We start from the raw sequence: 72089 nt of genomic DNA on the forward strand, positions 1-72089 counted from the left end.
CGTATCTTAAATGTCATCATAAGTCTAAATTTCCAACTTTTCATGATGCTTTTTAAATCATATTAAAAAGCCAAAAAATTCTCTAAAAAACGGGTTTTATCATTTTGCGACGATTCTTGAACATCACAAAACATAACTTATTGTGACGGTTTTTAAACGTCATGGAAAAGCTAGAAATCCGAATAACTCCTTCTTTTCTTGCCAAAAATCGCGCTTCTCAATTTCTTGACGTTTTATTAAACGTCATGAAAAATGTAGTTACTTTCGACTTTTTGGTGACGGTTAAAAAACGTCATGAAAAGTCATAATTTCGGAACACACCGTCATTTTCCCGCCAAAAATGCCCCTCAACCTTTCCTGACGTTATTCAAGCATCATTAAGAACAACATTTTTGCCAACCTTTTCGTGACGATTAAAAAACGTCACGAAATGTAAAAAAATCCAGAATTCTCCAAACTTTCCTCCAAAAAAGCAGTTTTAACCTTTCGTGACGTTTTTTTATACTCACGAGTGTCACAGAAACTCAAAATTCTAGTAGTGAGGTATTAAAAAGCATGACACTTTGACTGTCTTTTTTGGTTTATTTGGTGGTGTTGGTGACAAAGTAACCTATTGCTATTTGATCTTAATGTCAATAAGATTATATTTACCAGAAAAAACAAAATTGTAGTTGTTGGATGAAATGCTAGAATGAAACTTGTTTGATTATTGCTTAATGTAGTTTATGAAGAGATTGGTGGTCCCATATGAATCATGTTTAGTATATTGTAGTATATTATTTGTGGAAGATATATAGGTAAGTTTAATCTCCAACATTTTAGGTTCCTATGTTGGAAACACCTAATTGTGCTATCTTTGAGAGCAATGCTATAGCTCCCTGTGGTAATTTTTATTATGTGTTTTTTTTTTGTGGGAGAGACTTCATATATGTGCACATGAGTTTAATGATAATAGTTTTCCTCTTTTTCTTTTATTTTATATTCATTGTCTTTTGTTATTGCTGCAGTTGCTAGTTTAAAGGACACTTTGACTGTCTTTTGTTATTTCATTTTGTACTTATACTTGCAGTAGTTTGTATTTGTCGTATGTGTAAAGAATATTGTAATACCAAATTGTATCATACTCTGTTTGTATCTGTATATTAATTCTCAACTTATATAAATTTGTGTTTTCGCTACGTTGATGAACAATAAAATAGAATATTTTTCCTTATTATTTAGTGACAAAATGTCATTAAATTCGTCTTTCGTAACATCTTTTAGCACCATCAAATCTATTTTTTATGACGTTTCCTGACCATCACGAAATCTATTTTTATGACGTTTTTAAAATGTGACAAAATCTATTTTTTGTGATGTTTTTCAAAACGTCATAAAATCAACTTTTTGTGACATTTAAAAAACGTCACCAAAAATGGATTTAATGATGTTTTTTAGCCATCATGAAATTTATCTTTTGTGACATTTTTTAGTTACGAATCTGTTTTTGCGACGTTTTCTAACTGTCACAAGATCTAAATCCGTCATGATATCTCTTTTGTCGTGACGGTTTTTAAACGTTACGAAATCCATTATTGTGATGATTTTTAACCATCATGAAATTTTTTTCATGACGTTTTAAAACCGTCACGAAAACTTCAATTTTATGACATTTTTAAACTGTCATGAATTCAACTTTTCATGATGTTTATTTTCAACATCACGAATACCTTTTGTGATGGGGGTATAAGTGACGTCGTAAAAAGCGTCACAAAAGAAACGGCAGGAGAACCCGAATTTCTACTAGTGGGTATAGAACACCAACTTTATGAGTTAAAAAAAATCTTAATTTAAGTTTATTATACTAGTTCAATGTGTCGATCATGTTGTGATACATAGTGTTGTTTACATTGCCAATGAAGCAATTATTTCTGCTCCTTTTTTGTGGTGCACCTCCAATTGTGCGCTGTTATTTTCACTTAGTGCTTAAGAAGCAAATGGCTTACTCACTTCTTTCAATGTCATGAATATATATATTTTTTCCTTTTGTTTTTGTCTTTTAAGTTCATTTGTAATGACCTACTCACTTCTTTCAATGTCATGAATAAATATATTTTTCTTTTGTTTTTGTTTTATAAGTTCATTTGTAATTTGGTCAGCGTTTTTTTAATGCTATGCCAAAATTTATAGAAATTTTACTTTCGATTGCATATTTCTACCGTTATGAAAACTTTTTATAGCATAGTAAATGTAATGATCCAATTTTTAATATGTATTTAATAATATCAAATTGAGATAATTACTCATAAAATATAATTTCGTTAAAATAAAACGTTTTCTTTCATTTAAAAATAGAAACAATAACTTAATAAAACTTAACTTATAAATCTCTAGCAGCGGAAATCATAAATTATCATCCTTAAATAAAACGAAGTAAAAATGTTCTATATGTAATAATTAAAAGTATAAATTATAAGTAAAATTCAACTGTGTCTCATATCTCCTCCTTTCTAATGCCAAGGTCATCCTCGACGTTTTTCTCGTCATTTACATAACCATCTGTAAAAAAAATTGAAACCAAATAAGGTGAGTATAAAAATATTCAGTAAGTAGTTTCCATCATAAGGAACGTTTCATGCTCAAACGCACGCATCATGCTTATATGCATGCATACCTCAACCGAACACACAAACCATCTAACTAACTTAACTTAACATACTTGTGCTTGCTAACATAAACTTACATATCTAAATCCTTGATTTGGCGCCATGCTTTGCAGAAATACCCCATACCATAACCATCAATTCAGCATATAATATTTATAGGGTAATTACCTCCATAAATATCATTAACATGAACTAGTTTGTTTCCTCAGCCTTTAGCAGAAACCATACATGTCATATCATACTTCTAGTTGCATAACATAACTGCTTAATTTAGGTATTTCATGCATAACATTAATCTTACCTAAATACATGATGCATAAGACTACTAACTTAAAAACAAATGCAATGCGTCACACATATAACATTCTTTACCTAAACATGCTTTGTTATTGAACATACTTAAAATGAAATGATAAAGTCACATAATCATAACATGATTTCTAATACATCAAATTTAACCACACCAACCATTCAATAACAAAATATACTTGAGCGATATGAATAACATAATTTAATAAAAAAACAAGGTAACATATAACATTATCACCTACATTCAATCAATAATACAACAGATCATACAAGGTGGTCACTTAGGATAAAATCCACTATAGTCAACAAATAATACAACAAAACATACAAGGTGGTAGTTTATGATAGGATCCAGTTACCTGAATGTCGTAAACTAAAGATCAATCTTTAAAGTTTCCTAATAGCAATTAAGCTATCTAAAATTAGTATTTAATTACCTAAATTTTGCTTTTTAAGAAAATCTCATCAACTAACTAGGTTCACTCATAGTCTAAATTCTATATTACTAAAATAAATATTTAAATTTGTAAAACTAATTTCTTAACTCATATTAGCCTCTCATTTTTGGACAAAAATATCTATCAAATGATTTACTTAATTTCAAAATTTTACCGAAAATAAAGAAGTCACATAACACTAATTTTTACCAATTTTAAGCTCTATGTAAAATCAATCATAAAAATTAATTTCAATACATTGAAAATACATTTTAGGCTAGTTTATAGGTGTTGGTCATGATCTCACAAATTAAAAATGAACAAATACAATTTTTCATACTAAACAAACTAAAACTATGAAATTAACATAAACTGTTATGAAACAATTTTATGAACGTTTTTAAGATCCTTTTCATTATGATTTTCATACCTCAAATTAACAAAAGTAAGGCATACACTGTACCTATTTTTCTTAATAATGAACCCTAAAAAAAATTTACACAAGCAAAAGTGATGCTTACCGTTGGTGCATTTTCCTCTCTACTATAAGAATAGAATGAGAAAAATTTTCCAACAACTACGGGAGCTTGAAATGATGATGGAAACCTTAGAAAAGTGAATATGGACATGCTTCGGTTTTATAAAAATTATTAGGAAAAATTCATTGCCAAAACTAGACTAAAAGAAACCATTTCTTACCGAAAAGGTAAAACCGATGAACGACCTTGAAGGAACTTGGAAAAACAACTATTTCTCCCTCTAAAAGTAAAACTATGGAGAGAAAAATTCAAGTTTGCTTAGACTTGTTCTTAAAGGGAAATGAAAGAAATAGACATCGGTAAGTGACTTGGAACATGAAACAAACTTGAATATTGGAAGATGAAACAAACTTCTTCTCTCTCCTCGTGCATGGCCAAATACTCAATGGGATTGTGAGAGTTTTTTGGTCTTCCCAACTAACTTATTTACTACATGTGTCTCTTGGGTGAAAGATGGGTTATATTGCCTAATTATACTTATGAGTTAAGTAAAACTATCTATATTGCCCCAATTAAGTTAATTTGACTAAGGTTGAAAAATAAAGACTAAAATAAAGGTAATTTGGGGCTTTACTTGGTTAATTATCTTATAATAAAACTTTGGGTAAAATGTATGAAACTTTATAAATACTCAAATAACTCCACCATTACAAGTACCACAATTCACAACATTTATCTAATTACTAAAGTAATATGGCTAATTTTGTTACTAAAATACAATTATAATCTTGCTAATCTTCTTAATCTCTTATGCATATTTATTTTTTATTATCATACATAATTAATTAAACATGGATAAAATGAATCACTAAATCTTGTTGTAAGCTTCTTTTGATAAGTAAATAAAATTAATTTGTACTTAATTAGTTAGAGCATAAGTGTTCGGTTTGGATACAAAATAAAAAATTAAAAGAAAAAGATTCGAAAACTATTGGGCCATGAAGGCCCAACTTTATTGTTGCCGTTGTTTCAGCGCGCGCACACACACGCATGTGTGTGTGTTGTTAATATAATTTAGCAATAGCAGCCGTGAGAAATTGCCGAGAGATTAAACAAAATTAGAGTGGCGGCCAAACGTGGGTCTTTACCCAGGAGGAGGTGAAGTCGTGGGTATTATTGTTTAGCCGATTAAGGGATATTTTGTGGTAATTTTCAAGGCGACAGCTCGGCGTATTTGGTAACAGCTTGGGCATATCAAGATCGTCTTTATTGGGGTAATTGTATCTTGATCATATTATGAGTTTTCTCATTCTTGTACCTAAGTAATTGTGTTACATTGCTTAGAAGCTAAATGACTTTTGTTGGGACCTCTAGGGGATATTATTGGGGAGAGTTATTGTAATCCAATCCTTCACATTATTATTGAATTACCCATATCTGAGTGGAAGGCTGGACGTAGCCCTTAGTGGTGAACCAGTATAATTTTGCTGTGTCGTTTTCTTGTTCTTTACAGTTTTCTTCCTTATTTGCATATTGGGGCTGTGTGTGAATCTTCTCTGTGGAAGGAGAAATTATACAGGAGCGTTAATTTCCCAACAATAAGAAACCTACAATTATTAACTAAGGTGGATTAAAATTTATTGACATAAAGTTAATTGGATTTGACTGACTTCACCAAAAGACAATAATAATATAAAGTCATTAAACTACCCTCAAAAGAAATGTAGGACATTATAGTAAAAAATGCTATGATAAACTTTTTATAGCTTAGACAAAATACTATTAAAGACCTTTTATAGCTTAAAAATAATGTTGTGGTTGACATTTTATAGCATTTTACACAACATTTATTAAAAGTGATGGAACTCTCAGACATGCACAGCGGAAGCTATGGATCATAATACACTTAATGAAGCAATTTAACTAAAATAAGCATGCTTGGAAAAATGATGAAAAAGGTAAAGAGAAAAAGATTAACTTTATACCTTTGAAGACCTCCATTATAACTTCTTCTCCTAACTCAATGGGACCACGAACGACAAATCCGTGCTATCCTCGGGTTGATGAACACGGTTTTTGGACCGAATTTTGAGTGAAAATAAAGGGAAAACACTAATGGCTAGGAGAAGACAATAGAAATTTGAGTGGAAAAATTCTGCACTTATGCAAGTAAGCATTAGCCTTATCCAAGTGATCTTCATCACCTATATAAAGACCAAATGCATGCAAAGACATGTCTTGCATGCCTTCCACTTCAAACTCCACTAGCATGTAAAAGATAGGTGTCATTGCCTTGAAGAAACACTTCAAAAACCACTAGTTAGTGGAAAAATCCAACTTTGATAAAACTAATTTTTATAAAAACAAAAATTGAAATATCAATTTTCTATCAAAACAAAAACCAAGCCAAATCAATATCTCATATTAATTGGTCTCTGACACCTAAGCTTGATTAATCACATTAATCAAATTACAACTCTTTTTCATGCTTTGAACTTATTTAAAACTAATTTAAATAAGTCATACTCTCCATAATAATTAAATGTGAATAAGATTATATATTATATCTCATATAAAATACAATATTCCCTTAAAAACCGAATTTGAACACTTAAAATCCTTGCTTCACCTAGTTCATCAATTCTATCCTTTATTAACTAGCATGGAGACCCGTTGGACTTACAGATCATGGGCTCCAACGATTCGAGACTAACAGTCAAACTCTTTAACTTAGTTAATCAACATTCGTTAACTAACAGGACTGTCCACTATAGCCTGTAGATGCACTCCCCTCACTGTAGATATACTTGTGTCCATTCGATATAATCGTCATCGGTAAGTTGATCCTTCATAGGCCGTTTGTAACCTCAGCTAGGTAAAAAAAATTGTTTTGCCCCTGAGTTACATCTTTTCTCTTTAAGTACCACTATCCCTCTAATGAACAATTGATTTATGATCAAATCACTAAATCCAATTCCTCTCGACCCAGTGAGAGGGTGGGGCCCCTTGTTCAAGACCCGAGATCAGCCCTTAAGGGAACAACCTCTCTACTATCCTTAAATCGGGTAGGAGTGAATTCCGTCTTGCTAATTGTATGTCCCCAGCTATCTACCCAGTCTTATCCCTGAAATGGGAGGCATATTGAGCAGCGCTGACGAGCTTACTCTCACCTATGCAGATTGATTACGCTTGTTTACATGCGTAAAAAGAAGGTTTTAGATGCTGTTTTTACTATGTTTTAACTTTGTTTCGGACTTTTTCTCGGTCGTTTGAGTTCCAATTCATGCAAAATTCATATATGATGGTTTGTGGTTGGCTTATATTATATTTATGACATTTTAGGACCATCTGGGAGTGGAAATTAATCAAAAGAAGCAAAAAGACGAAAAAGTACCTCAGAAGGCGCCAGGCGCCTGGGAAGCCTGCAGAAAAACAGTTTTTCTTCCAACTTTGCCCTTAATGAAACGCGTCTTCCAATGCGTTTTGGTGGTTCCAACCGATGTATACGTGTAGAAGAAGTGTTCCAATATCAGTTTGAGCACGATTTGGTCAGTCAAAAGAGTTGGAAATGGGTGATTCACCATCATTTTAGGACCTACCTAACCAATTCTGCACAGCTATAAATTCCAGCAGCTTCTCCACCAAATTCATCAAGCCTTGCTTCCTTCTCTTGATCATTTTTAGTGTTTCATTGTTGCTTTCTAAGTACTTTTGAGTTGCATTCATTAGTTGCTTTTGGTTTTTAAATCCCGAGCACTTTACATTCCTTTATTGAGCTTTGTTTTGTTTCCATCTGTACTTAGTTATTTTCTACTTATTCAAATATATAAAAATCCAGCACTTTGCTTATCTTCCCCTTGCCTTTACTTTATTTTTAGTTAAGAGAGTTGTGTTTTTGGAGGAAAGAGCACGTGACACTCCCCCTTGCTTGAAAGAGAAGGGCGAAGCTCTCAATCCCGATAAAAACTCTCCGTTAGTTAACTTTTGTTGTTCACACATGCATTCCACATTCAACCATTTTACTTGCTGTATTTTCTTCAATATGTCTTTCTAAATTCCCGTCTCTAGCCCGGTTATGGATAGTTAGCCTTTTATTTCTAAGAAGGGTTGCTAAGAAGTAGTGTTTTTGCTTTCTACTTATTGCTCAACATGTTTTCCCAAAAAGTTAGGATTTAGAGAAGGCCACTGTAAGTCATAACAAGTCAATACTGAAAAAGTTGCTTATTTGCATTGTTGAGTGGTTAAACCGAGGAGAGGAGTGCCTTAGACATAAGGGTTCCGCTTAAGTAGCCTAGACATAGGACCTTAACCCGAGGTTGCGACTATTTCCATCCTAAAACTAAGATATCTCTCATAATAGACATATTAGGGAATGTCTTAGGACTTTGAACTTGCTTAGACATAAGTCAGGTGAAAAGCGTAGTCGTCGGTTCCTAAAGTAAAATGCATATCGTCCTTAGCATATCCTTGATTCTTTGTTGGCTAACTTGAAGTAATTCGGGCTAGGTTTTATCATTATAAGTCCAAATCCCAAATCCAAAACCATTATTTGTGACCACTTCCCATTTTACAAGAATCACTCATTTCAACATTCACTATTCTTTAAAACTTTAGAGTTTGGAAATTATTTAGAAGTCCTTGAGGATCGATACTTGGATACTCCATCCATTTTATATTACTCTGACAGGTGTGCGCTTGCATCTATATAATTGTTACCACGCTTAGTGCGTGCGTTCAGCAAAACGCCAGTCACAGATCAAGGGAGAATCCTGAATAAGTAGGAGTTCATAGATGGCTCGGGATTTAGATCAAGTTATTTAGATCATCGATAAACGAAAATAATCAGTGTTATCCGTAAACAGTGTTAATACGTAACAGTGATTATTTCAGGGTCAGTCTTACATAATCTCATTGTGTAGAACACCCCCGCTCACATGTTTCTATATAAACGAATCAGGATCACTTTGTTTATGACACCTTACAACATTTGTAACAATCATAATGCGGGTCGTATTCAATAGTGTCTCCAGGATAAAGTACCCAACATGATCCATGTACTATAGACTGTTTAGGCTATTTACTTGAACTTGATCCAGTTTATCTCTCCACATAAAGTCCAAGTACTCATTATAATAGCCAAGGATTCGTAGTTTATTGGATTTATTAAAAAAACAAATTCACTTTCATTTAACAACATTTGTCTGAATAACCTCACATTAATGTTCACTGTTTAAAAACTACGAGTTTTAGGACAGAGTACTCAACAAAAAGCTATTATGAAGCTTGCATAGCATTATTTTCGTACGTTATTGTAACTGAAAAATGAAAACTAGTCGACTTTTTATAGCATTTTTTTAGAGTTATACTAATCGCTGTTAAAACTTGTCTGCGTTTATAACAAAATTTTCATTACATTTGGAAACACTATTAAAAAAAGGTTGCATAGTTTTTCTTTTTAATTTTGTTTTTGTTTTTGGTACATAGAACTTTTATAGTATTATATTATATAACAATTTGACAATCTATATCAATATCAAACAGTATCAGATATTTATTATAATCACTTGCCCATAATATACATAAAGAATATTATTTTCATTCACCTTCAAAATATTACAATACTTTGAATATTATTTTCATTCACCTTCAAAATATTACAATTCTTAAAGTAGGTAAAATCATCAAATTTCTAGCCTTCATACAAATAAAATAATATTAAATTCTAAAAAAAGGGTACAACCTTAGAGACTCTAATACAGAACCCTGCAGCAGTGGTGGTGATTCGATTAAGTCTCTTATCAAGCATTTTCTTCACGAGCTTCGGCGACCTAGCCATCGATTCACACGACCCACGGCGGCTCCAGCTTAGCAACCAATTCCTCCTTTCTCCAACGTTACTACACCGGTTTTGCGGTCGCTCGAGCACAGATCGCGAACAGCAATAGCCGTTCGTGGCGATTCTGGCGGTTTTGCATCAGTTCGTGATGTTTCGTAGTCCTCCAATAGCTGAAATGACGACACAAATCCACCAATAACCCATATATATAACATCCAACCCTCCCTGACACGAACAGTAGCATTCCCTGATGTTTTAGTGTTGACCACACCCGTTCCAAGCCGAATCTATGTTACCCACTCTTGTTCGCGCAAGATCTAAGTTACCCACACTCAAACGAAGTTAGTTTCGTGGTAACAAACTCTTTGAACCCCTTAAGAATTGATTTTTATGGTTGAAAAGTAGTTATTAACATTTTGTTTTTTATTGGATGCTTAGGTGTTGATCCAGTGCAAGAGCGACGAGCGTTAGGGGTGTGTAAGTAGTATAATGGACGTGTGCGTGTCCGATTGTGTGGTGAACATAACGAATAAGTCTTTGCGATACTATTTTTCATTACTCTAAATTTGTAACTTCTGCTTTTATTAATCGTCGTAGGATTTAGGTCTTGATGTGCTTAACTCTTACAGTAATTATCTTATATTTGTTAATATCGAACTTGGTTTTCCTAATTGTTGACTATTATGTTGAACTAGACCAATTGTGGAAGGCTAAGTACTGTTTTAATGTTCCTTAAATTCCTGAGCTGGTGTAAGTTTGCATGCTTGCTGGTCATACTTTAAGAATACTGTCTTGTTTTCTACTTTGCTTATGATGAAAAGCATGCTGAAGATTATCTGTTGTGGCCACGTGATTTGTTAAAGAATGCTGGTTGTTGTAGAAAATGTTATGTGTGTGTCTTTATGTTTTGGCATGCTGAAATGTTGAGTTAGAGTTAATGTTGATGGCTTGGTTAAAGGGCGTATTCTAGAATCATGGTTGGCGGCTGGGGTGAAATATAGGATTGGTTGTAGTAATTTCTAGCCATTGGTGAATTATAGCGCAAGTATACACTAATTTTATCAATTGTAGTACAAACAAGGTTGTCTCCACAGGGAATTCATGCATACAGAAACTGGTTAATTACTTCGAGCTACCAAAAAAATTAATAAAAGACAATGAAGTTTGCTTATCAATGTTGGTAGTAACTTGTAAAAATAACATGTACCTAACATAGTGAATAAGAGGACTAATAAACTTTTCAGAATGCTTCCACCGAAGGATTGAACACAAGAGGATTTAGATCGATTTTTAGGGATTCGGGGAGGGGGAATCCACCTACTGATTTTATACATCACCTACTAAAGAAAAACACATGAAACTCTTAAAGCCCAAACCCTCACGCCTCTCTTCCGAGTTACCCAGCAAATGTTCTAACCCAACTCCCGTTGTGGTTACAACAAGCATGAAACGAATCTATAGGCGCCCCAGAGTGAGCCCCATTTTTAGGTACTCACTATTATGTTTCAGAAAGAACACAGAAACTATGGCTAACAGTTGGGAATCTACACACAGGAGCTTTCCCAAGCTTCCTATGAGCTTGCACACTAAACTTGTTGGCCAAACATGCTTAGAACGATGAAAAAAATAAAACTCACTGTTATTAAATAAGAGTTCAAATGCATTCAATAGTAGCTCAACGTCTATTACAACAAGTTTCAACCCCTCCACGAAGGAAGGGGGATTAGTTCATGATGAAATAGAAATAAGAAAATGAAAAGATGGAAGACGAATCCATTTCAGAAGGCATAGAAAGAAAAACCCAGAAGCTTCCCCGGATGGATAGTGAAGATCTCGAGCCAAATCAGTGTCTCTGTCCCTTCCGTCGTCAATGGAGACCCCACGCCTTTTAGAGAATGTTTCCCTGAAATCGAGTGACCCAGTTAGGTTCACTCTCCCCTTCTTGCGGCTGGGGTCGCTTTTTCTTTAAGTACCGGGCCTTTAGCTTAGGGCACCAAAGTACCTCACACAGATGTTGTCTACACAATGTACGGACACTGTACGGACACGGTAACGTGTGGGTGAAATCAAATTACTGCTACAACTTTTGCTCTATAGCTTCCAAAGCGCTAGCCCGCTTCCGACTTCAACCTTATGCCCTGAGGCTTTAGCAACACCAATTTATTCCACTAATGCTTCACCTGCTTCGAGTGCACCATACTTTTCTCTCTACACTAAACATCCACAATTTAGCATTCACTAAAAAAAATTACTGAATCTACAAGAATCAATACATTGAAGGTTCCCTCTGGAATTTCTCACATTCTTGTGGCTTAATTAGCTTGTATTTCACATTCTTGTGGCTTAATTAGCTTGTATTTCACATTCTTGGCACACAATTCCTCTTACTTTGGCCCATAATTCACTCTCTATTTGAGAGTTATCACACCCCCAAACTTGAAACCTTGATTGTCCTCAAGTAAGATTACACTAGCACCCGAGAATTATGGTAATGCCTTCCTCTGTTACTCCTACTGCGTATTAGAAGGGCTTTGCTTTCGCACTAACTGCTCGCACATACTAAGCTTAGAAGCTAGCTCCAGCTAATAGCCTCCGGAAGAGAGTTTCTAGCTCAAGCTTCTCCCTAGCAAAGTTTCTTCCTCCGGCTCCAACATCATCGTAATTTCCTCCTAAAAAACATCTACTCGCCTAGAGCTGCACTTCTTACTTCCTTTCACTAGCCTACGACACTACCCTTTTATTACCAATCTAGCTTTTCAACTATGGGCTACTAGCCCTTCCTAACCTTGCAACCTCTTTGAAGTTTTTTTTTTCTTTTTTTTTTTTTTTAAATAAGACTGAATTACAAGGTCAGAAAGATTCATAGTTATACCTTACAAGCTTATCCTAAAAGAAAGACAAAGCAAACGCGCACAACACCCCCAAACCTAGATGTAACATTGTCCTTAATGCGACTGACAGCAGGATATAGAATGCTCCCGCATAACCCCAAACTTAAGACTAAGAAAAATGAAGTTACAGGAGGGGCATTTTTCACAAGTTATAAATAGATGGTGTACAGGGACATCAAAGAGGGTGCGAAAGAGAAGGATTGACTCTAAGGTGATACTAGGGTAGCGAGCGACATTGGATACGAAGCTATTGAAACGCAACATCATTGTGGTCTCTGTTTAGGATTGGTACTCAGAGGATGCTGCTATAGTCTTCGTACTAAAAAAACTAGGCTAAGGCAGAGCTTCAGTAAGGCACTCGCAAACGGAAGCTGCTGGCTCAGAACAGACACAAAACCGCCTATGGCGAGATAACAGCACTACTTAAGAAGTCAGAGCTAGAGTAAGAAGTAGGACACAACAGAGATTGCATAGCATAATTCGATTCATTTTCTCTCAGAATAGAAGATATGGAATTGAACCTAACAATCTATCCTAGAACAAAAGGAAACAATAACGATAAGCATGAAAGAAAACTGAAGACAGGAAATGACAGATTAACTATGAAAATAAAAACTGAATGTAAAAATTGAATTTAAAAACAGAAGGCAAAGTCTTGATTATTGAAGAGTGGTTGGTGCCAAATGGTTTCCGGAAAGAAGATAGTTGAGTCTCCAGCAAGTCAGAATGAGTAGCTGCCGCTCCCATTCCATTCAGAGCTCTCCGACTGGCCAGTATCCTCGACAGTATTATTGGAGTTATGCTCCAAAAATGATTCCAGTGTGCGATTCTATGTGGATGGGCCTGGAACATTCGCATGGGCAAGCTTGTCGAGGAGACCTTTCAGCTCCGCATCTCTGGTAGCGAGCTGTAACATTAAAGTGGCAACCATATCCTTCAATTCTCCAATCTCATTCGAGATGCGAGCTTGGTGAGCCATCATTTCATTGGTGGCTCCTATAGGCACAACACTTTTGGTCTTGGTCTCGTTAGTCATTAGACTTTCTATTAACAGTTTATCCAACACTCTTTTCTCTGTTATGACTTATTCGTCTTGGACCACCGGGACGTTTGCCTGCATACAGAAATTTGAGATAAAGTTAGGGAAAAAAAGTTTGCCCAGACGTTTTGTGGCACACTATTCTATCTCGTGGAAAAAAAGCTGCCCCAAATCCAGCGGTTTTCCCTCCATCATACAAGCCAAAAGAAGCACCCTGTCCTTTGTGACGGATGAATCGTGCATTGTGGGTAAGATGAGACTCTTCAGGAAGTATAACCAGACATTGGCCTCAAGGGTGATGAAGTTAGAGGGGAGGGAATTGGCTCTGTGAGGAACAACGCTTCAAGATGCACCAGGGTGCGCCATGACAGACAAAGCGTGATCAAGCTGCACAGGCGACGGTTGTTCCAACATCTTGTTCCCCTCAGCGTTGGGAATGGACGGGAGGTGAAGTGCTTTGTTGATGCGCTCCGACCCAGATTGCCTGGAATGAGGTTGGCATAAAATTCCTTGACTAGCCGTGGGATGATGGGACCTAGAGATGCACAAAAATACTCCCAGTGGTTCTGTTGAATCACGTCTCGGATGAAGGCAAGCATGGGGTTTAATTAGAAACCTTTTCCGAAGAAGAAGTCTTTCTTCCTCAGCTTCTCGTATGCGTCCATCGCTGAATGGGACTGGTAGCGCTTGAATGTGGCGTCCTGAGGGACGACCAGCTTAGGCTTTCACCGGCCAGGTGGAAGTGAGTGCTCAGGTTCTGACGTGGTAACTGGGCGTTTCCCTTTGGAGATAGTGGAGGGCTTGGGAGAAGTGGGTTTCGGCACAACAACAGCAGTGACACATGCAAGGATTTTGTCGTAGTGGGTGAGTTGGTGGCTTTGGACTTCTTCGTCGGTGGTAGCACAGTAACTGATGCTACGGGCCGCTTTGTGTTTCTCGTCCTCGATGGAGGTCCAGTCGGAGAAGGCGGTTTATAGGCAGACTTGGAAGGTATAGGTGGTGGTGGGTCAGCTTCAACGGCGGTGGGTGGAGGTGGGGTAGTGGTGGGTGGCAAAACGACCTCCTCCTACTCAACCTCCTCCTCAGAACCAGATGTCTAAGGCGTGGCAGCTTGGATTAGGGAGCGCAGCGATGGATCTGCTTCAACCTCGGCCGAATGCTTGACGCCATCCACGAGGCTCTCAGATGAAGATTCTGAAAAGGCAAGGTCCATGCGAGGTTTTTTTATCGCCTTTGATTTGATCCTCGGCATTTCTGGATGAGAGGTAAGCAGAGCTTGGGAACTAATTTCACAGATGAAGCAGAATGGAACTTCTATGGCTTCAGGGTGAGAATGAACGTGATAGTGGGATAAAGACGAGTGGTGGGAGGTTAAATAGCCATTCACCAGCACAATCTCCCATGATCTACCATTTAACGCCCTTCATTTAAAATGAGATTTCAAAATCGAAATTTCAAAAGTGTACCTCCCTCCAAAATTTCAAATTCGATCTCCTTTCACACTTGATACCTTGCTTTAAGTCCTTGAAGTGCCAGCTATCCTTTGTAATCCATTCTTTCATTAAATCCCGCCTGCATGCTGCCGTATTTTTACTTCAATTCTCTGCACTTTAAAAGCTTTTTGGGTAACCGCACCTACATTAGAATCAAGATCTTTTTATTAATTTCAGATGCATTTAAGAAAAACCAACTGAAAAATAAAAAGAAAAAGAAAGAAAGAAATAAATAAAGTATATTAAAACTGGAGCTCATAAAATTAAAACAGATTTATCCAATGCTTCTTTATTCATGATTCATGGTTCTTTCTATTATTCCGAGGCAAGCTGGCATGTCCCAGCATCCCTGTTCATGATCTCGCCCAGTAGTGCTTTAGGCGTTGCCCATTTACCATGAATTCCCTCCCTGAATTCAATTCCTTTACTATGACTGCGCCATGAGGAAAAACTTTGACTATCTGGAATGGCCCTGACCATTTGGATTTTAATTTCCCCAGAAATAACTTCAGTCGAGAGTTGTGCAAAAGAACTTGCTGACCCTCTTCAAATTTTCTTTGGTGGATCCGGGCATTGTGCCATTTATTCGTTTTCTCTTTATAAATTTTTGCGTCTTCAAGTTCATGGAGTTGCAGCCTCCTCACTCCTCCTGCTGCTATGTAATCGAACTTCAATTTCTTCAATGCCCAGTATGCTTTATGCTCCAATTCCAAGGGCAGATGGCAAGCTTTTTCGTAGACCAACTAGTAAGGGGATGTTCTAAGGGGTGTTTTAAAAGTTGTCCTATAGGCCCAAAGTGCTTCATCTAGGTTAGATGATCAATCTTTCCGATTTACCCCCACTATCTTTTCTAGAATATTCTTCAGCTCCCTATTGGATATTTCAGCCTGACCATTTGCTTGTGGGTGATAGGACGTGGCAATCCTGTGTTTTACATTATACTTTGCTAGAAGAGTGGCTACAACTTTATTCACGAAATGTGTACGTTCATCACTGATAAGGGCCCTTGGTCTACCAAAACGAGTGAAGATGTTATTCAAAAGGAACTTAGTGACCACTTTTGCATCACCTGTTGGGCATGAGATGACTTCCAGCCACTTCGATACGTAGTCCATAGCTACCAAAATAAACAAGTGCCCATTGGATGGTGGAAACGACCCCATAAAATTAATGCCCCACAAATCAAATTGTTCTCTTTCCAAAATATAGGTTAATGGCATTTCAGACTTCTTGGAGATATTTCCTATGCTCTGGCACTCATTACAACTTTTGACTAAGTTGTGGGGATCCTTGAAAATTGATGGCAAAAAATATCCACTCTGTAGCACCTTAGCTGCTGTCCTTTGTTCACCAAAGTGGCTGAGTGACAATCTTGCAATACCTGAGATGCTTCGGCTTCAGTGACACATCTTCTAATTATGTTGTCCTGTCCCACTCTATATAAGTAAGGATCATCCCAAAAGTAGAAGTTGCATTCATGGAAGAACCTCTTCATTTGCTGTCTCGTCCATCCCTCCGTTTTGATTCCACAAGCTAGAAAATTTGCTATGTCTGCGAACCATGGTTCTTCTTCCTTTGCTTCTTTGTGAGTGACCTTAATTAGCTACTCATATGGAAAACTATCTCTGATCTCCACAGCATCCAACTTCTTGTCAGCTCCCACAATCCGAGATAAATGGTCTGCTACCAGGTTTTCAGATCCCTTATTGTCTCTAATTTCCAGATCAAACTCTTGCAAAAGAAGTACCCACATGATCAGTATTGGATTGGCATCCTTATTTGTAAGCAAATACTTGAGCGTAGCGTGGTCAGTGTGTATTATGACCTTCGCATCCATTAAATAAGATCTGAACTTTTCAAACGCAAAGACTACTGCGAATAATTCCTTTTCAGTGGTTGGGTAATTAACTTACGCTTCCACCAGTGTCTTGCTAGCATAATAGATCAGATGAAGTGTCTTATCCTTCCTCTGGACTAACATGGCACCAACCATGAAGTCACTTGTGTCGCACATCAGTTCGAACGGCAACTTCCAGTCAGGAGCTTGAATTATGGGCGCATGAGTTAAAGCATGTTTTAGCATCGAGAAAGCCTGCACACATTCAGGAGAAAAGTTAAACACCCTATCAATCTCTAATAATGGCCAAAGGGGTTTAGCAATTTTAGAAAATTCCTTTATGAACCGTCTATAGAATCTGGCGTGGCCTAGGAAGCTTCTGACTCCTTTTGCTGTTCTGGGTTGTGGCAATTGTTCAATCACTCCCACTTTTGCTTGATTAACTTCTAATCTGTTTCTTGATACTCGATGCCCTAGTACAATCCCCTCCCGTACCATGAAATAACATTTTTCCCAATTTAATACCAAGTTGGTCTCCTCACAACGTTTCATTACTCTCTGCAGATTTCCGAAACAAGTGGTGAAATTTTTTTGAAATACTAAAAAGTCATCCATAAAGACTTCCACTATAGATTCAACCAGGTTAGAGAATATAGCCATCATGCATCTTTGGAAGGTGGCTGGGGCATTGCATAGTCTGAAGAGCATCCTCCTGAAAGCGAAGGTTTCGTAAGGACAAGTGAATGTCGTTTTGTGTTGATCTTGTGGTGCAATGGTTATCTGATTATACCCACTATAACCGTCAAGGAAACAGTAGTAGTCTTGACTAGCCAGTCTGTCCAACATTTTGTCAATAAAAGGCAGGGGAAATGGTCTTTCTTCGTTGCCTTATTGAGCTTTCTGTAATCCATGAAAATCCTCCAACTAGTCACTGCTTTTGTTGGAATGAGCTCATTCTTTGCATTCTTTACCACTGTCATTCCCCATTTCTTTGGCACACATTGTATCGGGCAAACCCATTCACTATCTGAGATAGGGTATATAATTCCAGCATCTAACCATTTGAGTATCTGTTTCTTTACCACTTCCTTCATTGCTGGGTTTAACCTTCTCTGATGCTCAATAGAATTCTTGTAATCTTCCTCAAGGACAATCTTGTGCATGCAGTAGCTGGGGCTAATTCCTTTGATATCCACTATGGTGCAGCCTATAGCACTTTAGTGCTCCTTTAGCACTGGCAGCAGTTCCTCCTCTCTATTCTTGGGCAAATTGGCTACAACAATTATTGGCAAGGTGTTAGCTGCTCCTAAGTATGCGTACTTAAGATACTGTGGTAAAGCCTTTAATTCCAGCTCTTGTGGCTCTTCTACTAACGGTTTTAATTGCTTCAGATTGAATTCTTCTAGCTTTAAGTCTTTGTGCGTCCTTGACCATGAATTTGTGATTTCTTTTCCTCCTATAGAAAGCACTTTAAAATAGAAATCTTCAGCTTTTTGCAACATGGCTTCCAGTTCCAAATCTTGGTTTTCAAGCAGAAATTTTGAACTTGCATCCTTTCTCTCAACTTCATACAAAACTCTGAGCACGAAACACTCATCAGCTTCTATGGGATATTTCTTAGATTTGTACACCAAAAATTTTATCTCTTGGTCTTGTACCCTCACAGTGACTTCCCTTTTATGCACATCCACTAGAGCCTTTCCCATCGCCAGAAATGGTCTTCCCATAATGATAGGTACTTCCTCATCTGCATCAAAATCAAGAATAATAAAGTCAGCAGGGAATATAAATTTACCCACTTGTACCAAAACATCCTCTATTTGTCCTTCTGGATTAGCAACGGATCTATCAGCGAGTTGTAGGGTGACCGTCGTTTGCTTAACTGCTCCCATCCCCAAAGTGCTTGTCCAATCTTATGACCACCAATTGATACAGAAATTGTAAAGCTTCCCGGATCTTTCATTTTTTGTGGTATTTTGCTGGTCAGAATTGTGCTACACTTCTTCGTTAAGCAGATCGTTTCAAATTCTCCTAACCGTCTCTTCTTAGTGAAGACATCCTTTAAAAATTTCACATATGTAGACATCTACTCCAAGGCATCCACTAGAGGTACGTTTATGTGTATTTGTTTAAGAACCTCAAGAAACCTTTGAATTGTCCTTCTTGATTCTTTTTCTGTAATTGCTTAGGATAAGGTACTGCTGAAACGTAGTCAACCATTGGTGCTAGAACCTTACATTGTTGTGACTTTTTGGAGTCTTCAGCTCTCTTAGTCACAGATGCTCCAATTTTAAGAAACGTCAGCTTTTCAGACTTCTGGTTGTCCATTAAGGCTTCAGCACTCTCTATGTTAATTGTTTGCATTCCACTTTGCCCCTTCTTTTCAACTTCTGAATGTGTACCAGTCTCTGGGGCTTGTACTTTAGCTGGTTCTGTCAATTCCTCTGCATTGGTCTTAGGCTTTGCAACTGCTTCTTCGTGATCTTTTTCCTGTTGCTATATTGGTGGTAAAGTGTTGCCACTCCGTAGTGTCAATGCCTTGCACTGCTCTTTACCATCTTTTTTAGGTTGCTTTGTATCACATGGTAGCACCCCTTTTCGTCTATTCTTCAGTTTTGTCGCCAGTTGTGGCATTTGGACCTCTATGTTTCGCAATGATGCGCCTGACTCTGTAAGACAGCTGCTTGACTTTGCACGTTGGCATCATTCTTAGTCATGTAGATTTTAAACATCTCCTCTAAGCTCATTACTTCTGGTTGCTTTTGTGTGTTATACTGATTTTGTCCGGGAAAACCTAGAGGATACTGTGGTTTTTTAGTATACCCTTGAGTGTTACTTGAACCGATGTTATTGCCTACTTGGTTCCCTCCCCAACTGAAGTTCGGGTGGTTAATCCAACTTGAGTTGTATGGTTGCCATACACATTGTTTCTGGGTTGCTGCTGATTTCCCAAGTAATATACTGATGTGGGATTGCCTGGACAGTTTTCAAAATGATGTTCCCCTTCACAGTATAGGCACAGGTTGTTCTGTACAGCTGCCACTGATTACGATTGTTTACACGCGTAAAAAGAAGGTTTTAGATGCTGTTTTTACTATGTTTTAACTTTGTTTCCGACTTTTTCTCGGTCGTTTGAGTTCTAATACATGCAAAATTCATATATGATGGTTTGTGGTTGGCTTATATTGTATTTATGACATTTTAGGACCATTTGGGAGTGCAAATTAATCAAAAAAAGCAAAAAGTCGGAAAAACCTACATGGGAGGCGCCAGGGGCTTGGGAAGGCTGCAGAAAACAGTTTTTCTTCCAACTTTGCCCTTAATGAAACGCGTCTTCCAATGCGTTTTGGTGGTTTCAACCGATGCATATGTGTAGAAGAAGTTTTCCACTATCAGTTTGAGCACGATTTAGTCAGTCAAAGGAGTTGGAAATGGGTGATTCACCATCGTTTTAGGACCTACCTAACCAATTCTACACAGCTATAAATTCCAGCAGCTTCTCCACCAAATTCATCAAGCCTTGCTTCCTTCTCTTGATCATTTTTAGTGTTTCATTGTTGCTTTCTAAGTACTTTTGAGTTGCATTCATTAGTTGCTTTTGGTTTTTAAATCCCGAGCACTTTACATTCCTTTATTGAGCTTTGTTTTGTTTCCATCAGTACTTAGTTATTTTCTACTTATTCAAATATATAAAAATCCAGCACTTTGCTTATCTTCCCCTTGCCTTTACTTTATTTTTAGTTAAGAGAGTTGTGTTTTTGGAGGAAAGAGCACGTGACACTCCCCCTTGCTTGAAAGAGAAGGGCGAAGCTGTCAATCCCGATAAAAACTCTCCATTAGTTAACTTTTGTTTTTCACACATGCATTCCAATTTCAACATTTTATTTGCTGTATTTTCTTCAATATGTCTTTCTAAATTCCCGTCTCTAGCCCGGTTATGGATAGTTAGCTTTTTATTTCTAAAAAAAAGGGTTGCTAAGAAGTAGTGTTTTTGCTTTCCACTCATTGCTCAACATGTTTTTCCAAAAAGTTAGGATTTAGAGAAAGCCACTCTAAGTCTTAACAAGTCAATACTGAAAAAGTTGCTTATTTGCATTGTTGAGTAGTTAAACCGAGGAGAGGAGCGCCTTAGACATAAGGGTTCCGCTTAAGTAGCCTAGACATAGGACATTAACCCGAGGTTGCGACTATTTCCATCCTAAAACTATGATATCTCTCATAATAGACATATTAGGGAATGTCTTAGGACTTTGAACTTGCTTAGACATAAATCAAGTGAAAAGCGTAGTTGTTGGTTCCTAAAGTAAAATGCATATCGTCCTTAGCATATTCTTGATTCTTTGTTGGCTAACTTGAAGTAATTCGGGCTAGGTTTTACCATTATAAGACCAAATCCCAAATCCCAAACCATTATTTGTGACCACTTCCCATTTTACAAAAATCACTCATTTCAACGTTCACTATTCATTAAAACTTTAGAGTTTGGAAATTATTTAGAAGTCCTTGAGGATCGATACTTGGATACTCCATCCATTTTATATTACTTTGACAGGTGTGCGCTTACATCTATAGAATTGTTACCACGCTTAGTGAGTGCGTTCAGCATAAACGCCAGTCAAGTTTTTGGCACCGTTGCCGGGGACTTTAGTTTAAAAATTATTTTCAAATTATTTTAGTTTTTATTTTTGTGAATTGTTGTTGGGTGTAATTTCCATCCACCATTTTTGTTCTATATTTTGGTCGTTTATCTCACAAGGGTAAGTTAAAGTGCATGAGCACAAGATCTTTTCTTCTACCCCTTGACCCTGAGATTGAGCGGACCCTTCGAAAAACTCGAAAGGAGCAAAGACTTCGAAAACAACTAGAAAATCAAAAAGAGAGAGAAGGTGAAATCAGTCCTGAAAGTGAGGTAGAGAGTACGAGCACATCAATGGCAGATATTCCACCTCGTGATCCGGTTGATCCACCTGCTGTTAACGGTAATATGAGGGATCACGCAAGAAATGATGAATTCAACCATATCCAGATGGCGGACAACAGAGACGTGGCAATGCGAGAATATGCCGCCACGGCTTTTCAGAACTTTGATTCAGGGATAGTCAACCCTATTCCAGCCCACGCAAACTTTGAGCTTAAACCAATGATGTTCCAGATGTTGCAGATAATTGGACATTTTGGAGGGCAGGAACATGAGTATCCACATGATCATCTGAAATCATTCATTCAAATTGCAAATGCATTTCGATTACCTGGTATAACAGACGATGCTCTAGACTAACACTTTTTCCATTTTATTTGAAGGACCAAGCTAGAGCATGGCTCAATGCATTTCCACCGGGATCCATCACCACATGGGGGTCGTTAGTGGAGAAGTTCTTAACAAAATTCTTCCCACCTACTCGCCACGCTGATATTAGAGAGGAGATCATCTCCTTTAGACAGTATGATCGTGAACCTGTTCACGAGGCGTGGGAGAGATTTAAAGAACTAATAAGGAAATGTCCGAACCATTGCTTGCCGGCATGCATCCAGATAGAACATTTCTTTAGAGGTTTAGATCATCCTACTAAGATGATGCTAAACAATGCTGCCAACGGAGCCTTTACAAAGAAGACATTCAACGAGATAGTCGACATTCTAAATGACTTATCTTCACACAACGAACTATGGTGTTCGCAATGATCTAGAACAGATGCCAAATTATGCTAAGTTTTTGAAAGATATAGTTTCTAGGAAGAAAAAAATAGGAGAGCATGAACTGGTAGCCATGACAGAATGTAGTAGTGAAGCTGTAGGCAGCCCGCTACCCATGAAATGTAACGATCCTTGCAGTTTTACCATTCCATGTTCCATAGGAGGAAAAAACTTAGGCAGGGCATTATGTGATCTAGGCGCTAGCATTAATCTTATGCCATTATCAGTTTTCAAATCTTTGGGCATAGGAGAAGCTAGACCTACTACGGTTACCCTCCAACTAGCAGATAGATCTATCATAAGACCTGAGGGAAAGATAGAAGATGTTTTAGTCCAGGTGGACAAATTCATTTTCCCTGTGGACTTTATCATTCTAGATTGCGAGGCGGACTTAGACGTTCCCATTATTTTGGGAAGACCATTTCTAGCCACTGGGGATACAGTTTTTAATGTGACGAAGGGAGAAATTACAATGAGAGTAAATAACGAAGAAGTTAAATTTAACGTTCTAGACGCCATGAAATTACTAGGAGACTTTGAAGAATGCTCTGCTATAAATAGCTTGAATCCTGTTATGTTTGATGAGTTTTATGACTTGTTAGTTACAGAGATTGAAGAAGAGCTTGATAAGATAGCAGAAGGACCGGAAGATGTGACTAATCCTATTGAAAAAAATACAAAAAGAAGAATGCAAGTCGTTACTTCCGTCCATAGTGGAACCACCCACGTTGGAGCAGAAGCCATTGCCGTCGCATTTGAAATATGCATATCTAGGGGATAACGACACTTTACCAGTTATTATAGCTTCCAATTTATCACCTACTAATTAATATTCTTTATTGCAGATTTTGGAGAAGCACAAAAAGGCCATTGGATGGACGATAGCAGATATCCGAGGGATAAGCCCGGCCTTTTGCATGCACAAAATTCTATTGGAAGAAGATGCTAAGAACTCTATTGAAAGTCAAAGGCGGTTGAACCCGAAGATGAAAGAGGTTGTAAAGAAAGAAATTCTTAAATGGCTTGACGCCGGTGTTATATACCCAATATCCGACAGCAGCTGGGTAAGCCCAGTACAGTATGTACCAAAGAAAGGGGGTATAACATTGGTGGCCAACGAGGAGAATGAGCTCATCTCAACCCGAACTGTGAGTGGGTGGAGAGTTTGCATTGACTATCGCAAACTTAACAAGGTAACAAAGAAAGACCATTTTTCTCTACCGTTTATTGACCAGATGCTCGACAGTCTGGCAGGTAAGGATTTCTATTGTTTTTTAGATGGATATTCGGGTTATAATCAAATTACTATTGCTTCAGAAGACCAGGAGAAGACAACATTTACGTGTCCTTATGGTACGTTCGCTTTCAGGCGAATGCCCTTTGGACTATGCAATGCACCCGCGACTTTTCAGAGGTGTATGATGGCCATCTTCTCTAACATGGTAGAAAATATTCTAGAAGTTTTTATGGATGACTTTTCTGTTTTTGGAAATTCTTTTGATGCATGTTTAGTTAATTTAGAGAGAGTATTGGAGAGATGTGAACAAACAAACCTAGTCTTAAATTGGGAGAAGTGTCGTTTCATGATACAAGAGGGTATTGTTTTGGGTCACAAAATTTCCAAGCAAGGAATAGAGGTAGACCACGCTAAGATAGACATCATTTCAAAGCTACCTCCTCCCACAAATGTTAAAGGGATTAGAAGTTTTTTAGGGCATGGGGGATTTTACCGCCGCTTTATGAAAGACTTTGCTAAAATTTCTAAACCCTTGTGTCAATTGTTAGAACATGACAGACCATTTGTCTTTGATGATGACTGTTTAAAATCATTTGAAATGTTGAAAGTTGCTTTCAGTTCAGCCCCTATAATTATCGAACCTAATTGGGATTTACCTTTTGAGCTCATGTATGATGCTAGTGATTATGCAATAGGAGCTATGTTAGGACAACGTAGAAACAAGATCTTGCATCCTGTGTATTATGCTAGTAAGACTCTGACCGGTGCACAACCCAATTACACTACTACTGAAACGGAACTGTTAGCAGTTGTGTTCGCCTTTGATAAGTTTAGGTCTTACTTGATAGGCACAAAAGTCATTGTTTTTACTGACCATTCTGCTTTAAAATATTTATTTGCTAAAAAAGATGCGAAACCACGTTTGATACGGTGGATTTTGTTACTTCAAGAGTTTGATATTGAAGTTAGGGACAGGAAGGGTACTGAAAACCAAGTTGCTGATCACCTGTCTAGATTGGAATCCCCGCTCTGTGATGATGGAACTGTTATACGTGAACAGTTTATTGACGAGCAACTCTTGCAAGTTGATTCAGTTCCGTGGTATGCCGATATAGCAAATTATTTGGTAAGTCGAATAGTTCATTATGAGTTCAACAAGCAACAGGTAAAGAAATTTCTAAATGAAGTTCGATTTTATCGTTGGGATGAACCTTTTTTATATAAGCTAGGACCTGACAATATCTTACGCAGGTGTGTAGCAGAAGAAGAGCACGAGGCGATATTAGACGCTTGTCATATGTCTCCATATGGAGGACATTTTACAGGACACAAAACCGCATCCAAAGTTTTGCAAAGTGGGTTCTTTTGGCCCACTCTGTTCAAAGATGCACATAAGTTTGCCCAGGTTTGTGATAAATGCCAACAGACAGGTAATATATCTAAACGCCACGAAATGCCTCAAACCCCGATCCTGGAGATTGAAATATTTGATGTGTGGGGTATAGATTTTATGGGTCCATTTCCATCTTTTAATGGTAAGCTTTATATATTGTTAGCAGTAGATTATGTTTCGAAATGGATAGAAGCCATTGCAACTGCTACTAATGATTCTAAAGTTGTCATTCGTTTTCTGCAAAAGCACATTTTTACGCGTTATGGAACCCTGCATTGTCTGATAAGCGATGGGGGGCCTCATTTTGTGAATAGGTCTATGGAAAAGTTGCTGGCTAAATACAATGTGCATCATAGGGTTGCAACAGCATATCATCCTCAGTCGAATGGGTTAGCCGAAATATCTAATAGGGAGATAAAAAACATTTTATAAGAAACTGTAAATCTTAACTGTAGGGATTGGTCTTTGAAGCTTGATGATTCACTTTGGGCATATAGGACAGCATTTAAGACTCCGCTCGGCATGTCCCCCTATAGGCTAGTTTTTGGAAAAGCATGTCATTTGCCTCTTGAGCTAGAATATAAAGCATTTTGGGCTACTAAGAAATTAAATTTTGATTTGTCGGCTGCAGGTGAAGTGAGGAAGTTACAATTGTTGGAATTAGAAGAACACAGGCAATTTACTTATGAGAATGCTAAGCTGTTTAAGGAAAAAACTAAACAGTGGCATGATAGGCGTCTTCGGCCAAACAATCTTCAAGAAGGTGATCTGGTTCTGTTATTCAATTCTAGGTTGAAACTTTTTCCTGGGAAACATAAGTCTAGATGGTCTGGTCCCTTTAAAATTTTTAAAGTTTACCCATATGGGGCAGTGGATCTAGTTGACTCTAAGGGAAATGTTTTTAAAGTAAATGGGCAGAGACTTAAGCCGTATTTTGGAGAACCAGTGGATAGAGGAAAAACCTCTATTCAACTTTCAGGTCAATAAATGTTTGCGAAAAATGTTTTTCCTTCTTATCCGTTTTTTAAAGAACAAAAGTAAAGGAAGGAAGTCTTTGTATCTTGTATTTTCTTTTTGTTTAATTATAAAAAGTTTTCCTTATTAAGAGAATTTTTTTGAAAACGTTGAAAAAAAAAAACGTTGAAATTTTTTTTTTTTTACGGCGCCTGCCCTTTGCGAAAATAAATCACGCAGGCGCCTGGCACCTGCTCTGTTTTTCAGAAGTTCGAAAATATTTTCCTTCACGGTTTGGGTTTTAATTTTCGATAAGATGGGCTTTATTTGGGGTCAAACATTAATCCTCTACGATTTAACTTTAAAACTTCTCTTCAAACTCAAATTTTGTTTCCCTAATCCTATTTGGTATTCAAATTTGTTTTATTTTCCTTTTAGGTTTAGGAAACTTAGTTGAACTTAAATCTCAATCCCTTTCCATTTAGGATTTAGTTTGGGGAAAGCTTTAAATAGACCCATTGCCTCAGCCTTGCACCTCCACCAAAACCCACACAACTCTCTTCCTCCCCTTTGTTTTTTCGGAAAAAAAACCACTCCCTCCCCACCATTGTTCTTGATTTCAGCCACCACCAAAAAGAAGAAGAAATTTCCAGCATTTGCTTACTTCTATGGTTTCTTCTTCTCAACATACTTCACTTCCTACCTCTTCTACTCAAGCTCTAAATGCCACAAGCATTCCCTTTCCACCATTGGAGAACTTCCAACACCACATGGTTTCAGATTCTAGGCTAGCTGCTGTTAGGGGAGGAAACCCGCTTCAAACATTTGAATGTCCTCCATCCCAAGCTCCTACACAACATCTTATAATGAGCCCACATGGTTATGTTAATTTTCAGCAAATATCCACCCTTAATATACCTCAAAACAGTGAGTTTAGGGCTGAAAATCCTCAACAAAATCCTCCAATGATAAATCCGGGTATGTACCAACCGTTTATGTTTAACCCAGTTCCTTCCTATCATTTTCCCTTGTCCCAAATGCAAATTTCAGCTAGTGTTCATCCTTATGGAATGCCAAACCCATCTACTCTATTTCCTAGCTTTCCACCTTATTATGGAATGGGTCATTGGGTACCTCCAACCAATTATGGGATGATTTCACCTAGGGTTCCCCCACCACCTCAACTTCCATTCCTAGAAAGAGGACCTCAAGCACCACAATTGAACCCTAACATATTGAGTACCTTCAACATGGGACACCTAAAACCCTTAGAGCCTCCTAGGATGCAAACCCCAACCAATATGCCAATGGATGCAGGAGATGATCATGGAGGAGAGCAAGAGAAGAGCCATAGCCAGAGGCTAAAGCTCGGGGTTTTGATAGGGCAAAAGAGGAAGGGCAAGGAGGTGATGACAGACCCAGAAATTGAGGAAGATGGGAGTAGTAGGCGTCTAACGCCTAAGGATTCGTCTATGGAGAACAGGGATGAGGAGCAGTTTTATTCATCTCCATTGTTTATTACACCGGAAGATGGTAATGATGATTTTCTACTAGTTTCACGAGGCCATTGTTCAAATATGTCGGAAACAGAAGATACCGAGAACGAAGTGGTGAGAACAGATACTCAGGAACCTTCCCCATTGGATACACCTACAGAAGGAGCATTTTATGGTCACCAAGAGTTGCCTACTGGGGCAACTGGATCTACTCCGTTGGCAACGGATGAGTATGTCACACCGATGGCCACTCTACCAGGGGTAAGGGATGCTCACACTATTCCTTCTAATGCAGTTAACCCGCTTGGGTGTGATACAGGTAGATCTAAGGTTGGGGAGAATAGTACTCAGGAACCTACCAGCAAAGAAGATCCTGAGGACACGCAGACGATAAGGGAAATGTTCCAATACAAGAGGCGGGAGAAAAAGAGTTCAAAACGTCGTGCAGTTCAGGCTAAGAAGCCGACAGTGCCTATGAATGAACCTAAAACGAGAGCTGCGAAAGCTAAAGCAGCTGAAGCTAAGAAGAAGGTAGTGGCACCTGGGCCAGTTGATACAATCGAACTGGACTTGTCTGAGGGAGAGGAGGTCGAGACGAAATGGAACGCGACAAATTTAGCCACTCGAACTTCATTAATGAAATCCCGTAAGATTACGACAGAATTGGGATTCGATCTCACTCTAGAAGATGTGCCTGATGATTGGAGGGAGACCGCTAGAGACAAGGAATGGAGACCACTCATTCAGCCCATAAAATGTGAGGCTTTGGAGTTAGTCAGAGAGTTCTATGCTGCTGTCCATCCCCAGTCACATATAGCCATAGTGCGCCGGAAGGAAATACGGTTTGATGCCACTCAGATCAACTACACCTTCAACATAGAGAATATTAGAGATGTTGTGGGCAATAAGATGTTAGTGACTCCGACTCTAGCACAGATTGATGAGGCTCTAGAATGTGTTGGGAAGCCCTCTGCCACTTGGGATTTGACTACTCATGGCAAGGTACGACTAAAACCCGAGGATGTTTCCCTAGCTGCTGCAGGATGGTTATACATAATAATAAACAGAATTCTGCCAACGGAGCATGATGAGCATGTCACTCAGGATAGGGCACTGCTGGTTTATGTCATGCTAAAGGGCATAGATGTGAATTATGGAGAATTGATCAATACCAGTATCTATGAGTGTGCCCACCGGACACGTAGTAAGCTTTATCACCCACGTTTGGTCACTTCTTTATGCTTGCGACAAGGTGTACAGCTCCCTGAGGATCAAGTTAAGAGAGATGCCCCAATTGTGGCAGAGAAGAATATTCGGCGTATTATCGCACATGCGTTACAAAGAAGGGAAGGTACTGGGACGTCTCCTACATCGGAGATCCGTCATCTTCGAGAGGAGAACCAACAGCTGCGAGATCAAGTTCGAGAAGTCGTGCAACATATCTACAACTTGAGGGCTTCATTGGATTTTGCGGTTTTACCTTCATGGCCTCCAGCGCTAGCTGCTATCCTTGGTCATCCATCTTCCAGTACCGACACTGATCCTAGTTCACAACCTCCAACTTCTTGAAGGGGAGGTTCCTTCTTTGCTATTTTTTGTGTTTTATTCTTTTGGTTCATGACGTTGTTTCCATATTCTCGCCTTACTACGCATGTTTTTTTGTATTGATTATGTTTCGAGCTCAGTTGAAGCATGTATAAATTAGTATCGTTTATCTTCTGATCACTTAAAGTATGCCTTCACTTAACCTTAGTTTACCTTTTTACATGCCTATTTTGAAGCATATGTGCTATGCATGTGATTTCATGTCGATGATGATTATAAGAGATTGTTGAGTTTTCTGTTCTATGCCAGACTAAGCTTTGAGCTATTTCCTTCGTTTCTGTGATAAACTCATTTTCTTTTATGTCTTTTTGATCTTTACAAACTTTAAACTTTTTCTTTGCTCCTATATAGGATGTCCTTGTCCTTTTTACTGTTAAGCCTTTTTCATCTGATGCAAAAGTCTTTTCCCAGTGAGGACACTGTCTCTCTTAAGTTTGGGGGGACAGTCGTTGTGTCAGTCGTTGTTTCAGAAAGATAAAGTGTTATTTATATTTGGAAACTCATGCTATTTTCTTTTGAAAAAGAGTCAGTTGGAAAAACAAATGCTATTACAGAAAGAAAGTGTTGAAAAGCACTTAGCTTAAGAAAAAAAAAAAGAAAAAAAAAGTTGCAAATGAGTAAAAAGAGTCTTGTTGAGAGAAAATAAGAGTGGGGAAAATACTTGTGTTCGAAAGAAAAGAGTGGTAAAAACAATGAGAGTTAAAGAAAATGTATTTATGATTTCCGAGTCCTACTGTAGACACCCATTTAGTTTTAGGTTGGGTGTTGACTTTGAAAATAGTAGTAAGGATGGTGATAAGTGGCTTCGTGTTTCTCATTGTCGTCATCTTATGACCTAGCTGTTAGTTTTAAAGTCTTCCTACGAGTAGCTGTGGTTGAAACCGATGTTAGTGTGTGGAAACCTCAGGGGCTAGTAGCCGGTCTTTCAGATGTAAAAGTCTTAATGTAAGGAGGGAGTGTGCAGATTCCTTAGGGGTATTTGAAAATGTTTTCTGTTTTTGAAAGGAAAGAGGATTTTGAAAGAGAAAGTTTTTATCATTTCAAACTTGGTTTATAGTGACTAAGCTTACAAAGGCAATAGAATGGTAAGCTTTGACATCTTTTCCCTAAGACAATTTATGATTAACATCTCGGTTGCTTTTGCTTTACCTTGTCCATGTGTTAGGAAGCTGATTAAAGTTGCTAAGTTTTGCTTGAGGACAAGCAAAAAGTCAAGTTTGGGGGTGTGATTACGCTTGTTGACACGCGTAAAAAGAAGGTTAAAAAGAAGGTTTTAGATGCTGTTTTTACTATGTTTTAACTTTGTTTCAGACTTTTTCTCGGTCGTTTGAGTTCTAATTCATGCAAAATTCATATATGATGGTTTGTGGTTGGCTTATATTGTATTTATGACATTTTAGAACCATTTGGGAGTGCAAATTAATCAAAAGAAGCAAAAAGTCGGAAAAGCCTACATGGGAGGCGCCAGGCGCCTGGGAAGGCTGCAGAAAACAGTTTTTCTTCCAACTTTGCCCTTAATGAAACGCGTCTTCCAATGCGTTTTGGTGGTTCCAACCGATGCATATGTGTATAGGAAGTGTTCCACTATCAGTTTGAGCACGATTTAGTCAGTCAAAGGAGTTGGAAATGGGTGATTCACCATCGTTTTAGGACCTACCGAACAGATTCTGCACAACTATAAATTCCAGTAGCTTCTCCACCAAATTCATCAAGCCTTGCTTCCTTCTCTTGATCATTTTTAGTGTTTCTTTGTTGCTTTCTAAGTACTTTTGAGTTGCTTTCATTAGTTGCTTTTGGTTTTTAAATCCCGAGCACTTTACATTCCTTTATTGAGCTTTGTTTTGTTTTCACTCATACTTAGTTATTTTCTACTTATTCAAATATATAAAAATCCAGCACTTTGCTTATCTTCCCTTAGCCTTTACTTTATTTTTAGTTAAGAGAGTTGTGTTTTTGGAGGAAAGAGCACGTGACACTCCCCCTTGCTTGAAAGAGAAGGACGAAGCTCTCAATCCTGATAAAAACTCTCCATTAGTTAACTTTTGTTTTTCACACATGCATTCCAATTTCAACCATTTTATTTGCTGTATTTTCTTCAATATGTCTTTCTAAATTCCCGTCTCTAGCCCGGTTATGGATAGTTAGCTTTTTATTTCTAAAAAAAAAGGGTTGCTAAGAAGTAGTGTTTTTGCTTTCCATTCATTGCTCAACATGTTTTCCCAAAAAGTTAGGATTTAGAGAAGGCCACTGTAAGTCTTAACAAGTCAATACTGAAAAGGTTGCTTATTTGCATTGTTGAGTAGTTAAACCGAGGAGAGTAGCGCCTTAGACATAAGGGTTCCGCTTAAGTAGCCTAGACATAGAACCTTAACCTGATGTTGCGACTATTTCCATCCTAAAACTAAGATATCTCTCATAATAGACATATTAGGGAATGTCTTAGGACTTTGAACTTGCTTAGACATAAGTCAAGTGAAAAGCGTAGTCGTTGGTTCCTAAAGTAAAATGCATATCGTCCTTAGCGTATCCTTGATTCTTTGTTGGCTAACTTGAAGTAATTCGGGCTAGGTTTTACCATTATAAGACCAAATCCAAAATCCCAAACCATTATTTGTGACCACTTCCCATTTTTACAAAAATCACTCATTTCAACGTTCACTATTCATTAAAACTTTAGAGTTTGGAAATTATTTAGAAGTCCTTGAGGATCGATACTTGGATACTCCATCCATTTTATATTACTCTGACAGGTGTGCGCTTGCATCTATAGAATTATTACCACGCTTAGTGCGTGCGTTTAGCATAAACGCCAGTCAGCCACCTTTGCCTTAGACCGTACGACCTCATTTGTAGTGATATTCTTCATGACAATATCAGCCAAGCGCGAAATTTTGGAATTGAGGTCCACCACTACATCCTCTGTTACTAATCCTGTGGGGCTTGCTATTGTTGATGCAGCTCGTGACTTCGACCATTGATGCTTATTCCTCAAAATTCTTTCCAATACTGTCTTGACCACAAAGCTCCATTGGCTGAGGCATCAATTACCAATTGTGTCACCTCGTTTAGCCCATTATAATAAGTCTCAATCTGAATGCAGCAGTGTATTCCATGATGGGGCATTTTTGTAACAACCCTTTAAATCTTTTACAAATATCACTTAAGGATTCGCCTGAAAACTGTTGAAAGTTGTTAATCTTGTTCCTAAGTTTAGCATTCTTCAAAGGTGGGAAATACTGCTTAAAAAATTGTTTTGCTAAGTCGTTCCATGAAGCGTACTAGTTTCTTCTTTACTAACTCCAGCTTCCTTTAATGAATCACCTACTTTCATCAAATATCTTAAGTGTCTGTGCGAGTCTTCTAATGCTAGTCCATAAAATGGTCCCACTGTTTGCAACATTTGAAACATTACAGGCTTCAGCTCAAATCTCCCTGCTTCGATGATTGGATTAGCAATGACAGGGTTGAAGTCATAGAACGCTGGAGCTGCATATGCTCTAATTTCCTGCTTTGTGTCATCAGCAAGTAGAACAACATTCAAGGAGGTACTCTATTGACTGCTCTTTCCCCTGGTATTCATACTACTTCGTTCTCAACTGGGTTTTGCTCGTTGCGATACATTTCGACCTCCTCTCTTCGCACCCGCTGTTCAGTCAGTCTTCTTCGAAAAGTTCTTTTCGATTATGGGTCAAAAGCGAATTCGAATGTAGGAAAATCTTTCATTCACAGCTCCCACACTCCTAAAAAATAGTAGCAAGGTCTTTAAGCACCGTACCTCAAAGTAACTAACCACAATCTACAGTTTTCCAAAATTCCCCAGCAACGGCGCCAAAAACTTATTGTATTTTCTAACAATGGATGAATTATAGTGCAAGTATACACTAATTTTGTCAATTGTAGTACAAACAAGGTCGTCTCCACAGGGAATTCATGCATACAGAAACTGGTTAATTGCTTCGAGCTACCAAAAAAATAATAAAAGACAATGAAGTTTGCTTATCAATGTTTCTAGTAACTTGTAAAAATAACATGTAACTAAAATAGTGAATAAGAGCACTAATAAACTTTTCATGAGGCTTCCACCGAAGGATTGAACACAGGAAGATTTAAATCGATTTTTAGGGATTCGGGGAAGGGAAATCCACCTACTGATTTTAAACATCACCTACTGAAGAAAAACACATGAAACTTTTAAAGCCCAGACCCTCACGGCTCTCTACCGAGTTACCTAGCAAATGTCTAACCCAACTCCCGTTGTGGTTACAACAAGCATGAAACGAATCTACCGGCGCCGCAGAGTGAGCCCCATTCCTAGTTACTCACTACTTTATTTCAGAAAGAACATAGAAACTACGACTAACAGTAGGGAATCCAGGCACAGGAGCTTTCCCAAGCTTTCTATGATCTTGCACACTAAACCTGTTAGCCAAACATGTCTAGAACGATGAAAAAAATGAAACTTACTATTATTAAATAAGAGTTCAAATGCACTCAACAGTAGCTCAACGTCTATTACATCAAGTTTCAACCCCTCCCCAAAGGAAGGGGGATTAGTTCATGATGAAATAGAAATAAGAAAATGAAAGGATGGAAGACAAATCCATTTCAGAAGGCATAGAAAGAAAAACCTAGAAGCTTCCTCCGATGAATAGTGAAGATCTCGAGCCAAATCAGTGTCTCTCTCCCTTCCATCGTCAATCCCCATGCCTTTTAGAGAATGTTTCCCTGAAATCGATGTGTCCCAGTTAGGTTCACTCTCCCTCCCATGCGGCTGAGGTCGCTTTTTATATAAGTACCGGGCCTTTAGCTTAGGGCACCAAAGAACCTCACGTGGATGATGTTTAGACAATGTACAGACACTGTACGAACACGGTAACAATGTGGGTGAAATCAAATTACTGCTCCAGCTTTTGCTCTATAGTTTCCAAAGCGCTAGCCCGCTTCCGACTTCAACCAGCTGCCCTAAGCCTTTAGCAGCACCAATCTATTCCACTAATGATTCACCTACTCCGAGTGCACCATACTTTTCTTTCTGCACTAAACATCCAAAATTTACCATTCACTAAAATAATTTACTGAATCTACAAGAATCAATGCATTGAAGGTTCCCTCTGGAAATTCTCACATTCTTGTGGCTTAATTAGCTTGTATTTCACATTCTTGGCACACAATTACCTTTAGTTTGGCCTATAATTGACTCTCTATTTGATAGTTATCAGTTGTTATGAAAGGAGATTGGAGGAGTGTCAGGGCCCCGGGTGTAAAAGGTTGTAGGCTGATACGTCACTACTGGGTGTCGAGGCTCCGAGTATAAAGGTCAAGGGTCGATACGCCAGTCTTGGAAAATTTAATTATCGATGCTTAAGGTAAATCGTCGGGGGTCAATACGCCAACTTTGAACAAAGATGAGTGTCGAGGCCTTAGCTTTGTGTGGTTACGGGTCAACGCAGTGAGTCTTAGTGGAAAGCCAATATTGCAGCCTTTAAAGGAAAGGGCAGGGACCAATATGTTGCAAAGTTATCGATGCTTTAGCTATGTGTGGTTAAGGGTCAGTGCAAAGGTTCGGGACTTTGGGTAAATGGTCAAGGATCGAATGCTAAGCGATGTAGAGAAGTGTCGAGTGAAGGGACATTAATCCCGCAACGAAAACAACGATCTTATTCTTGAATTTTAAGGAGCAAAAATCACACATAGAAAATGAAAATACAGGGAGAAAGAAGCTTACATTTGAAGACCTTATTCAAATAACTCCAGTAAATCTATTAACTACCACCGATCTTCCCACTATCCTCTGCGAAGAACTTGCTTGTGGGAGCAAAAAATAGATGCTAAGACTCTTGGGATAGGTTCTTGTTGAGAGAGAATTCTTAGATGGGAGAAATATAGGGGGAGAAAAACCATAGTGTTATTTGGATAAGGTACCCAGCCTTATCCATATACTATAGGTCCTTTAGGTTATTCCCGGGACATTATCTACTTATATATCCAGGATATATCAAAATATACTCAGTATATATACTGTCCTGGTTACATGATACTAACCTTGGATGTTTAGTGTTGGGTTTTATGTCCTAAAACTCATAGTTTGAGAATGACAGATATACTTTTATCATTCAATAAAGTTGTTATTGAAGGTTTTAATCAATAAGTAGTTATTGATCCAATAAAATGTTCTTACTATATCTAAATCCGATAAAATAAAGGATCCTAGACTGTTACCTGAGACTCAAACTCTATGTAAGAGACATAAATATGGATCAAGTTTGAGTTAACAGTCTAAATGGTCTATAGTATAGGAATAAGGTTGGGCGCCTTATTCTGGGGACACTATGGATGCGGCCCACTTTGTAGCTAGTACAAACGATGTAATCCTAATTCGTTCATGTGAAGACATGCGAGTGGGGTTGTCCCGTGCAAAGAGTTTGCATAAGACCGGACCATGAGATAGTCACTTTTACTTTATAACACCGTTTACTGTTTCAAACTGGCTATCTCAACTTTGATGGCCTAGGTAACTCGATCTTAATCCTGAGCTAACTATGAACTTCTGTTTACTCGGGATTATCCTTAGATCTGCATGGGTGAGAGCAGCTCAACAGCGCTGGCTCAATAAGCCTCCCATTTCAGGGGTAAGACCCGGTAGATAGCTAGGGACATAGGGTGCAAGAAGGAATTCACTTCTACCCAATTTTGGGATAGTAGAGAGGTTGTTCTCTTAAGGGCTGAATCCAGGTCTTGAACAATTGGCGCCACCCTCATCAAAAGGTTTGAGAGGATTTTTTGATTTGATAGTTTGACTACAAATCATTGTTCATTAGAGGATTAGTGGGAGTTAAGGAACAAGAGGTAATTACAGGGGTAAAGCGGTATTTTGACCCAGCTGTAATTACGAACAACCTGTGAAGGGTCGACTTACCGATCATGGTTATATCAAATGGACATAATATATCTACAGTGAGGAGAGTGTAGCTACGGGCTTTAGTGGAGTGACCACGTAGTTAACGATTGTTGGTTAACTAGGTTAAAGAGTTTAACCGGTTAATCTCGGATTGTTGGAGCTCATGATTTGTAGGTCCATAAGGTCTCCTGGCTAGCTCATATAGGAATAAACTTAGAATAATTTGAAGGAATAATTCAAATCATACGAATTAGGTTAATCATATGAAATATGATTAAGTAATTGATATATGATATCAATTTGAGAAATTTGGACAAAATATTTAAATAGGATTTAAATATTAAAATTATGAATGCGGATTCATAATCAGAGGCATGGATTTCATCAAACATCGGATTTTGGAAAAAGTCAAATAGTTGACTTTGACCAGAGAAAGTCAAAGGTTGACTAAAGTAGATTAAAATAATGTTTTTAACCAAGTTGAGTAGAAAATTCCACAAAATAAGTTTTTTGTGAACTTAAACATGCATTTTGACACTTAGCCATGCCATGCATGAGTGAAATGTGTGTTGTATACTTTTGGTGAACTTAGACATGCATTTTGACACTTAGCCATGCCATGCATGAGTGGAATGTGTGTTGTAAGCTTTTGGTGAACTTAGACATGCATTTTGACACTTAGTCATGCCATGCATGAGTGGAATATGTGTTGTAAGCTTTTGGTGAACTTTGACATGCAAGAGTTGCATGTAATTTACCTATTTAAGAAGGCTTTTGTTCAAACATCAAAATCTCTTGGAACCTTTGGCCATTTGATGTGTTTTCAAAAAGCTTACATAACTCCTTTTAGCTCCACTTTTCTCTAATTTTTTCCTTCTCTAAACAGAGTCCCACCACTCTATTCCAAGCCTTGAGAATAGCTAGGAAGATCTCTTGGTGGTCCTTCATTGGAGCTATTTGAAGATTTTTGAAAAGCTACAAAGGTTTGTATTTTTCTCTACTTATCTCTAAGCATCATAATGTATGATCATGCATGTTTAATCCTAGGTTGTATTATGCATCTAGATTGTTATTTCGATTCTTGCTCACTTCCGCTGCGCATGTATGTATTTTTTCCATCATTTAGTTTATTGGATTTGGACAATACAGTGCTATAAGTTTAACAACAAATTGATTGAATATGAAACCATAACTTTATTGAACATAAATTTATTTTTACATAAATACAAACTACGACTTTAGGGCAACACACCCAACATCGAGGCATTGGCTATGCGTGGTCAAGGGTCGGTACAACTCGGAGGAGTAAGTTGTGGAGTAGGAAAGAGTTTGTTTTAGAGATATGAGATAGTTGAAATGAGTTTGGAATGGGCTAGAGAGAGATAGATACTAGCGGGCTAGAAGATGAGGTTACTTGGGTATGGTACCTTGAATGCATGGCGTTGTGTTGTTTACTTGTTATGATATGTAAAACATGTTGTTGATTTATCTTATTTTGTTGAATATTGCGTCTTTGAGCATGTTGATTGTGTGTAATTAAAGAGGGCTACTTACGGAGTATTTTATATACTCACCCCGATTATACAATTATTGTTTTCAGGTGAATATTAGAGCTATGATCATGGTGATGACGTGGAGGACGCATGACTGAGGAAGGACCATTAGGTTGCACACTCTTTGTTGTTGGTGTTAGGATAGCTTGATTTTTTTTTTTATACTTGGATATTTGGATGTCTTAGAAAGTTGTTATTTAGGGGCTGTCTAGTTAGGGTTGTTTTAGATGTGTATGATCATCTTTTTTTAATCGTTGTTTTTACTTATTTAGACTGGTTATAGAATTGTTGGTTTAGTAGAAGTTTTATGTTTCGTTAGCCCACAAAGGGTGAGAGAATTCGTTTTCGAAATTTAATAAAATATGAACTACCAGGTTTTATGTTAGTTGTTTTATGCTTTTGAGAGAGAGTTGAATAGGTAGTTTGTTAACGTTTCCTCGGAAGTATTGTTGGAATTCGGGGGCGTTACATACCCGATTTTAGTAATCATCACATATCACATCTCTACTCATTATGATCTTAAGGCTATCTATATCTAGACTTCACAATTTATTTCCCTTTACACCATTTGGATATCCTAAGAAAACACATTTCTTAGTCACAGGTTCTAATTTTCCCTTATTTGCATGAGCTTAAGCTAAACACCCAAAGACTTGAATGTGTGTAAGATTTGGGGGTCTACCTTGCCAAAGTTCTTGAGGTGTTTTAAGATCTATGTTGGTGGCAGGGGCTCCTATTAAATATATAGCATGCAGTCACTACAAATTCACCCCCAAAACCCTAGGGAAACTGTACATTGGACAACGTAGACCTCACTTTTTCCACTAAAGTTCGGTTCATTTCTCAACTACCCCATTATATTGGAGAGGTTCCTACAATGGTCTAGTATCTAGCTATGCTCGTAGACTTGCAATAATTATTAAAATTCTGATTACAAAACTCTAGGCTATATCTGTTCTTTCTTAACTTCAAAGCTAGTTTGAGTTTTTACAAAATTTATCCATTCAACAAATTTATTAAGAGTGTCAGGTTTATGTTTCAAAATATAAACCCACACTTTCTTAGTACAATCATCTATAATGGATAAAAAATACTTAACCCCACCATTGGTAGCTACACTAAATGACCCCATTAGTGACATACTCTAACTTTCTCTTTGTTACATGCATTCCTTTCCCAAATTTCACTCTTTTGGACTTAACATATATGCAATTCTCACAAATGTCCAAGTGTACATTTTTATCAATAGGGAGAAGATTTTGTTTGGTTAACTCACTTAACTCTTGTTCACTCATGCGACCTAGATGCTTATGTTACGAAGTAATTTAAGAACTATCAGTTCTTTAACTAAGGCACTTGACCTCAAATGATTGAACCATCTACTCACTACTATAATCCTCATCATGACTTTAACTATACCACTCTCAAACTGTATGATATATCATAGTTTTATCAAGCGTACTAGTTGAAATTAGATTTTGCTTAACGTCAGGAACATACCTACATCAGTTAAAAGTCTACTTTTCCTATCATGAAGTTTAAGCATAATTGTGGCCTGACCTTCTACATTTGAGAAATGGAAATTTCCTAACATAACTTTACCCCCATATCAGGATGAGAGTTCTCTAACCAATCCCTATTGGGTGTCATATGGAAAGAATAGATTAAATCTAGACTTTAGGTATCATCCTCACTACACTCACTCACCATAAGGACATGGTCATACTCTTCACTAAGATTCGACCCCATCATTATCTTCTTTCTCCTTATCCTTTTGGTTCTGGTTATCACCCCATTCTTCCTAATGTTAGTACAAAACCTTGTTATTACAATTATAACACCTTCTATTACTAGACCTCTTAGACTTCGATCTAGACTTACATCTATTTCTACTTTTTCCTTTATTATTAGAACTTGCTATCCCTCAATTCTAAATCTTTCATTTTAATAACATTTTCACAATAGCAGAGATAATCTCTATCATACTTCATCGCAGACTTCACATTATTATAACTATCAAGCAAATAATTTACCAGGATTATTGTATAACTTTCACGTGAAAAAGTTTCACCAATATTCCATTTCAAAAACTATTTTATTAAACTCATCTAGGTTATGTTTTCATGTTTTTATTAGTTTCCATTTTAAAACTAAAGATGATAGATTTTATATATATTTCATTAGAAATGGAAGCTACTTGAAATGAATCTTCTAACTTTTTCCAATGCTTACTTATTGTGTCCCCACTACGCATTTGGCACATAACATTGTCTGCCAAGTAGAGGATGATCATGTGTCACCCTATCCATTTATTTAAGATCATCCTCATCTTTGCTGACACTCATTAGAATCTTTGTTGAATCCATAAGGACGTACGTAATCGACTCTGTGTTGTCTCACCACGACCATAATTTTGATTTCTAGAGACCGAAGTCTCCTTTCTGATCAAAAGGTTCCAGATCGAACTTATTACTCATCCTACACAAGAAAACAAGGTCAGGCAATATCTTGTATGAATATCATAATAATTTTCAAAATATTAACAAGAATTTACAAAATATTAATAACACTGTAAAATTCAAAACAGTACACTTTTTAGGCAATGAAGAATGCAGATTACAGAATGAGTAGCATACCAATCTTTGATACCAATTGTTACGAATTTATACAAATTGCAAAACCATTTATCCTCTTTAAACAACTTCTTTGAAGCCTAAATAAGAATTTACATACACTAAATATAAGGTGATTATGCACAGAAAAGTCCCAGTAAATTTTCAGCACTTAACAAGAATGAAATAGAGAGAATCAACACAAGGATTATAGTGGTTCAGTCCGAAAGGACCTACATCCACTTGCGAAGATTAACACTCTACAAATCTATATTATTATCAAAACAAATCATGATATACAATAGGTATACAACATAAATGGAATCAAAGAAAACAGAAACTACAACACAATAATATGAGAACCAATATTTGATTCAAGAATGCTTCAACTTAAATTATTGGAGGAATTTGAAGGATCAAACTCAAATACGATGTAAATCTATCCGAGAACACTGAAGAACCAAAAAGATAGAGAAATACTGTAACGCCCCAAAATTTTACAACACTCATTGGGTAACGTTGTTAAACTCCCAATTCAGCCTTCTTCCTAGTAAAGAAATGTAACGCAACAAATACAAGAATTAAATTGTAACAACCAGTATTTTCTAATACGGTCATTCTGACAAAATGCGGAAACGTAACTTTCAAGAAACCTTAAGAACTAAAATTATTCAGCGGAAGCAATTTCTTTACAGAATTTTTCTAAACTAACTTAACTAAACAGGAAGACGACTTTCAAACTCATGCCAGTACGCTAAACTTCACCTTCTACCAGAATGATCATTCAATCTTTCATCTGAAAAACATTTAGGAATACAAAGATGAGTACAAAAATACTGAATAAGCAATTTCCATATCGAATTTCAAAACTCATTTTCCTTTCAAAACATTCGTAAACAAAAATACGAACATATCAAACTTTTAAAGTCCTTTAAAATATTTAATACAATTTTCAAAACTTTCAAAACAACTAGATTTTCATAAACAAAAGTCTTCAAATAAGATAAAATTTCCGGTCAATCAAAACAAGCTTTCATTCTTTCAAAACAAACTTGCATTTATTCAAAACGAACTTTTAATTATTCAAAACAATCTTCCATTTATTCGAACCAAACTTTCTTTCGATCAAACTTCAAATCCTTCAAAACAAACTTTCTTTCAATCGAAACTTTCAAAATTCCTTCTAAAACATTTGGTACAACTTTCAAACATTTGAATAACTAAATCGTTAAAACATTCAAAACAATCTTACATTCATTCATACTTTCAAAATCAGAGTGGAAGCTTGCATTATTTGGATAGTCAACAGAACATATGTGGTTACCTGTCCGTAACACCATCAATCAGAAGCTTCTATCAGAGTTGTCGAATTAATATCGACCAGAATAGAGTTGTCGAAATAATATCGATAGAACAGAGTTATCGAAATAATATCGACTAGAACAAAGTTACTTAAGTGTGAGGTCATGTGAGTGAATAACACACACATGAATCTTCATTCCCAAGGAATGCCAGACCATAAAAGTGCTTTCCCACAAATAAGCCACAACATAAATCCATCAATTTCAAATTAGGTTACTACCCCAAATAAGCAAAACGTTCCTCAAAACAAAATCATGGCATATCCGGATAGCTCTATCAAATCAATCAAAATATCAGTTTCAAACCTTTAATAAATAAATCTAAACAAAACTTTATCAAATCATTTAAGAATACTTCAAATACTTTGCAAATAAACATAATTTCAATTGCCAAATTAGTTTTCAAATCCATAATAAAACTTGAATTTCATATGCAAGATATCAATTTCAAATCGTCGTATCAAATCCAAAATACATTTTAGTTTTTGAAATATGACAAATCACTTACAACACTTTTCGAAAGGATATGGTAAATTACTTACAACACTTTTCGAAGGGATACGGTAAATCACTTACAATACTTTTTCGAAGGGATATGACAAATTACTTACCTCTTTCAGAAATCCTACGAATCTAATTTACTTCTTCCTTGGTAGTTGTCAACTTAGAGGCCCAGAAATAACTAATATCCAAAATCAATTCTTAAATCCTATCCAAGGATTTAAAATTCAACCAATTACTAACCCAAATCTTATCTACCCAATTTTCCAATTCAAAACACTTTTTTATGCAAAATAATTAGGAAAGTATGGATTTGGGGCTACAAAACCAGATCTGAAAACTAGGCTAAAAAGCCTCTAAATTCAACAATAACAAACTTTAAAATCACAAGAATCGATATAAATCAATACGAACTAAATTTACAAAAAGTTTCTCAATAAAATCAACTTAAAAACCTTCTAAACAATTGAAAATTTGGAGATTTTAAATCTGAAAAATTCTCTGTTTTATAAAATAAAACTTCCAAGAAATTTCCATAAAACAATTAACAATTTACTAATTTTTATAGGAAAAATCAGATCTAAAAATCGTATCGAAAACCTTTAAAACTTCATAAAAACATATAATTTTTCATGTAAAAATCATAACAACAAACTATAATTTATAGGATACAAATAGGTAAACTTTTTATGCAAAAAGAGCCTCAAAATAGCCTAAAAACAATCTCATAAACAAAAAGATTCAAACCAAAAATTATGGAAAATTTTTAGGGCAAAAGTCCTAAAAATCTTTTATTCTAAAAAACAAAGACCTCAAAACTTTTCCTAATAAACTAAATTAAAGAATTACAAATCAAGAAAAATAATGTAACGCCCCGCGTTCTCTGACTCGTTTATTTTAAGAGATAAATAGTGTCTTTGGATTTTTCCCTAAGTTGATAACTTTAATTCTTGGATCTTCTAACTTCAGAATTAAGTTTAGTTTCATTGGATTAAGATAATTTAAGTTCTCGACCGTGTAGGAGATTTTTAGTTAAATCTTAAATTCAGGGGTTTTAGGATTTTCCTTCATAAATTCTACTTTTCTTTGAATTATTATTCTTGGGTCTTAGAGTTGAAGTTAATTATTTTATCTCGAATTATTGTGAGTTTTATTTTAACTACTAACGTGAAATTTCGGGTTTCTTGTTTTGGGCCGTTAGAACTATTTGAAAATAGAATTCTAGTTCCCTCTAGCCCATGGGCTTTCCACTAGAGTTGGGAGTTGGGCTTTTCATTTTTAAAAACTAATTAAAAGGATTCATTAAAAATTGGGAATGTGGGCTTTTTGGTTAAAAAGCAAATTAAATAAAATAAACATAAAACAAAGAAAACCCTAAGTGACCTCTCTTTCCCCCTCCTTCTCCTTGTAGCCGCCCCCCCCCCCCCCCCGATTTCTTCTTCCTCTTCTTCCCCAAACCAGCCGCCGCACTCCCCCGATTTCTCTTCTCCGGCGACTCCACGGTGGCGGCAACCTCACGACTCAGCGCCTCACGGCGCCACGGCAGCAAAATAGCTCGAGCGGCCGACGTCCTCTTATTACGCTTGTTTACATGCGTAAAAAGAAGGTTTTAGATGCTGTTTTTACTATGTTTTAACTTTGTTTCGGACTTTTTCTCGGTCGTTTGAGTTCCAATTCATGCAAAATTCGTATATGATGGTTTGTGGTTGGCTTATATTATATTTATGACATTTTAGGACCATTTGGGAGTGCAAATTAATCAAAAGAAGCAAAACGACGGAAAAGTACCTCAGGAGGCGCCAGGCGCCTGGGAAGCCTGTAGAAAAACTTGTTTTCTTCCAACTTTGCCCTTAATGAAATGCGTCTTCCAATGCGTTTTGGTGGTTCCAACCGATGCATACGTGTAGAAGAAGTGTTCCACTATCAGTTTGAGCACGATTTAGTCAGTCAAGGATGTTGGAAATGGGTGATTCACCATCGTTTTAGGACCTACCTAACCAATTCTGCACAGCTATAAATTCCAGCAGCTTCTCCACCAAAGTCATCAAGCCTTGCTTCCTTCTCTTGATCATTTTTAGTGTTTCTTTGTTGCTTTCTAAGTACTTTTGAGTTGCTTCCATTAGTTGCTTTTGGTTTTTAAAACCCGAGCACTTTACATTCCTTTATTGAGCTTTGTTTTGTTTCCATTTGTACTTAGTTATTTTCTACTTATTCAAATATATAAAAATCCAGCACTTTGCTTATCTTCCCTTTGCCTTTACTTTATTTTTAGTTAAGAGAGTTGTGTTTTTGGAGGAAAGAGCACGTGACACTCCCCCTTGCTTGAAAGAGAAGGGCGAAGCTCTCAATCCCGATAAAAACTCTCCGTTAGTTAACTTTTGTTGTTCACACATGCATTCCAATTTCAACCATTTTACTTGCTGTATTTTCTTCAATATGTCTTTCTAAATTCCCGTCTCTAGCCCGGTTATGGATAGTTAGCCTTTTATTTCTAATAAGGGTTGCTAAGAAGTAGTGGTTTTGCTTTCCATTCATTGCTCAACATGTTTTCCCCAAAAGTTAGGATTTAGAGAAGGCCACTGTAAGTCTTAACAAGTCAATACTGAAAAGGTTGCTTATTTGCATTGTTGAGTGGTTAAACCGAGGAGAGGAGCGCCTTAGACATAAGGGTTTCGCTTAAGTAGCCTAGACATAGGACCTTAACCCGAGGTTGCGACTATTTCCATCCTAAAACTAAGATATCTCTCATAATAGACATATTAGGGAATGTCTTAGGACTTTGAACTTGCTTAGACATAAGTCAAGTGAAAAGCGTAGTCGTTGGTTCCTAAAGTAAAATGCATATCGTCCTTAGCATATCCTTGATTCTTTGTTGGCTAACTTGAAGTAATTCAGGCTAGGTTTTACCATTATAATATCAAATCCCAAATCCAAAACCATTATTTGTGACCACTTCCCATTTTACAAAAATCACTCATTTCAACGTTCACTATTCATTAAAACTTTAGAGTTTTGAAATTATTTAGAAGTCCTTGAGGATCGATACTTGGATACTCCATCCATTTTATATTACTCTGACAGGTGTGTGCTTGCATTTATAGAATTGTTACCACGCTTATTGCGTGTGTTCAGCATAACGCCAGTCATCCTCCTACAGCAGCGACTGGAAGCCTCGGCCAACGTCGACTTGCGGTGTTTCTCCAAGACGAGCGGCCCTCCACGAGCAGACCCGACGCCCTCCGGCGACAGCGGCGACTTCTACACCAGTTTCGCGGCAACTCCGGCGTCCTGCACCAGTTTCGTGGCGGCGCGTCTTGGTTGCGACGGCCTCGTGTGCGACAGCTCCTCCTGATTGGTCTACACCAAACTCGACGACCCACGACCCACAGTGTTGTTCTCTTTGCGTGCAACAACTTCGATGACCCCGAACCCAACGGTGGCGATGCTTATTCCGTGGCCAGCACACGAATCGGCGTCTCTAACGACCTGTGCTATGGTTCTGATGAAAACATTGGCGGATTGGTGAGGATTTCTTCGTTCCAACAACTTTTGACCCCTACCCACAGTCAACCGACGCTCAACTCAAGATACCCACTCTATTCGGCATTGGTTCGGCGCTGACCAACCTCAAATCGGACCCCAAGTCAGCGTTACCCATCACTTTTTGGCGTCGGACCAGCAAGCTTTTGGCCTTTGGAACTCGATTTTGGGAACCCGAACCTCCTCGACGTCGACCCATTCCTTACCCAAGAGGTTTTATGGTGAGATAGTAGGCAACGGATCATCTAAACTTACTTTCGATGCAAACTAAGTGTTTCTAGTATGAACTCTAATCAAGTTTGGATGCTTTTGGATTTAAGAACCCTTCGACGAGCTTAGTAGCAGTTTGGGACCTTGTGTAAGTAGTTTCTTACTGGAGGGATTGGTTGTTGTGTGTTGATATGATATGGTTGTTCGCTCGTGTGCCCATGTGTGATACTTGCATGTTGCTTGTCGTTGTTATCATTTAGTAAACGTCATTGTTGATAAAACTTTTGATATATATCTTGGGAAAATTATGTAGTTGTGTGAATCAATTGTAGCCAGGTAATCTTGGATGACTATGATTGAATTGTTGTCATGTTCTAATTGGTTTTCATGATGAAATTTGTATACCAGTACTATAATCTGTTGTTTCGAAAGCATATTGAATATTTATGAGAAATCGGTTGTGTTTGATGTATGCTGGGTACTTATCGGTTATATTTTGGTTAAGTTGTTGGTTGTGTCTTTCTGTGAACGATGCCTGTGGGAGCTGTTGGATCATGCTGTACTATTTTAAATTGATTGGTCTTTACATATGATCACTTTGGTGTATCGCATATTGGACTGCTATGAGATTGGTGATGCATGAGGCATGGCGTAGTAGCAAGTAGAACTCTTGTGAGAGTTTTGAGACATAATAAAGTAAGTAGACAAGGGGAGTGTACGTGCATTAATGTATGCCAAATGGTCTCTAATGTGCTGATTTTTGTGGCGTTTAATGCTGATTTTGTTACGTCATTGTGCTGATTAATTCTCGTTATGTTAGTCGACATACTTGGAGTAGTGTTGGATGTTTGTCGATGAAAATGGTGAGATTTCTGCTTTGCTAAACTGTTGAGTATTGTTGTGGTAATGTTTGTTGCCTGGATATGCATAAATTGTTCGGCGGGTTTTGTGAGTTATTATACTTAGTAATGCTTGTTAAATAATGATGTGGGATATCAAGCATGATTGGGCTGTTATCTCATTATTAGAAAGTTGTCTATGTTGTGGAAGCATGCTGAATTGTATTTGTGAGTTGGAAGATGCAGGGGTAGTGGCTTAAGAAAGTATATAGTAAGACTCTGGTGAGAGTTGGATTCTTGGAGAAAGTGAATGGGTGAGTGTCAGGGCCTCGAGTATAAATGGTCGGGGGCCGATACGTCACTAATTGGGTATCGAGGCCTCGGGTAAAAACGGTCGAGGGTCGATACATCAATATTGGATAAGGATGAGTGTCGAGGCCTCGGGTATAAATGGTCGAGGGTCGATGCGAGGAATCTTTTGAAAGGAACACTATTGGGGCCTTGGGTATAAATAAATGGTCAAGGGCCAATAGATGGTGAAGTCATCGGGGCCTCGGGTATAAATGGTCGAGGGCCGATGGAGTAGTGTCGGGGCTCTGGGTATAAATGGTCAGGGGCCGACTCTACTCGAAGGAGTTAACTGTGGAAGGCTAGGATAGCTGTGATAAGCGTAGAGGTACTTGAGATGTTAGGGAGACTAGAGGTTGGTAGTTAATGTGTAAGGATGAGTTTGACATGTACGGTACATGTACAGTTAAACATTTGCATAAACTGCTTATTGTGATATGTTTCTATTTATTCAAAGCTTGAGAGTTGTGATAAGCATGATATGTTGATTCTTTAATAAGCATTACACGTTGTTTCCTTCATAAGTATGTTGTTTGTGCGTGACCATTCACATAAGGGCTGCTTACTGAGTACTGTGGTTGTACTCATCCCTCTTTTTCCCCTCCAGTTCGCAGGTATCGAGCTAGCTCTTGGGATGGTGATGGCGAGGAGGAGGCTTGATCGGAAAGACCATTAGCTATGTTGCGTGCAATTAATTTCTTTTAGTTAGGATAGTTGTGGCTATTTAATCGTGTAGTTGAGTTGTTAGCGGTTGGTCTTGTTTAGTTTTATGGTCTAAAGGATGTTGTAAGGTTGCCGATTCATTATTCTTTTTTGAGCATTAATTTTGTTAGCTTCTTGAACTACGGATTGTAACCTACTTAGGATATTTATGAATACATTTGTTTAAGTTGATCGTACTTGAGTTAGTTTTGCTTCATTATCATTCGAGATGTTAATATCCATTTAGTGGATGGTTTATAGTTAGTAGAGGTTTCCTTGAAGGGTTTGGTTGATGTGAAGTCGGTATTTAATGGTTTATCTGCATAGGATGTGAGTTTCTCTTAAATCTTTAGTGGTGTTGTTATAATTGTTCAAGCTCTCGTGAGTGTTGCAAATCAGAGTAGCGCAGGAGAAGCGTGGTGGATTTATTGCTTAGTATTGTTGTGAAGACAATTCTCTTGTTTATGTGAAAAATTTTAGGTAGTCTTAGTAACGGTCCCTGTTTGGAAATGGTGAAATGCCTGGGGCGTTACAAATAAAACCAAAACAATGAGAAGAAAATCTTACCGATATTTGAGAGAAAATACCAACACTCTTCTTCTTTTCTTTTCTTTTTCTCTTTAAGAGAAAACTAGGTCTAACAGTTTAAGAAAATAAAACCTAGGGTTTAAGGGCTTTTATAATAAACCCTAATGAATCCTTATTTAAAAAGGATAATAAAAAGATAAAGATTTAATAAAACTGTTTCTTTCTAATTTTTTCAAATTCTAAGAACAAATTATCTTTTAAAAATAATTTTTAAAACAAAACGTTTATCCTTGAGAAAATAAAAGAAAAAAACTAAAAAATAATAATTTAAATATATATATATATTTATATATATATTTTCGGTTGTTACATAAATGGAACGATTCGTACTTCTAACCCATTTTCAAAACAAAGGGTCTGCCCTCAGTGGGCTAAGGGATCCATATGTTAAGAAAACCTATTGTTCGTCCAATAACCAAAACAACGAATAATCTCAATAAGTAATATCAATAGTCCACCTGGAATGGGAACAAAGTAATCTGTTTTGCAACAACAATAGTAATAATAAATAAAGGACAAAAGAAGACGAAGACTAGTCTACGGCCAACAACCAATTCCCATATATCCCGACAATCGAATCACCCTCAACTATCCTAGACTTGAGTGACACAGCCTAGGTGGTCCTTCCACGGTTAAACCTCCCCATGTCATCACCATGGCCAAGGACTTGGTCTGCACCTGAAAACAAATAATGGTAGACGAGGGTGAGTATATAAAATACTCTGTAAGTAGCCCTCACTAACTATATACAAACAGCATGCTCAAAGTCACAACAACATCACAAGAAAACAAAAAAAAAAAGAAAAAAAATAGAGATCGACATCATTAGGAAATAACGTGTAACAACACCCTCACATGCATCTCAAGTAACAAACAACACACGAAACTTCGACCACGAAGCCCTCTAGACTCTGGCCCCTCCAAAATGCTTCTAACTCGTGCTATCAGGTTAGTCCTCCAAGTCTAATTCTTCGAATCGTATTGGCCCTTGCCTCTTTGTACCCAAGGGTCCGACACTCCTCCATAGAAGCTTGGCATTCGAATTTGACCTTTAATTTTGAGGCCTCGAACTGTGCATTGATCATTGGCATTTATCCCCAAGACCTCGACGTCTACTAGGCATGTTGGTCCTTGACCGCCACCACATCAAGACCCAACACTACTCATCAATAGAATCAGCGTGCCGACCCCCGACCTTTGTACCCAGAGCCTCGACACTCATCTCTACCAAAGTTGGGGTATCGATCTCCAACCTTTGTACCTGGAGCCTCGATAACCAATTAGTGGCGTGCCAGCTCTCTGGCCCAGTTACTCATCCACTCACTCATTATATCTCGAAACTCTCACAAGAGTCCTGCTTGCTACTACGCCATGCCTCCTGCATCATTAATCTGATAACAGTCCAATATGCTATACACCACAAACAGAACCGCCAACCTGTTCTATCGCTTCAGGCGATTTACATAAAATTGAAACAACTAACAAGTCCATCACATCAAACAAGACACACAAACATAACAACTAGCCTACTCTTCCACATTTAGACGATTCACAAAAGGGGAACAATTACATGTTTTCCCACTTCAGACAATTCACAACCAACCTCTTCAACTCATCGAACGGGCGGTTCACTTTCGTTCACAACCCAAATTGTCTTCCAACATATTTTTCAGTATACAAAAGGAATGTAACTCACAATTCTCAACTAATTCGTACACGTCTCCTAACTCAATAATTATCAGCGCAGGCAAGTACATGCATCGAAGGTTCCGAATAAACTGTATTTAACTCAACTTAAATACTTCCAACCATAATCAGCAATTTCCCATGGTTACAAACAGCAGTGATGGATACAAGTCATGTACATATCTCAAATAAACACAAAAAAAATAGGAACGGCAAGATCCCGTCGCAGCATCGTCCTCAGTACTGTGTCCAACAATTAAAATAGCAAGAGAACACATTTATAACAAAGAAGGCAGAGGGAATAATATCTATCAGCACACATCAACGCACGCACACACCACTGGAACTACTTACACACTGCTACGCTCCTAACCTCGCGTTGACTCAAAACCTATGTAACAAAAGACCAAAAACCAGCCATCAAAACGAATCTCCAGCCATCGAAACTGGTTAAAAGGGGAAATTGGAAATCTGTTACCGCGAAATCGACCTCGTTTAGATGTGGGTAACCTTGGTTAAGTTCGAGTGGGTGTGGATTTGAGTCAATTGGATTTCAAACGGTCAAGTGTAGGTGGTAATGCTGCAAGGCAAGTTGCTGCAAGCGTTTTCGCAACGAACAGAACACACTTACTGATATTTACGCGGCTGTGAGGCGTGTAGAAGCTGCAGCCGAGGTCGTTAACCTCCACGAACGCCTAACAAGGATGGTGCGCCGCCGGAAAGCACCCAACGTCGCCGCTACCGCCGAAACGACGCCGCCGCTGCCACAAAACACGTCGCACGCGTCTGTTGTTGTCACCGGAGAAGAGGTCGCACCGATCGTCGGGTAGGAGAGCTCGTGGCTGGGCGTCTGGAGGAAGGAGGAGCGTGGGCGGTGGCTCACGATTGGAGAGGAAATGGGTTCCTAGGGTTCCCTAGTCTTTTTTTCTTGTTTTCTTTTCTTTTTCTTTTCTTTTTGCTTTACCTCTAAAAAGAAAAAGCCTATTTACCCCCCTTTGACAAATAGAGCCCATGGGTAAAAGAATTGAAATTTCTATCTTTTTTTTTCTAGAGATACGCGTTAATTGTCTTTTCATAACGAAATTAAACGTACAAGCCCAACGGGCTAGAAGAAAAAACAAAAAAAAAACCAAAAACAATTACTTCGTTAACTAAGTGATAAAACTCACCACCACCACCATACCAATTACAATAAGGTAATATAATTTAAATACTTCAAAATAAATTTTGGACTAAAAACTCATGGCTAGAGGTAAATCTTACCTGAGTAATGCGGGGCGTTATAGACTTCCCCCCTTCAAAAACTTTCGTCCTTGAAAGTTCACTGAGCAAACAACTCTGCATATTTGGCTGAGATCTCATCTTCCCTCTCCCAGGTAGCCTCCTCCACTTGGTGATTTCTCCACAGGACTTTTACCAAGTCAACAGTTCGGTTCCTCAGCACCTTGGTCTCCCTGGCTAAGATCTCTATGGGTACTTCCTCATAGCACAAGCTCTCATCTAACTGTAATGGTTCGGGATCCAATACGTGAGAAGGATCATGTACATACTTTCTCAACATGGACACATGGAACACGTTATGCACCGCAACCTGAGTTGGAGGCGGAGCCAACCAGTAAGGAACTGGGCCGATGCGTTCCAAGATATCAAAAAGACCAATGTACCTTGGACTGAGCTTCCCCTTCTTACCGAAACGTAGGACTCCTTTCACTGGGCCACGTGAAGAAAAACGTGGTCGCCGACACTAAACTCCAGCTCTTTTCTTTTATTATCGGCGTAACTTTTCTGCCTGCTTTGGGTCGTCTGCATCCTTGCTCTAATCCTTCGAATAGCCCCATCAGTCTCTTGCACCAGCTCTGGTCCCATTATAGACGTAGTGGTGGTGCTCTGGCTAAGATCTCTATGGGTACTTCCTCATAGCACAAGCTCTCATCTAACTGTAATGGTTCGGCATCCTTACTGCTATTTTCAAAGTCAACACCCAACCTAAAACTAAATGGGTGTCTATAGTAGGACTCGGAAATCATAAATACATTTTCTTTAACTCTCATTGTTTTTACCACTCTTTTCTTTCTAACACAAGTATTTTCCCCACTCTTATTTTCTCTCAACAAGACTCTTTTTACTCTTTTGCAACTTTTGTCTTTTTTTTTTCCTTTTTTTTTCTTTTTTTTTCTATTTTTTAAGTTAACTGCTTTTCAACACTTTCTTTCTTTCCAACTGACTCTTTTTCAAAAGAAAATAGCATGATTTTTCAAATATAAATAACACTTTATCTTTCTGAAACAATGACTGACACAACGACTGTCCTCCCCCAAACTTAAGAGAGACAGTGTCCTCACTGGGAAAAGACTTTTGCATCTGATGAAAAAGGCTTAACAGTAAAAAGGACAAGGACTTCCTATATAGGGGCAAAGAAAAAGCTTAAAGTTTGTAAAGATCAGAAAGACAGAAAAGAAAATGAGTTTATCACATAAACGAAGGAAATAGCGCAAAGCTTAGTCAGGCATAGAACAGAAAACTCAACAATCTTTTAGAATCATCATTGACAGGAAATCACATGCACAACACAGATGCTTCAAAGTAGGCATGTGAAAAGCTAAACTAAGGTTAAGTGAAGGCATACTTTAAGTGATCAGAAGATAAACGATACTAATTTATACATGCTTCAACTGAGCTCAAAACATAATCAATACAAAAAACATACGTAGTAAGGCTAGAATATGTAAACGACGTCATTAACCAAAAGAATAATACACAAAAAAAATAGCAAAGAAGGAACCTCCCCGTCATGAAGTTGGAGGTTGTGGACTAGGATCAGTGTCGGTACTAGAAGATGGATGACCAAGGATAGCAGCTAGCGCTGGAGGCCATGAAGGTAAAACCGCAAAATCCAACGAAGCCCTCAAGTTGTAGATATGTTGCACGACTTCTCGAATTTGATCTCGCAGATGTTGGTTCTCCTCTCGGAGACGACGGATCTCCGATGTAGGAGACATCCCAGTACCTTCCCTTCTTTGTAGCGTATGGGCGATAATTCTCCGAATATTATTCTCTTCCACAACTGGGGCATCTCTCTTAATTTGATCCGTAGGGAGCTGCACACCTTGTCGCAAGCATAAAGAAGTGACCAAGCGTGGGTGATAAAGCTTACCACGTGTCCGGTGGGCACACTCATGGATACTGGTATTGATCAATTCTCCATAATTCACATCTATGCCCTTTAGCATGGCATAAACCAGCAGGGCCCTATCCTGAGTGACATGCTCATCATGCTCCGTTGGCAGAATTCTGTTTTTGACTATATATAACCATCTTGCAGTAGCTAGTGAAACATCCTTGGGTTTTAGTCGTACCTTGCCATGAGTAGTCAAATCCCAAGTGGCAGAGGGCTTCTCAACACATTCTAGAGCCTCACTGACATCTTATTACCCACAGCATCTCTGATATTCTTAATGTTGAAGGTGTAGTTGATCTGATTGGCATCAAACCTTATTTCCTTCCCACGCACTATGGCTATATGTGACTGGGGATGGACAGCAGCGTAGAACTCTCTGACTAACTCCAAATCCTCACATTGTATAGGCTGAATGAGTGGTCTCCATTCTTTATCTCTAGCGGTCTCCCTCCAATCATCAGGCACATCTCCTAGATTGAGGTCGAATCCCAATTCTGTCATAATCTTACGGGATTTCATTAATGAAGTGCGAGTGGCTAAATTTGCCGCGTTCCATTGCGTCTCGACCTCCTCGCCCTCGGACAAGTTTAGTTCGATTGGATCAACTGGCCCAGGTGCCACTACCTTCTTCTTAGCTTCAGCTGCTTTAGCTTTCGCAGCTCTCGTTTTAGGTTCATTCATGGGCACTATCGGCTTCTTAGCCTGAACTGCACGACGTTTTGAAGTCTTTGTCTCCCGCCTCTTGTATTGGAACATTTCCCTTAACGTCTGCGTGTCCTCAGGATCTTCTTCTCTGGTAGGTTCTTGAGTATTATTCTCCCCAACCTTGGATCTACTTGTCTCACACTGAAGCGGGTTAACTGCATTAGAAGGAATAGTGTGAGCATCCCTTACCCCTGGTAGAGTGGCTGTCGGTGTGACATACTCATCCGTTGCCAACGGAGTAGATCCAGTTGCCCCAGTAGGCAACTCTTGGTGACTACAAAATGCTCCTTCTGTAGGTGTATCCAATGGGGAAGGTTCCTGAGTATCTGTTCTCACCACTTCGTTCTCGGTATCCTCTGTTTCCGGCATATTTGAACAATTGCCTCGTGAAACCAATAGAAAATCATCATTACCATCTCCCGGTGTAATAATCAATGGAGATGAATAAAACTGCTCCTCATCCCTGTTCTCCATAGATGAATCCTTAGGCGTCAGACGCCTACTACTCCCATCTTCCGCAATTTCTGGGTTCGTCATCACCTCCTTGCCCTTCCTCTTTTGCCCTATCGAGACCCTAGGCTCTAGCCTCTGGCTATGGCTCTTCAAGCTCTCCTCCATGCTCAACTCCTGCATCCATTGGCATATTGGTTGGGATTGGCATCCTAAGAGGCTCTAAGGGTTTTAGGTGTCCCAGGTTGAAGGTACTCAATATGTTAGGGTTCAATTGGGGTGCTTGAGGTCCTCTTTCTAGGAATGGAAGTTGAGGTGGTGGGGGAACCCTAGGTAAAATCATCCCATAATTTTGTGGAGGTACCCAATTACCCATTCCATAATAAGGTGGAAGGTTAGGAAATAGAGTAGATGGGTTGGACATTCCATAAGGATGAACACTAGCTGGAATTTGCATTTGGGACAAGGGAAAATGATAGAAAGGAACCGAGTTAAACATAAACGGTTGGTACATACCCGGATTGATCATTGGAGAAAGTTGTTGAGAATTTTCAGCCCTAAACTCACTGTTTTGAGGTATATTAAGGGTGGGTAGCTGCTGAAAATTTACATAACCATGTGGAGGCATCGTAGGAGGTTGTGTAGGAGCTTGGGAAGGAGAAGTAGGGAGTGAAGTGTGTTGAGAAGAAGAAGCCATAGAAATAAACAAAGGCTGGAAATGTCGTCTTCTTCTTGGTTGTGGCCGAAATCGAAAACTATGGTGGTGAGGGAGTGGGTTTTTCGAAAAACAAAGGGGAGGAAGAGAGTTGTGTGGGTTTTGGTGGAGGTGCAAGGCTTAGGCAATGGGTCTATTTAAAGTTTTCCCCAAACTAAATCCTAAATGGAAAGGGATTGAGATTTAAGTTTAACTACGTTTCCTAAACCTAAAAGGAAAAAATAAGTTTGAATTCCAAATAGGATTAGGGAAACAAGAATTGAAGTATTTTTTAGTTTAAGGAGAGATTTGAAACTTAAATCACAAAGGATTAATGTTTGACCCAAAATAAAACCCATAAAAGTCGAAAAATGAAACCCAAATCACGAAGGAAGAAGAGAAGAAAGAAAAAAAAAATTGAAACGCTGGGAAAACAGGGCAGGCGCCAGGCGCCTGCGTAATTTTATTTATTTATTTTTTTTCAACGTTTTTTTTTCTCTTTTTTTCTTTTTTTTAACGTTTTCAAGAACATTCTTAATAAGCAAAACTTTTTATGATTAAACAAAAAAAAATAATAAAATGTAAGATACAAAGACTTCCTTCCTCTACTTTTGTTCTTTCAAAACGGATAAGAAGGAAAAACATTTTTCGCCAAAAATTTATTGTCCTAAAAGTTGAATAGAGGTTTTTCCTCTATCCACTGGTTCTCCAAAATATGGCTTAAGTCTCTGCCCATTTACTTTAAAAACACTTCCCTTAGAATCAACTAGATCCACTGCCCCATATGGGTAAACTTTAAAAATTTTAAAGGGACGAGACCATCTAGACTTAAGTTTCCCAGGAAAAAGTTTCAACCTAGAATTGAATAACAGAACCAGATCACCTTCTTGAAGATTGTTCGGTCGAAGACGCCTATCATGCCACTGTTTAGTTTTTTCCTTAAACAGCTTAGCATTCTCATAAGAAAATTGCCTGTGTTCTTCTAATTCCAACAATTGTAACGTCCTCGCTTCACCTGTAGCCGACAAATCAAAATTTAATTTCTTAATAGCCCAAAATGCTTTATATTCTAGCTCAAGAGGCAAATGACATGCTTTTCCAAAGACTAGCCTATAGGGGGACATGCCGAGGGGAGTCTTAAATGCTGTCCTATATGCCCAAAGTGAATCATCAAGCTTCAATGACCAATCCCTACGGTTAAGATTTACAGTTTTTTCTAAAATATTTTTTATCTCCCTATTAGATATTTCGGCTAACCCATTCGACTGAGGATGATATGCTGTTGCAACCCTATGACGCACATTGTATTTAGCCAGCAACTTTTGCATAGACCTATTCACAAAATGAGCCCCCCCATCACTTATCAGACAATGCAGGGTTCCATAACGCGTAAAAATGTGCTTTTGCAGAAAACAAATGACAACTTTAGAATCATTGGTAGCAGTTGCAATGGCTTCTATCCATTTCGAAACATAATCTACTACTAACAATATATAAAGCTTACCATTAGAAGATGAAAATGGACCCATAAAATCTATACCCCACACATCAAATATTTCAATCTCAAGGATCGGGGTTTGAGGCATTTCGTGGCGTTTAGATATATTACCTGTCCGTTGGCATTTGTCACAAACCTGGGCAAACTTATGTGCATCTTTGAACAGAGTGGGCCAAAAGAACCCACTTTGCAAAACTTTGGCTGCGGTTTTGTGTCCTGCAAAATGTCCTCCATATGGAGACATATAACAAGCGTCTAATATCGCCTCGTGCTCTTCTTCTGCTACACACCTGCGTAAGATATTGTCAGGTCCTAGCTTATATAAAAAGGGTTCATCCCAACGATAAAATCGAACTTCGTTTAGAAATTTCTTTACCTGTTGCTTGTTAAACTCATAAGGAACTATTCGACTTACCAAATAATTTGCTATATCGGCATACCACGGAACTGAATCAACTCGCAAGAGTTGCTCGTCAATAAACTGTTCACGTATAACAGTTCCATCATCACAGAGTTGGGGATTCCAATTTAGACAGGTGATCAGCAACTTGGTTTTCAGTACCCTTCCTGTCCCTAACTTCAATATCAAACTCTTGAAGTAACAAAATCCACCGTATCAAACGTGGTTTCGCATCTTTTTTAGCAAATAAATATTTTAAAGCAGAATGGTCAATAAAAACAATGACTTTTGTGCCTATCAAGTAAGACCTAAACTTATCAAAGGCGAACACAACTGCTAACAGTTCCTTTTCAGTAGTAGTGTAATTGAGTTGTGCACCGGTCATAGTCTTACTAGCATCATACACAGGATGCAAGATCTTGTTTTTACGTTGTCCTAACATAGCTCATATTGCATAATCACTAGCATCACACATGAGCTCGAAAGGTAAATCCCAATTAGGTTCGATAATTATAGGGGCTGAACTTAAAGCAACTTTCAACATTTCAAATGATTTTAAACAGTCATCATCAAAAACAAATGGTCTATCATGTTCTAACAATTGACACAAGGGCTTAGAAATTTTAGCAAAGTCTTTTATAAAGCGGCGGTAAAATGCCCCATGTCCTAAAAAACTTCTAATCCCTTTAACATTCGTGGGAGGAGGTAGCTTTGAAATGATGTATATCTTTGCGTGGTCTACCTCTATTCCTTGCTTGGAAATTTTGTGACCCAAAACAATACCCTCTTGTACCATGAAATGACACTTCTCCCAATTTAGGAATAGGTTTGTTTGTTCACATCTCTCCAATACTCTCTCCAAATTAACTAAACATGCGTCAAAAGAATTTCCAAAAACAGAAAAGTCATCCATAAAAAGTTCTAGAATATTTTCTACCATGTCAGAGAAGATGGCCACATACACCTCTGAAAAGTCGCGGGTGCATTGCATAATCCAAAGGGCATTCGCCTGAAAGCGAACGTACCATACGGACACGTAAATGTTGTCTTCTCCCGGTCTTCTGGAGCAGTAGTAATTTGATTATAACCCGAATATCCATCTAAGAAACAATAGAAATCCTTACCTGCCAGACGGTCGAGCATCTGGTCAATAAACGGTAGAGGAAAATGGTCTTTCTTCGTTACCTTGTTGAGTTTGCGATAGTCAATGCAAACTCTCCACCCACTCACAGTTCGGGTTGAAATGAGCTCATTTGAACCCGAACTGTGAGTGGGTGGAGAGTTCGGGTTGAAATGAGCTCATTTGAACCCGAACTGTGAGTGGGTTGAAATGAACTTTGGTACACACTGTACTGGGCTTACCCAGCTGCTGTCGGATATTGGGTATATAACACCGGCGTCAAGCCATTTAAGAATTTCTTTCCTTACAACCTCTTTCATCTTCGGGTTCAACCGCCTTTGACTCTCAATAGAGTTCTTAGCATCTTCTTCCAATAAGATTTTGTGCATGCAAAAGGCCGGGCTTATCCCTCAGATATCTGCTATCGTCCATCCAATGGCCTTTTTGTGTTTCTCCAAAATCTGCAATAAAGAATATTCATTAGTAGGTGATAAATTGGAAGCTATAATAACTGGTAAAGTGTCGTTATCCCCTAGATACGCATATTTCAAATGCGAAGGCAATGGCTTCTGCTCCAAAGTGGGTGGTTCCACTATGGACGGAAGTAACGACTTGCATTCTTCTTTTTGTATTTTTTCAACAGGATTAGTCACATCTTTCGATCCTTCTGCTATCTTATCAAGCTCTTCTTCAAACTCTGTAACTAACAAGTCATAAAACTCATCAAACATAACAGGATTCAAGCTAGTTATAGCAGAGCACTCTTCAAAGTCTCCTGGTAATTTCATGGCGTCTAGAATGTTAAATTTAACTTCTTCATTATTTACCCTCATTATAATTTCTCCCTTCCTCACATTAAAAACTGTATCCCCAGTGGCTAGAAATGGTCTTCCTAAAATAATGGGAACGTCTAAGTCTGCCTCGCAATCTAGAATGATAAAGTCCGTAGGGAAAATGAATTTGTCCACCTGGACTAAAACATCTTCTATCTTTCCCTCAGGTCTTATGATAGATCTATCTGCTAGTTGGAGGGTAACCGTAGTAGGTCTAGCTTCTCCTATGCCTAAAGATTTGAAAACTGATAATGGCATAAGATTAATGCTAGCGTCTAGATCACATAATGCCCTGCCTAAGTTTTTTCCTCCTATGGAACATGGAATGGTAAAACTGCCAGAATCGTTACATTTCAAGGGTAGCGGGCTGCCTACATTTTGTCATGGCTACCAGTTCATACTCTCCTATCTTTTTCTTCCTAGAAACTATATCTTTCAAAAACTTAGCATAATTTGGCATCTGTTCTAGAGCATCTACTAATGGTATATTTATATACAATTGTTTTAAAATATCTAAAAATTTTCTAAACTGGGAATCATTATTTTTCTTAACTAATCTTTGTGGAAACGGGGGAGTAGGGGTAAAAGAAGGTTGTACCTGTGGAGGGACACTCGGGGTGTCTTCATTACCTTTTCTAATTTTTTCTTTTTCTGGTGTTGTTGGATTTTCTGGTATCTTTACAGTTGGTTCAGTGGACGGAATCTGTACATCTGTTGTTGGCATTGTTTGTCCATCATATGCCAGTCCACTTCTAAGGGTGACAGCTTTGAACTGTTCTTTCCCTTCTCGTTTTGGTAATTCAGTATGGCCTGGAAAAGAACCTTGTGGTTTATTCTTCAATTCATTGGCGAGCTGTCCCAATTGGGTCTCGAAATTCCTCATTGATGCCGCTTGGGATTGTATCACTGCGTCGATTTGGGCCATGTACTCCTTCATCATATTCTCAAGATTTGAGTTGTTATTTTGAACTAGTGGAGTCTCTGTTCTCTGATTGTACTGCTGTTGCGGTGGCGGGATGTATTGCTGTGTAGGTGGAACATAGGGCTGCTTGTTCTGCTGGCTCTGCCCTTGATTAAAACCGCTCGAACCTCCTTGGCCTCCCCATGAGAAATTAGGGTGGTGCCTCCAACCTGGGTTGTAGGTGTTCGAATATGGGTTAAAGTTCCTATTGTTCCCATGTCCTACATAAAAAACGGAAGCAGGGTTATGTGGACAATTATCATAAATATGGTTTTCACTGTAAAATGAACAAATGAGATCGTTGACTTGGCAAACAGGGGCAGAAGTGCAATAATCTGACTGCACAGGTTGTATCGGCGTGGCTAATGGATTTTTATCCCCAACGCCATCTCTTTCAGCCTCTGATTCATTGTAACCATCTCTTTTTGCATCGAGGTCACAATGTTCAGAGCCAAAACTCCAGCTGGATCTTGTTTCTTTGGTGCTGCCTTAGATCTTTGCGAACATCATAGTTCGTTGTGTGAAGCTAAGTCATTTAGGATGTCGACTATCTCGTTGAATGTCTTCTTTGTAAAGGCTCCGTTGGCAGTATTGTTTAGCATCATCTTAGTAGGATGATCTAAACCTCTAAAGAAATGTTCTATCTGGATGCATGCCGGCAAGCCATGGTTCGGACATTTCCTGATTAGTTCTTTAAATCTTTCCCACGCCTCGTGAACAGGTTCACGATCATACTGTCTAAACGAGTTGATCTCCTCTCTGATATCAGCGTGGCGAGTAGGTGGGAAGAATTTTGTTAAGAACTTCTCCACTAACGACCCCCACGTGGTGATGGATCCCGGTGGAAATGCATTGAGCCATGCTCTAGCTTGGTCCTTCAAAGAAAATGGAAAAAGTGTTAGTCTAAGAGCATCGTCTGTTATACCAGGTAATCGAAATGCATTTGCAACTTGAATGAATGATTTCAGATGATCGTGTGGATCCTCATGTTCCTGCCCTCCAAAATGTCCAGTTGTTTGCAACATTTGGAACATCATTGGTTTAAGCTCAAAGTTTGCGTGGGCTGGAATAGGGTTGACTATCCCTGAATCAAAGTTCTGAAAAGCCGTGGCGACATATTCTCGCATTGCCACGTCTCTGTTGTCCGCCATCTGGATATGGTTGAATTCATTATTTCTTGCGTGATCCCTCATATTACCGTTAACAGTAGGTGGATCAACCGGATCACGAGGTGGAATATCTGCCATTGATGTGCTCGTACTCTCTACCTCACTTTTAGGACTGATTTTACCTTCTCTCTCTTTTTGCTTTTCTAGTTGTTTTCGAAGTCTTTGCTCCTTTTGAGTTTTTCGAAGGGTCCGCTCAATTTCAGGGGCAAGGGGTAGAAGAAAATATCTTGTGCTCATGCACTTTAACTTACCCTTGTGAGATAAACGACCAAAAATATAGAACAAAAACGGTGGATGGAAATTACACCCAACAACAATTCAAAAAAAATAAAAACTAAAAGAATTTGAAAATAATTTTTAAACTAAATTCCCCGGCGATGGCGCCAAAAACTTGACTGGCGTTTCCAACTCCTTTGACTGACTAAATCGTGCTCAAACTGATAGTGGAACACTTCTTCTACACGTATGCATCAGTTGGAACCGCCAAAACGCATTGGAAGACGCGTTTCATTAAGGGCAAGGTTGGAAGAAAAACAGTTTTTTGCAGCCTTCCCAGGCGCCTGGCGCCTCCCATGACGATGTTTCCGACTTTTTGCTTCTTTTGATTAATTTGCACTCCCAAATGGTCCTAAAATGTCATAAATACAATATACGCCAACCACAAACCATCATATATGAATTTTGCATGAATTGGAACTCAAACGACCGAGAAAAAGTCCGAAACAAAGTTAAAACATAGTAAAAACAGCATCCAAAACCTTCTTTTTACGCATGTAAACAAGCGTAATCACTCATTATTAATATCTTGCTTTAAATAAAAGAAACGGTTTATGCATATTCTTGAGCTAACATGCAACGTACATGTCAAACCCAAGCCTCACATCATAACTCGCTAGTTCCCTTTCCTATTCCTTGAAGACTTATTCCTTTGAGTCGTATCGACTTCTAACCTTTGTACCGAAGGCCAAAACCAATTGGGTTAAGTGTGGGTCAATGTCGAGTGAGTGTGGCATTGTAAAACAGAGTCCGAAAAGCCTCGAACTTGCTGGTCCGATGCAAAAAAGCGATGGGTAACGATAATTAAAGTACGAATAGGGGTAGGTCAACACCGAATCAATTTTAGAGGGGGTGGGTAACTCAAATAAGGCTTCAAATGGTCTGGGTAAGCGTCGAAACTTATCGGAATGCTACTGAAGCGCTGATGTACGCTTCGGGGAGGGGCGTTATCATGAAGCCAAGCTTTGGGGTCACTACAACGCTCCGTTGAGGTTGTAGGCCGTCGTTGGTTGTTGAGCTTCTGTAGATCTATCTTGGCATTATCGTGAAACCAAGTGTCGACGTCACTGGCCCTGTGTTGACGTTGTGGCCTGCCGTTGGTTGTCGAGCTTTTGCAAATCTATCATTCGCGTGTTTGGGTCACCGACTAAGGTTGTGATGTCACGCTGCCACTACAAAGCTATCGGAGCCGCCCCTCAGAGCTGAAATCGCTGCTGCCACTGCTCAAATGCATCGTTGGAGGAAGCTGTGTTCAGATCTGGTACCATGGGTGATGGAGAACGCGTTGGTGTGTGCGGGTTGCGCTGTATAAGTCGAAGAGAGACGGCCGCATAACCATGGAGTCCAGTTTGTCGGTCGCCAGCCTCGAATGATCGCGCTATTGTCGATTGTCGCAGAAAAGCGCGTTGGTCAGAGGAGCAGTAGGTCTGAGCTGTCGTGGCCATACCGGTCGGTGGCGGGTTATCGGAGACAAAGGGGGGGGGGGTAGGTGACTACCGACGAGAAGAAGAAGAAGAAAGAAAGAAATGTAGGGTTTGTTCCCTTTTGATTTCTTTTTGTGTTTCCTTTTTCCTTTTCCGCTTTTTACCCAAAATAATTATGATGTCAAAAACAGTTTTATGATCCAATAAATAGGGTTTTCTTTTCCTAATCCTGTTGTTAGAAGGAAACTCTCTTTAAAAAATGGTTTGGAAACTACTAAAAGATAGATTAACTTAATTTTCAAACCCAATAATAAAATCCAATAGAAAAATAAATTTCCAAATCTTTGAATTAAGATTTAAATAAAATGTCTTTCCAAAATTTGAAAACTTAATTTATCTTACACTTACGAAATTAAACTGAAATTCTAATTTACCAAAAATTAGAACTTCCGAAAGAAGAAAATCCAAGAATTTAAATTATCCAAATAGAGAGAAATCCAAAGGCACCATTTAAATCTTAAAGTAAAATAACTCAAAAACTGAGGGCGTTACAGATTGAATCATTCAGGACGGTTGGTAACCTCCATAAAATAGCTAACATTGAAGTAGAACTTCAAAATTTAGTCAAAAAGGTCATAATGGTACATATGAAGATTGATGGGATCGAATCCCCATCGCAAGCGATTGATCGCTTGTGATTCAACTCGGTTTAGAAGTTATACATTACTAGGTTTAAACATTTGAGGAAGAAGATGACTTCCATTTGAGGACCGAGAGCAACTGTTCTTCCTCGAACATGGAACTTAGTGACAGCACGACACTTCTACAAGAACCCAAGAATGGCCACCACCACGAAGTTACCTTGCTTTTCGCTAAGATTAAGAACCCGGATTGCGGGATCCTGTTTCTTAGAAACGGAAAAACCAGGAGTGTTTAGAGATTTGAGATTACGTAACCTCCCACTCTCCACCTCACCACTTCCCAGCAAAACTGCTTGGGAGCGGTTAATTAAAGAACTAATTTAATTAATTAATATATTTATATATATAATTATATTTAATTTAATAAATTAATTAAATCATTAATTAAATTAAAATGATTTTAATTTAATTAATAATTAATTAACTAATTACATCAACATAATTTATTAAATTAATTAATATTTGAATTATATTCAAATATTCATTTCCCTCATAACCTATAATATTTAATTTGAATTTAATTCACATTAATTTTTAACCTATAATTTTAATATGAATCTAATTCACATTATTCTCTCATAATATATTTTATAATGCATCATCATATATTATATTAATCGTGTCATACACAATTAACTCAAATTCCCTTTAATTAAATTTGAACAATTACGATTTTGTCCAAGACTTAATGTTCTTAGTTACCCTTTCCGAGCTAGCAAGAGAACCTAATTGACCTATAGACTAGAACCTCAAACGTTAGGAGATTAATTGGTTAAACTCATTAACCACCTTAATCAACATACATTAACTATGGGTTACTCCACCAAAAACCCGCAGCTGCACTATTCTCACTATAGAATAATTATGCGTCCATAATATCGACCATTAATAGCAAGTCAATCATTCACGAGTGTTTCACCCCTATGTTACATCTTGTACCTTAAGTACCACGGATACGTTAGTGAACAACCCGATTATGGTCCGACCAGTAACTTGAAGTCCCTCTCGGGTCAGTGAGAATGTGAGGCCCTTGTTCAAGTCCCAGAGTTAGCACTAAAGGGAAAACCCATCTACTCCCCTAAAGTCAGGGAGGAGTGAATTCAATCTTGTGAAGTTATGTTCCCAGCTCCCTACTCGGTCTCGTCCCCAAAATGGTAGGAATGTTGAGTCGACCACTCTCACCCATGTAGATCAAAGGACGAGCCCTCACTAGCAGGAGTCCATAACTCAGTTCAGATTGAGAATGAGTTGTTTGGTTATCCTTGTGATTCAACTCGATTTAGAAGTTATACGTTACCGGGTTTAAAACAAAACTGTTTCTATTATAAATTAGAGGATAAGCCTCTTAGGAAGAAGATGACTTACATTTGAGAGTCGTGAGCAAATCTTCTTCCTCGAGCACGAAATTTAGTGACAACATGAACACTTCTTCATGAGCCCAAGAATGGACACCACCACAAAGTTACCTTGCTTTTCTCTAGGATTCAGAAGGCGAATTGTGGGATACTGTTTCTTGGAAAGGGAAAAACCGGGAGTTTTTAGAGATTTGAGATTATGAGAAAGAGATTCTTTTATGCAAAAACAAAAAATAAAAAAACAAAAAACAAAATGACCAAATCACATTATTATGCAACGAGAATCGACGATAGCTAAGCAACAGGTCGCGATCGGAGGGGAGCCCGCTGGGCCACGAAGGGCTCGACCTCGACCCGAGCTCGGTCAAGACCCGTGCTCGGTCCAGGCCCTTGCTCGGCCCCTAGCTGGCTTGGCCCACGGCCCGACCAACAAGTCTCCCATCTGCGATCAACGATTTCACCGAGTCCCTGCAACTGTGAATTAGGGTTAGCTACGAAAAGTTCTGGAACTACTTCACGGCTATAAGTAGCAATCCAACCCTAGAGGTAAGGGCATCTAAAGTTGACCACTTTCACATTATTCTCTTGCTAACTTAGCATCGGAGCCCGTGTGACTAGAGTCACACCGGTTTAGTTCGATTTGGTTTTGTAGGTATTAGTCCCGAATAATCAAGTTTGGTGTGTACGAGGAGAAGAATCGGAGGACCGAAATCCACACATCAACAATTGGCGCCGTCTGTGGGAACGATTTAAAGCATCCAGTCGAGCAACATGACACCAGAAAGGAGTCCACGACGCTCTGATGATAACTGCTCTGCCAAGAGGTGGTTGAACTTGGACGACCCACAGGTCGGAAGATCCGAGGATGGGACCAGCCAGTCGAACCCGGAACGTTAGGAGGGATTGCCCGAGGCGCATGCAATAACGACCTCTGAGCCATTACAAAAGTAGTTCGCGATCTTGGAAGACAAGATAGAGGGCATGTTGCAACGCATGACCCAAGTCCGTCGACAATTCGAGCAACAAAAGCCCGACGAGGTACCCCTTGTCAGAGACTCGATGAAAAGGAAGGGCTCATCACAAAGCGAGACAGAGGAATCAACAAGCAATGCAGGGAGCAAGTTGCGGATAGGTGGAAACACCGGGCGACGAACCCAGATTTTCAACTGCCTGAAGATCAAAAAGCAACATAAATGCCCGACACCAAACGGGGGCAAGAACAACCAAGATAACCGAAACTTTGAGCCGATAGACCTCGACAAAGGCAAATCGACAGATCAACCAGAGTCTTCAGAGAAGCGACAGAACCAAAATGAGAAGGGATTCGACCTCGAAGAACTACTGGATCAAGCCGACTCACCATTCACGGAGGAGATCATGAAAGAGAAGGTCCCTCCCAAATTCAAGCTACCCACGGTGAAACAATTCGACGGGACGACCGACCTAGTGGACCATCTAGATGCTTATCGGGAATGGATGGATATCTACTGGATGTCAGAGGCGGTCAGGTGCCAGTTGTTCTCAACTACATTAAACGGGTCAGCCAAAATATGGTTCCGACAATTAAAATGAGGATCAATCTCGAGTTTCAAAAGCCTGGCTAGAGCATTCGTGACCCAGTTTGTAGGGGGGACGGTGTCGGAGCCGACCCGTGGCCTATCTTTTAACTACTAAACAGAGAACGACAGAGAGTCTACACGACTATGTAGCTTGGTTCAACGAGGAAAAGCTACAAGTGGAAGGCCTTACAGACGCTGTATCTCTACTGGCCTTCATGTCCGGCTTCAGGGATGAGCATTTGTCATTTTCGTTCGGAAAGAAGACACCGAGTACCTTCTCGGAGGCGCTGAACTGAGCTCATAGGTACATGAGCACTGGTGAATTCTTTTACTTAAAAAGGGAGCTAGACGGAAAGCGGTCCGCCCAAAAGAGGGAGAGGTCGGGAGATAAGCCACAGAGATCGAGATGTGAGAAGAGAGATCTGAGTAGCCAGAAAGATCCACCCCGAAAATTCGAAACGTATACCCCGACCACCGTTCCACTCAAGCAAGTGCTAATGGAGATCAAAGACTAAAGGTTGCTTAAATGGCCGGAGAGGATGAAGGCACCGTCAACTGAACGAAGTAAAGGCCGATATTGCCTTTTCCACCAAGATCACGACCATACAACTCAGGATTGTTTTGACCTCGAGGAAGAGGTGGAAGGGCTAATCTGAAGAGGCTACCTCAAAAAGTATGTAGAGGACTCTAAAGCGACACAAAACGGCGAAAACGACAAGTCCCCTGCTTGAGAGATTCGAACTATAATGGGAGGCCCAATAGAGAGAGAATCCGGGAGAAAAAGAAAGGGAGATGTGCGAGAAGCTAGGGTGAGCCTCAGACAAAATGAGGTATGCCATGCATATATTGCAGACCGATCAGTGACGATCAAGTTTTCAGAGGACGAGGCGACTCACCTCCTCCACTCTCATAACGATGTATTGGTTATCACTCTTAAGATAGCAAATGTGAAATTAAATCGAATTTTGGTGGATGGGAGCAGCTCGGTGGATATCATCTCCTGGACAGCCTACAAAGCCATGGATTTAGGAGAAAAAGTGCTTAAGGCAGCCCGACACCAGTTGTAGGATTTGGAGGGGAACGGGTCATTCCCAAGGGGAGGGTAGAGTTGCCTGTAACGTTTGGAAGTGGGCCGAAAAGTGTCACCAAGATGGTGGACTTTTTGGTCGTTGACTACACATCCTCCTACAACGCAATATTGGGAAGACCGACAATGCATATGCTCAAAGCGATACCACCAGTCCATGAAGTTCCCAACACCGGGTGGAGTAGAAGAGATTAAAGGAGAGCAACGAGTGTCACGGGAGTGCTACTATACCTAAATGAGGGGCAACAACAGGACTTCTACTAAGGGGGGCCGATAATTTTTCCTTTTTTCCCTTCAAGTGTGGTTGTTTTGTTTCTCTACTTTTAGCAAGATTTCTAATCATTGTTTCTTTTATTCAATAAAGTGTCCATTTGTTTGGTTCTCTATCAACTATGTCTTCTAAATCCAAAACGAGATGCCAAGTGACTTTGATAAAACACCTTGCCTCATTTACAAACGTACTCTCAAAAGATATCGACAATACACTACCTTGAGAGTAAGGGGCAATAGGTACCGACTACTCGGCGACGGTAAAACCAGTTATAGCCGAACAGGCCGAGCAGGGCTCAGGGCCGACCAATGCTTGGCGCCGACCAAGTGCGATGGGGCACAAATCTACATTAATCGGCAATTTTGAACTATGAGATAACCATTTGGTAGATTATTTTTATCAATGGGTCTTATTTTCGGCTGAGCAGGGCTCGGGTCCGACCACCGCTCGGTGCCAACCAGGTGCGATGGGACACGAATTTACTTTAATCGACACATTTGGAAAGAACAATTAAACAATCTCAACACGGCCAAACCAGAAGCGGGTCGATTGATTTAGCACGTTAAAACATGAGATGGAGTAAAAAGCCAAAGATGACATCGGGTATAAAACCATTGGCTATAGCCAACGGATTAGAAACCTATGGAAATGAAAGCAACAAAACTCCATCAGAGTTAGAGCCGTAAGCCAATAAGTGATTGGTAAAAGGGTTAATTGATAATTCCAAAAAGAAATACAAGCAACGTAGTGACAAAGCACATAAAAGTCAACCGGACGCTAAACACAGTAAAGCAACTCGTTGAAGCTACCCTATTACTCGTCGTCGTCATCATCCATGTCGTCAGGAGCGTTACGCTCGGCTCTAAAACGCTCCGGGTGGAAGAAAAAGTCAATGTCAGGGTGCTAAGTAGAAACCTGGCGAAGAGACCAAGAAACACCACACTCCATGCCAGAGTTTTGCAGGTCTACGTACTGCTTAGTTTTTTTGAATTCCCCAGCCAAGAATTCAGAGTTAGAGAGCCGAGCGTTGGCCTCGTCAAGTCTCCTCTGCAGGTTAGCCAGCTCGTCTCCAGATTTTCTCTTCTCCATTTCCAACTCACGTTGGGTACTCTCCAGAAGGCTGTTGGCTTGGTTCAAAGAAGAAATGGCCTGTTCCAGCTCCTCCCAAGGGGCATAGTGACAGTGGAGGTGGTTCATTTCATCAGCGACCCGACCCGAAAATACCACCAGACGATTGAAAATTTGCCAAGGACAGGATTCGACATTAGGAGAAGATGCTATGACAAATATTTGAAGCTACAAAGCGCTCACATGGTGGAGATCACTAAGGCACGTACTGATGCTGTGCTGAGGATTTGACAGGCCAAAATCCAACCCACTTGATGAGTCGCCGAGGCCCTGCCAAAGACTAAATGCTCTTTCCAGGTGAACTGTCCCATCAGCATCAGTGTTATACGGGCCAGAGAAAGGGAAGATTGAAGCTTGAGAGGAGCTCCTTGGATGACCTCGAGGGGATGACGGGATAGACGTCCCATGAAGTCGGGCGGAATGCCTCGGAGCTGTCGGGGCATGGAAGATCGAGCATGTTGTGAAGGGAGTCCCTCCTCGGTCAAATCAGTCACTTCGATATCTGAAGCCCGACTAGAGCCGGCCTCCAAACCTCGGGCGTTTCGACGACGTTATCTTTCATACAAGGAAGCACTCTGTCTCGACATTTCTACAAATAAAAATAAAGGTAAAAAGCTACGTTCATGCAAAGTGAAGAGAAGATTTCGACAAAAACTTGGAGGGTTACGTGGGAGAGGCAAGCCAAAATCCACTAAGTTTTGCTCTATAACCAAATCTGGGCCCTAACGCTCGATATCCGGTAACTAGATAACGGTATGGTAGAAAGTGGACGCCTCGACAGTAAGCTCACAATTGTGGGAAACTGCCAACAAGAAAAAGAAATATCAGAATTGATATCTACGAAAGTCCCGATGGAGCTTGGAAGCTACTTACCCAACTCCCTACACTCGGTCGGGACGGGAAAATACAACCCTCTCTCGTCACGGGCTAACAAGTCACCGCCGACAAAGAACAATTCGTTCTTCCAATGCTTCACTGAGGAGGGACCCATAACAAGGACTTGGTTACGGGAACATAAAAATGAAAGTTATCCTCGGAGCTGTGTTTGAGGTAATAAAGCGACATAAAGTCCGCGGCGGTTAGAGACCGCTCACCCCCGAGGTACGACCACAAAATAAAGCAACTGATCAAAGTAGACCACCCATTCGAGATGATTTGGGAAGGAGATACTTGATTAAAAGCTAAAAAGTTTTGAAGGAAAAGAGGCAACTGTAGGCGGACTCCAAATTGGAACATTGTGGCATAAAATACTACTTCACAAGGAAAAGAACCATCAATACTCTCTCCTGAATTTGGAAGATGAAGGCGAACGGAATCCGGGATACGATATTTCAAACACAAGCGACGCAGGTCCATCGCCGTAAGAGTGGAGTTATCCATTTAAAACAGACGATAGGATTGAGATTCTGACGAAGGTGCGACGATGACCCATCATCCGAGGAGGTCCATTCGAAATTAAGGTTAGCCATAAATGAAAACACAACAAAAAGCAAAGCAAAGAGATGAATACCTTGTAGGAAGATTAACAAGAAATGGAGAGGATGAAGAGGTTTAAATAGCCCTTAGCTCAAAGCACGGTTCTCGATCCAGAGGTCTTTACTCAACAGACTGAGGCGTGCTCGGCTCGGTATCCAACACCCTCGTGACTTCTCAGTGTGGTACCCAACCTCTCGTGACCTCTCGGCTCGGTATCCAACACTCCCGTGACTTCTCGGCTCGGAACCCAACACCTCGTGATCTCAAGGTCACCGGTCTACTATAGATGTGACAATTGCATGGAAGGTTGCCTTGGGACTTGCAAGGAAAGGGAAAATCGACATGCACTTTTTTGTGTCTCGTGAAAATGAGACAACTCACTACGACTAGGCTACCATAGGCCCCACAATGATTCGACAACTCAATCGGCTCGGACCACGATCCTTGACCGCTGGACCCAAACATTCTCGGCGCGAACCCCGATAAACTTGCATTCTCCTGGGTCACGGGCCTGACATGACAAGATAAGTCACTACAAAATCTATTCTCCCAATGAGATCGAAAACATCGCATTGGGAGTAGGGGCAATTGTTATGCAATGAGAATCGACGATAGCCAAGCGACAGGTCGCGATCGGAGGGGAGCCCGCTGGGCCATGAAGGACTCGGTCCAGGCCCTTGCTCGGCCCCCAGCTGGCTCGGCCCACGGCCCGGCCAACAAGTCTCCCATCTGCGATCAACGATTTCACCTAGTCCCTGCAACTATGAATTAGGGTTAGCTACGAAAAGTTCTGGAACTACTTCACGGCTATAAGTAGCAATCCAACCCTAGAGGTAAGGGCATCTAAAGTTGACCACTTTCACATTATTCTCTTGCTAACTTAGGCATCGGAACCTGTGTGACTAGAGTCACATCGATTTAGTTCGATTTGGTTTTGCAGGTATTAGTCCCGAATAATCAAGTTTGGTGTGTACGAGGAGGAGAATCGGAGGACCGAAATCCACAGATCAACACACATTATGTTGGATTTGGTATCCTTAGCTCGTGTATTTGTAATTTATGAACAAATTATTTATACAATAAAGAGTTATCTTATTATTTATTTGCATTACTCGTATTCCAATAAACTAAGATCAAAGGTTATTTAATGTAACTGGAACAGTATATATTTGATATACAGTATATATTTAATATACAATGTATATTTGATATAAATTGTATATATTTGATATATAGTATATATATTTAATATACACAATATATATTTAATATAGAATATATATTTAATATACAGTGTATATTTTTTATATACAGTAATAACCTTAATGTTCGATAGTACATGGATAAGGTTGGGTACCTTACCATGGTAACACTATGGATACAGCCCACTTTGTGATAGTTACAAAAGACTTTATCTAGATCGTTCATGTAGAGACATGTGATTGGGGGTATTCTGTATGATGAGTTTGTGTAAGACCGGACCGCAAAATAATTAATCATTGGCTCTAACACTGCTATTCCATGGATTGTTATCTCATAGGGTGACCAGGTAACTCGATCTTAATCTTGAGAGAGTTATGGATTCCTGCCTATAAGGGATCGAGCTTTAATTTGTATGGGT

At 38.9% G+C, this 72089-nt stretch overlaps 2 long non-coding RNA genes and 2 other non-coding genes across 4 annotated transcripts; 3 read left to right on the top strand and 1 right to left on the bottom strand.

The window, feature by feature from the left end:
- Positions 1-2282: 2282 nt before the first annotated feature.
- Positions 2283-6063, bottom strand: LOC148211355 (uncharacterized). The gene is made up of 2 exons (XR_015790992.1): positions 5856-6063; positions 2283-2538 (listed from the first exon to the last, which is right to left on the bottom strand). It is a non-coding gene; the product is annotated as an uncharacterized LOC148211355 (long non-coding RNA).
- A 26388-nt stretch (positions 6064-32451) lies between these two features.
- On the top strand, positions 32452-32557 carry LOC148211356 (small nucleolar RNA R71). The gene has a single exon (XR_015791106.1). It is a non-coding gene; the product is annotated as a small nucleolar RNA R71 (small nucleolar RNA).
- Positions 32558-37046: 4489 nt separating this feature from the next.
- LOC111022487 (uncharacterized) lies at positions 37047-38190 on the top strand. Its single transcript, XR_002602975.2, has 2 exons — positions 37047-37226; positions 37844-38190. It is a non-coding gene; the product is annotated as an uncharacterized LOC111022487 (long non-coding RNA).
- Positions 38191-60682: 22492 nt separating this feature from the next.
- Positions 60683-60789, top strand: LOC148211357 (small nucleolar RNA R71). The gene has a single exon (XR_015791110.1). It is a non-coding gene; the product is annotated as a small nucleolar RNA R71 (small nucleolar RNA).
- The last annotated feature ends 11300 nt before the right edge of the window (positions 60790-72089 follow it).

Source organism: Momordica charantia (genome assembly GCF_013281855.1).
Source record: "Momordica charantia cultivar OHB3-1 chromosome 5 unlocalized genomic scaffold, Mcharantia_2.0 BLBB01000005.1, whole genome shotgun sequence".
Classification (NCBI taxonomy): Eukaryota; Viridiplantae; Streptophyta; class Magnoliopsida; order Cucurbitales; family Cucurbitaceae; genus Momordica; species Momordica charantia.